This window comes from Schistocerca gregaria, unplaced genomic scaffold (assembly GCF_023897955.1).
Source record: "Schistocerca gregaria isolate iqSchGreg1 unplaced genomic scaffold, iqSchGreg1.2 ptg000405l, whole genome shotgun sequence".
Classification (NCBI taxonomy): Eukaryota; Metazoa; Arthropoda; class Insecta; order Orthoptera; family Acrididae; genus Schistocerca; species Schistocerca gregaria.
Window position 1 is genome coordinate 6001780 of NW_026061842.1, and position 72089 is coordinate 6073868.

The window sequence follows — 72089 nt, forward strand, 5'->3', positions numbered from 1 at the left end:
GTTTTTACTACATATGAACACTTTTCACATTCTCCCGTGCAACGCGGCTGCTAGTCCTTCTTTCATGCAAAATCTTAAGGTCCTGGGTCATGTCCAAGCCACCAAAGCCGGCTAAAAAGTGAATAATCGACAACTAAAACTTGAATTGTACTACTTCTTACTGGCTATTGCTTCAACATTGAAGCTTCTTCTGTGTTCTACTATGGTGCTTTTAGTGTCTACCCATACCGCAGCATGCGTCATAGCTTTGCAGACGATAAATGTAATCGTCTCAGAGAGAAAAGCGGCCAATGTGACGATCTGGCTTTAAGTCGAATCGATAACAAATGACGAAAACGGATGGATTTCTCAGGTTTTTACTACATATGAACACTTTTCACATTCTCCCATGCAAATCGGCTGCTAGTAATCCTTTCATGCAAAATCTTATGGTCCTAGGTCATGTCATAGCCACCAAAGCCGGCTAAAAAGTGAATAATCGACAACTAAAACTTGAATTGTACTACTTCTTACTGGCTATTACATCAACTTACAACCTTCATCTGTGTTCTACTATGGTGCTTTTAGTGCCTCCGCATACCGCAGCACGCGACATAGCTTTGCAGACGATAAATGTAACCGTTTCAGAGAGAAGAGCGGCCAATGTGACGATCTGGCTCTAAGTCGATTCAATAACAAATGACGAAAGCGGACGGATTTCTCAGGTTTTTACTACATATGAACACTTTTCACATTCTCGCGTGCAACGCAGCTGTTAGTCCTCCTTTCATGCAAAATCTTAAGGTTCCATCTCATGTCAAACCACCAAAGCCGAATAAAAAGTGAATAATCGACAACTAAAACTTGAATTGTACTACATCTTACTGGCTATTACTTCAAATTAGAAGCTTCTTCTGTGTTCTACTATGGTGCTTTTAGTGTTTCGGCATAACGCAGCACGCGACATTGCTTTGCAGACGATAAATGTAACCGTTTTATAGAGAAGAACGGCCAATGTGACGATCTGGCTTTAAGTCGATTCGATAACAAAAGACGAAAACGGACGGATTTCTCAGGTTGTTACTCCATGTGAACACTTTTCACATTCTCCCGTGCAACGCGGCTGCAGGTACTCGTGTCATGCAAAATCTTAAGGTCCTAGGTCATGTCCAAGCCACCAAAGCCGGCAATAAAGTGAATAATCGACAACTATAACTTGAATTGTACTACTTCTTACTTTCTGTTTCTTCAACTTAGAAACTTCTTCTGTGTTCTACTATGGTGCTTTTAGTGTCTCCGCATACCGCAGCACGCGACATAACTTTGCAGACGATAAATGTAACCGTTTCAGAGAGAGGAGCGGCCAATGTGACGATCTGGCTTTAAGTCGATTCGATAACAAATGACGAAAGCGGACGGATTTCTCAGGTTTTGACTACATATGAACACTTTTCACATTCTCGCGTGCAACGCAGCTGCTAGTCCTCCTTTCATGCAAAATCTTAAGGTTCCATCTCATGTCAAAGCCACCAAAGCCGGCTAAAAAGTGAATAATCGACAACTAAAACTTGAATTGTACTACTTCTTACTGGCTATTACTTCAAATTAGAAGCTTCTTCTGTGTTCTACTATGGTGCTTTTAGTGTTTCGGCATACCGCAGCACGCGACATAGCTTTGCAGACGATAAATGTAACCGTTTCAGAGAGAAGAGCAGCCAATTTGACGATCTGGCTTTAAGTCGATTCGATAACAAATGACGAAAGCGGACGGATTTCTCAGGATTTTACTACATATGAACACTTTTCACATTCTCGCGTGCAACGCGGCTGCTAGTCCTCCTTTCATGCAAAATCTTAAGGTTCCATCTCATGTCAAAGCCACCAAAGCCGGCTAAAAAGTGAATAATCGACAACTAAAACTTGAATTGTACTACATCTTACTGGCTATTACTTTAACTTAGAAGCTTCTTCTGTGTTCTACTATGGTGCTTTTAGTGTCTCCGCAAACCGCAGCACGCGACATAGCTTTGCAGACGATAAATGTAACCGTCTCAGAGAGAAAAGTGGCCAATGTGACGATCTGGCTTTAAGTCGATTCGATAACAAATGACGAAAACGGACGGATTTCTCAGGTTTTTACTACATATGAACACTTTTGACATTCTCCCATGCAACGCGATTGCTAGTCCTCCTTTCATGCAAAATCTTATGGTCCTAGGTCAAGTCCAAGCCACCAAAGCCGGCTAAAAAGTGAATAATCGACAACTAAAACTTGAATTGTAATACTTCCTACTGGCTATTACTTCAACATAGAAGCTTCTTCTGTGTTCTACTATGGTGCTTTTAGTGTTTCCGCATACCGCAGCACGCGACATAGCTTTGCAGACGATAAATTCAACCATCTCAGAGAGAAAAGCGGCCAATGTGACGATCTGGCTTTAACTCGATTCGATAACAAATGACGAAAACGGACAGAATTCTCTGGTTTTTACTACATATGAACACTTTTCACATTCTCCCGTGCAACGCGGCTGCTAGTCCTTCTTTCATGCAAAATCTTAAGGTCCTGGGTTATGTCCAAGCCACCAAAGCCGGCTAAAAAGTGAATAATCGACAACTAAAACTTGAATTGTACTACTTCTTACTGGCTATTGCTTCAACATTGAAGCTTCTTCTGTGTTCTACTATGGTGCTTTTAGTGTCTACCCATACCGCAGCATGCGTCATAGCTTTGCAGACGATAAATGTAATCGTCTCAGAGAGAAAAGCGGCCAATGTGACGATCTGGCTTTAAGTCGAATCGATAACAAATGACGATAACGGATGGATTTCTCAGGTTTTAACTACATATGAACACTTTTCACATTCTCCCATGCAACGCGGCTGCTAGTAATCCTTTCATGCAAAATCTTATGGTCCTAGGTCATGTCATAGCCACCAAAGCCGGCTAAAAAGTGAATAATCGACAACTAAAACTTGAATTGTACTACTTCTTACTGGCTATTACATCAACTTACAACCTTCATCTGTGTTCTACTATGGTGCTTTTAGTGTCTCCGCATACCGCAGCACGCGACATAGCTTTGCAGACGATAAATGTAACCGTTTCAGAGAGAAGAGCGGCCAATGTGACGATCTGGCTCTAAGTCGATTCGATAACAAATGACGAAAGCGGACGGATTTTTCAGGTTTTTACTACATATGAACACTTTTCACATTCTCGCGTGCAACGCAGCTGCTAGTCCTCCTTTCATGCAAAATCTTAAGGTTCCATCTCATGTCAAAGCCACGAAAGCCGAATAAAAAGTGAATAATCGACAACTAAAACTTGAATTGTACTACATCTTACTGGCTATTACTTCAAATTAGAAGCTTCTTCTGTGTTCTACTATGGTGCTTTTAGTGTTTCGGCATAACGCAGCACGCGACATAGCTTTGCAGACGATAAATGTAACCGTTTTATAGAGAAGAACGGCCAATGTGACTATCTGGCTTTAAGTCGATTCGATAACAGAAGACGAAAACGGACGGATTTCTCAGGTTGTTACTACATATGAACACTTTTCACATTCTCCCGTGCAACGCGGCTGTAGGTCCTCCTTAAATGCAAAATCTTAAGGTCCTAGGTCATGTCCAAGCCACCAAAGCCGGCAATAAAGTGAATAATCGACAACTAAAACTTGAATTGTACTACTTCTTACTTTCTGTTTCTTCAACTTAGAAGCTTCTTCTGTGTACTACTATGGTGCTTTTAGTGTCTCCGCATGCCGCAGCACGCGACATAGCTTTGCAGACGATAAATGTAACCGTTTCAGAGAGAAGAGCGGCCAATGTGACGATCTGGCTTTAAGTCGATTCGATATCAAATGACGAAAGCGAACGAATTTCTCAGGTTTTTAATACATATGAACACTTTTCACATTCTCCCGTACAACGCGGCTGCTAGTCCTCCTTTCATGCAAAATCTTAAGGTTCCATCTCATGTCAAAGCCACCAAAGCCGGCTAAAAAGTCAATAATCGACAACTAAAACTTGAATTGTACTACTTCTTACTGGCTATTACTTCAACTTAGAAGCTTCTTCTGTGTTCTACTATGGTGCTTTTAGTGTTTCCGCATACCGCAGCACGCGACATAGCCTTGCAGACGATAAATGTACCCGTCTCAGAGAGAAAAGCGGCCAATGTGACGATCTGGCTTTAAGTCGATTCGATAACAAATGACGAAAACGGACGGATTTCTCAGGTTTTTACTACATATGAACACTTTTCACATTCTCCCATGCAACGCGGCTGCTAGTCCTTCTTTCATGCAAAATCTTAAGGTCCTAGGTCATGTCCAAGCCACCAAAGACGGCTAAAAAGTGAATAATCGATATCTAAAACTTGAATTGTACTACTTCTTACATGCTATTACTTCTACTTAGAAGCTTCTTCTGTGTTCAACTATGGTGCTTTTAGTGTCTCCGCAAGCCGCAGCACGCGACATATCTTTGCAGACGATAAATGTAACCGTCTCAGAGAGAGAAGTGGCCAATGTGACGATCTGGCTTTAAGTCGATTCGATAACAAATGACGAAAACGGACGGATTTGTCAGGTTTTTACTACATATGAACACTTTTCACATTCTCCCATGCATCGCGGCTGCTAGTCCTCCTTTAATGCAAAATCTTATGGGCCTATGTCATGTCATAGCCACCAAAGCCGGCTAAAAAGAGAATAATCGACAACTAAAACCTGAATTGTAGTACTTCTTACTGGCTATTACTTCAACTTAGTAGCTTCTTCTGTGTTCTACTATGTTGCTTTTAGTGTTTCGGCATACCGCAGCACGCGACATAGCTTTGCAGACGATAAATGTAACCGTTTCAGAGAGAAGAACGGCGAATGTGACGATCTGGCTTTAAGTCGATTCGATAACAAATGACGAAAACGGACGGATTCCTCAGGTTTTTACTACATATGAACACTTTTCACATTCTCCCGTGCAACGCGGCTGCTAGTCCTCTTTTCATGCAACATCTTAAGTTCCTAGCTCATGTCCAATGCACCAAAGAAGCGTAAAAAGTAAATAATCGATAACTAAAACTTGAATTGTACTACTTCTTACTGGCTATTACATCAACTTACAACCATAATCTGTGTTCTACTATGGTGCTTTTAGTGTCTGCATACCGCAGCACGCGACATAGCTTTGCATACGATCAATGTAATCGTTTCAGACAGAACTGCGGCCAATGTGACGATCTGGCTTTAAGTCGATTTGATAACAAATGACGAAAACGGACGGATTTCTCAGGTTTGTACTACATATGAGCACGTTTCACATTCTCCCGTGCAACGCGGCTGCTAGTCTTCCTTTCATTCAAAATCTTAAGGTCCTAGGTCATATCCAAGAAACCAAAGCCGGCTAAAAAGTAAATAATCGATAATTAAAACTTGAATTGTACTACTTCTTACTGGCTATTACTTCAACTTAGAAGCTTCTTCTGTGTTCTACTATGGTGCTTTTAGTGTCTCCGCATACCGCAGCACGCGACATAGCTTTGCAGACGATAAATGTAACCGTTTCAGAGAGTAGAGCGGCTAATGTGACGATCTGGCTTTAAGTCGGTTCGATAACAAATGACGAAAACGGACGGATTTCTCAGGTTTTTACTACATATGAACACTTTTCACATTCTCCCGTGCAACGCAGCTGCTAGTCCTCCTTTCGTGCAGGATATTGACGTCCTAGCTCATGTCCAAGACACCAAAGAAGGGTAAAAAGTCAATAATCGATACCAAAACTTGAATTGTACTACTTCTTAGTGGCTATTACATCAACTTAGAAGCTTCTTCAGTGTTGTACTATGGTGCTTTTAGTGTTTTCGCATATCGCAGCACGCGACATAGCTTTGCAGACGATAAGAGTAACCGTTTCATAGAGAAGAGCGACCAATGTGACTATCTGGCTTTAGATCGATTCGATAACAAATGACGAAAACGGACGGATTTCTCAGGTTTTTACTACATATGAACACTTTCCACATTCTCCCGTGCAACGCGGCTGCGAGTCCTTTTTTCATTAGTGTCTCCGCATACCGCAGCACGCGACATAGCTTTGCAGATGATAAATGTAACCGTCTCAGAGAGAAAAGCGGCCAATGTGACGATCTGGCTTTAAGTCGATTCGATAACAAATGACGAAAACGGACGGATTTGTCAGGTTTTTACTACATATGAACACTTTTCACATTCTCCCGTGCAACGCGACTGCTAGTCCTCCTTTCATGCAACATCTTAAGTTCCTAGCTCATGTCCAAGGCACCAAAGAAGCGTAAAAAGTAAATAATCGATACCTAAAACTTGAATTGTACTACTTCTTACTGGCTATTACATCAACTTACAACCTTCATCTGTGTTCTACTATGGTGGTTTTAGTGTCTGCATACCGCAGCACGCGACATAGCTTTGCATACGATAAATGTAATCGTTTCAGAGAGAAGAGCGGCCAATGTGACGATCTGGCTTTAAGTCGATTCGATAACAAATGACGAAAACGGACGGATTTTTCAGGTTTTTACTGCATATGAACACTTTTCACATTCTCCCGTGCAACGCGGCTGCTAGTCTTCCTTTCATTCAAAATCTTAAGGTCCTAGGTCATATCCAAGAAACCAAAGCCGGCTAAAAAGTAAATAATCGATAATTAAAACTTGAATTGTACTACTTCTTACTGGCTATTACTTCAACTTAGAAGCTTCTTCTGTGTTCTACTATGGTGCTTTTAGTGTCTCCGCATACCGCAGCACGCGACATAGCTTTGCAAACGATAAATGTAACCGTTTCAGAGAGAAGAGCGGCTAATGTGACGATCTGGCTTTAAGTCGGATCGATAACAAATGACGAAAACGGACAGATTTCTCAGGTTTTTACTACATATGAACACTTTTCACATTCTCCCGTGCAACGCGGCTGCTAGACCTCCTTTCGTGCAGGATATTGACGTCTAGCTCATGTCCAAGACACCAAAGAAGGGTAAAAAGTCAATAATCTATACCAAAACTTGAATTGTACTAATTCTTAGTGGCTATTACATCAACTTAGAAGCTTCTTCAGTGTTGTACTATGGTGCTTTTAGTGTTTTCGCATATCGCAGCACGCGACATAGCTTTGCATACATTAAATGTAATCGTTTCAGAGAGAAGAGCGGCCAATGTGACGATCTGGCTTTAAGTCGATTCGATAACAAATGACGAAAACGGACGGATTTTTCAGGTTTTTACTGCATATGAACACTTTTCACATTCTCCCGTGCAACGCGGCTGCTAGTCCTCCTTTCATGCAAAATCTTAAGGTACTAGGTCATGTCCAAGCCACCAAAGCCGGCTAAAACGTGAATAATTGACAACTAAAACTTGAATTGTACTACTTCTTACTGGCTATTACTTCAACTTAGAAGCTTCTTCTGTGTTCTACTACGGTGGTTTTAGTGTCTCCGCACACCGCAGCATGCGACTTAGCTTTGTAGAAGATAAATATAACCGTTTCAGAGAGAAGAGCGGCCAATGTGGCTTTAAGTCGATTCGATAACAAATGACCAAAGCGGACGTATTTCGCAGGGTTTTACTACATATGAACAATTTTCACATTCCCGCGTGCAACGCGGCTGCTAGTCCTCCTTTCACGCAAAATCTTACGGTTCCATCTCATGTCAAAGCCACCAAAGCCGGCTAAAAAGTGAATAATCGACAACTAAAACTTGAATTGTACTACTTCTTACTGGTTATTACTTCAAATTAGAAGCTTCTTCTGTGTTCTACTATGGTGCTTTTAGTGTTTCGGCATACCGCAGCACGCGACATAGCTTTGCAGACGATAAATGTAACCGTTTCAGAGAGAAGAACGGCCAATGTGACGATCTGGCTTTAAGTCGATTCTATAACAAATGACGAAAACGGACGGATTTCTCAGGTTTTTACTACATATGAACACTTTTCACATTCTCCCGTGCCACGCGGCTGCTAGTCTTCTTTCATTCAAAATCTTAAGGTCCTAGGTCATATCCAAGCTACCAAAGCCGGCTAAAAAGTGAATAATCGATAATTAAAACTTGAATTGTACCACTTCTTACTGGCTATTACTTCAACTTAGAAGCTTCTTCTGTGTTCTACTATGGTGCTTTTAGTGTCTCCGCATACCGCAGCACGCTACATAGCTTTGCAGACGATAAATGTAACCGTTTCAGAGAGAAGAACGGCCAATGTGACGATCTGGCTTTAAGTCGATTCGATAACAAATGACGAAAACGGACGGATTTCTCAGGTTTTTACTGCATATGAACACTTTTCACATTCTCCCGTGCAACGCGATTGCTAGTCCTCCTTTCATGCAAAATCTTAAGGTCCTAGGTCATGTCCAAGCCACCAAAGCCGGCTAAAAAGTGAATAATCGACAACTAAAACTTAAATTGTACTACTTCTTACCGGCCATCACTTCAACATAGAAGCTTCTTCTGTGTTCTACTACGGTGCTTTGAGTGTCTCCGCATACCGCAGCACGCGACATAGCTTTGCAGACGATAAATGTAACCGTTTCAGAGAGAAGAGCGGCCAATGTGACGATCTGGCTTTAAGACGATTCAATAACAAATGACGAAAACGGACGGATTTCTCAGGTTTTTACTACATATGAACACTTTTCACATTCTCCCGTGCAACGCGGCTGCGAGTCCTTTTTTCATTAGTGTCTCCGCATACCGCAGCACGCGACATAGCTTTGCAGATGATAAATGTAACCGTCTCAGAGAGAAAAGCGGCCAATGTGACGATCTGGCTTTAAGTCGAATCGATAACAAATGACGAAAACGGACGGATTTGTCAGGTTTTTACTACATATGAACACTTTTAACACTCTCCCATGCAACGCGGCTGCTAGTCCTCCTTTCATGCAAAATCATATGGTCCTAGGTCATGTCATAGCCACCAAAGCTGGCTAAAAAGTGAATAATCGACAACTAAAACTTGAATTGTACTACTTCTTACTGGCTATTACTTCAACTTAGTAGCTTCTTCTGTGTTCTACTATGGTGTTTTTAGTGTTTCGGCGTACCGCAGCACGCGACATAGCTTTGCAGACGATAAATGTAACCGTTTCAGAGAGAAGAACGGCCAATGTGACGATCTGGCTTTAAGTCGATTCGATAACAAACGAGGGAAACGAACGGATTTCTCAGGTTTTTACTACAGATGAACACTTTTCACATTCTCCCGTGCAACGCGGCCGCTAGTCCTCCTTTCATTTAACATCTTAAGTTCCTAGCTCATGTCCAAGGCACCAAAGAAGCGTAAAAAGTAAATAATCGATACCTAAAACTTGAATTGTACTACTTCTTACTGGCTATTACATCAACTTACAACCTTCATCTGTGTTCTACTATGGTGCTTTTAGTGTCTGCATACCGCAGCACGCGACATAGCTTTGCATACGATAAATGTAATCGTTTCAGAGAGAAGAGCGGCCAATGTGACGATCTGGCTTTAAGTCGATTCGATAACAAACGACGAAAATGGACGGATTTTTCAGGTTTTTACTGCATATGAACACTTTTCACATTCTCCCGTGCAACGCGGCTGCTAGTCCTCCTTTCATGCAAAATCTTAAGGTACTAGGTCATGTCCAAGCCACCAAAGCCGGCTAAAACGTGAATAATCGACAACTAAAACTTGAATTGTACTACTTCTTACTGGCTATTACTTCAACTTAGAAGCTTCTTCTGTGTTCTACTATGGTGCTTTTAGTGTCTCCGCATACCGCAGCACGCGACATAGCTTTGCAGACGATAAATGTAACCGTCTCAGAGAGAAAAGCGGCCAAAGTGACGATCTGGCTTTAAGTCGATTCGATAACAAATGACGAAAACGGACGAATTTCTCAGGTTTTTACTACATATGAACACTTTTCACATTATTCCGTGCAACGCGGCTGCAAGTCCTCCTTCCATGCAAAATCTTAAGGTCCTAGGTCATGTCCAAGCCACCAAAGACGGCTAAAAAGTGAATAATCGACAACCTAAACTTGAATTGTACTAGTTCTTACTGGCTATTACTTCAACTTAGAAGCTTCTTCTGTGCTCTACTATGGTGCTTTTAGTGTCTCCGCATACCGCAGCACGCGACATAGCTTTGCAGACGATAAATACAACCGTTTCAGAGAGAAGAGCGGCCAATGTGACGACCTGGCTTTAAGTCGGTTCGATAACAAATGACGAAAACGGACGGATTTCTCAGGTTTGTACTACATATGAACACTTTTCACATTCTCCCGTGCAACGCGGCTGCTAGTCCTCCTTTCATGCAGGATATTAAGGTTCTAGCTCATGTCCAAGGCACCAAAGAAGGGTAAAAAGTCAATAATCGATACCTAAAACTTGAATTGTACTACTTCTTACTGGCTATTACTTCAACTTAGAAGCTTCTTCTGTGTTCTACTATGGTGCTTTTAGTGTCTCCGCATACCGCAGCACACGACATAGCTTTGCAGACGCTAAATGTAACCGTCTCAGAGAGAAAAGCGGCCAATGTGACGATCTGGCTTTACGTCGATTCGATAACAAATGACGAAAACGGACGAATTTCTTAGGTTTTTACTACATATGAACACTTTTCACATTCTCCCGTGCAACGCGGCTGCTAGTCCTCCTTACATGCAAAATCGTAAGGTCCTAGGTCATGTCCAAGCCACCAAAGCCGGCTAAAAAGTAAATAATCGACAACTAAAACTTGAATTGGACTACTTCTTACTGGCTAATACTTCAACTTAGATGCTTCTTCAGTGTTGTACTATGGTGCTTTTAGTGTTTTCGCATATCGCAGCACGCGACATAGTTTTCAGACGATAAGTATAACCGTTTCATAGAGAAGAGCGACCAATGTGACGATCTGGCTTTAAGTCGATTCGATAACAAATGACGAAAACGGACGGAATTCTCAGGTTTTTACTACATATGAACACTTTTCACATTCTCCCGTGCAACGCGGCTGCTAGTCCTCCTTTCGTGCAGGATATTAACGTCCTAGCTCATGTCCAAGACACCAAAGAAGGGTAAAAAGTCAATAATCGATACCAAAACTTGAATTGTACTACTTCTTAGTGGCTATTACATCAACTTAGAAGCTTCTTCAGTGTTGTACTATGGTGCTTTTAGTGTTTTAGCATATCGCAGCACGCGACATAGCTTTGCAGACGATAAGTGTAACCGTTTCATAGAGAAGAGCGACCAATGTGACGATCTGGCTTTAAGTCGATTCGATAACAAATGACGAAAACGGACGGATTTCTCAGGTTTTTACTACATATGAACACTTTTCACATTCTCCCGTGCAACGCGGCTGCGAGTCCTTTTTTCATTAGTGTCTCCGCATACCGAAGCACGCGACATAGCTTTGCAGATGATAAATGTAACCGTCTCAGAGAGAAAAGCGGCCAATGTGACGATCTGGCTTTAAGTCGAATCGTTAACAAATGACGAAAACGGACGGATTTGTCAGGTTTTTACTACATATGAACACTTTTCACACTCTCCCATGAAACGCGGCTGCTAGTCCTCCTTTCATGCAAATTCTTAAGGTCCTAGGTCACGTCCAAGCCACAAAAGCCGGCTATAAAGTGAATAATCTACAACTAAAACTTGAATTGTACTACTTCTTACTGGCTGTTTCTTCAACTTAGAAGCTTCTTCTGTGTTCTACTATGGTGCTTTAAGTGTCTCCGCATACCGCAGCACGCGACATAGCTTTGCAGACGATAGATGCAACCGTTTCAGAGAGAAGAGCGGCCAATGTGGCGATCTGGCTTTAAGTCGATTCGATAACAAATGACGAAAACGGACGGATTCCTCAGGTTTTTACTACATATGAACACTTTTCACATTCTCCCGTGCAACGCGGCTGCTAGTCCTCCTTTCATTTAACATCTTAAGTTCCTAGCTCTTGTCCAAGGCACCAAAGAAGCGTAAAAAGTAAATAATCGATACCTAAAACTTGAATTGTACTACTTCTTACTGGCTATTACATCAACTTACAACCTTCATCTGTGTTCTACTATGGTGCTTTTAGGATCTGCATACCGCAGCACGCGACATAGCTTTGCATACGATAAATGTAATCGTTTCAGAGAGAAGAGCGGCCAATGTGACGATCTGGCTTTAAGTCGATTCGATAACAAATGACGAAAACGGACGAATTTTTCAGGTTTTTACTGCATTAGAACACTTTTCACATTCTCCCGTGCAACGCGGCTGCTAGTCCTCCTTTCATGCAAAATCTTAAGGTCCTAGGTCATGTCCAAGCCACCAAAGACGGCTAAAAAGTGAATAATCGACAACCAAAACTTGAATTGTACTAGTTCTTACTGGCTATTACTTCAACTTAGAAGCTTCTTCTCTGCTCTACTATGGTGCTTTTAGTGTCTCCGCATACCGCAGCACGCGACATAGCTTTGCAGACGACAAATACAACCGTTTCAGAGAGAAGAGCGGCCAATGTGACGACCTGGCTTTAAGTCGGTTCGATAACAAATGACGAAAACGGACGGATTTCTCAGGTTTGTACTACATATGATCACGTTTCACATTCTCCCGTGCAACGCGGCTGCTAGTCCTCCTTTCATGCAGGATATTAAGGACCTAGCTCATGTCCAAGGCACCAAACAAGGGTAAAAAGACAATAATCGATACCTAAAACATGAATTGTTCTACATCTTAGTGGCTATTACATCAACTTAGAAGCTTCTTCTGTGTTCTACTACGGTGATTTTAGTGTCTCCGCAATCCGCAGCACGCGACATAGCTTTGGAAACGATAAATGTAACCGTCTCAGAGAGAAAAGCAGCCAATGTGACGATCTGGCTTTAAGTCGATTCGATAACAAATGACGAAAAGGGACGGCTTTCTCAGGTTTTTACTACATATGAACACTTTTCACATTCTCCCGTGCAACGCGGCTGCTAGTCCTCCTTTCATGCAAAATCTTATGGTCCTAGGTCATGTCCAAGCCACCAAGGCTGGCTAAAAAGTGCATAATCGACAACTAAAACTTGAATTGTACTACTTCTTACTGGCTATTACTTCAACGTGGAAGCTTCTTCTGTGTTCTACTATGGTGCTTTTAGTGTCTCCGCATACCGCAGCACGCGACATAGCTTTGCAGACGATAAATTTAACCGTGTCAGAGGGAAAAGCGGCCAATGTAACGATCTGGGTTTAAGTCGATTCGATAAGAAATGACGAAAACGGACTGATTTCTCAGGTTTTTACTACATATGAACACTTTTCACATACTCCCATGCAACGCGGATGCTAGTCCTCCTTTCATGCAAAATCTTAAGGTCCTAGGTCATGTCCAAGCCACCAAAGCCGGATAAAAAGTGAATAATCGACAACTAAATCTTGAATTGTACTACTTCTTACTGGCTATTACTTCAACTTAGAAGCTTCTTTTGTGTTCTACTATAGTGCTTTTAGTGTCTCCGCGTACCGCAGCACGCGACATAGCTTTGCAGACGATTAATGTAACCGTTTCAGAGAGAAGAGCAGCCAATGTGACGATCTGGCTTTAAGTCGATTCGATAACAAATGATGAAAACGGACGGATTTCTCAGGTGTTTACTGCATATGAACACTTTTCACATTCTCCCGTGCAACGCGGCTGCTAGTCCTCCTTTCATGCAGGATATTAAGGTCCTAGCTCATGTCCAAGACACCAAAGAAAGGTAAAAAGTCAGTAATCGATACCTAAAACTTGAATTGTACTACTTCTTACTGGCTATTACTTCAACTTAGAAGCTTCTTCTGTGTTCTACTATGGTGCCTTTAGTGTCTCCGCATACCGCAGCATACGACATAGCTTTGCAGACGATAAATGTAACCGTTTCATAGAGAAGAGCGACCAATGTGACGATTGGCTTTAAGTCGATTCGATAACAAATGACGAAAACGGACGGATTTCTCAGGTTTTTACAACATATGAACACTTTTCACATTCTCCCGTGCAACGCGGCTGCAAGTCCTCCTTTCATGCAAAATCTTAAGGTCCTAGGTCATTTCCAAGCCACAAAAGCCGGCTATAAAGTGAATAATCTACAACTAAAACTTGAATTGTACTACTTCTTACTGGCTGTTTCTTCAACTTAGAAGCTTCTTCTGTGTTCTACTATGGTGCTTTTAGTGTCTCCGCATACCGCAGCACGCGACATAGCTTTGCAGACGATAAATGTAACCGTTTCAGAGAGAAGAGCGGCCAATGTGACGATTTGGCTTTAAGTCGATTCGATAACAAATGACGAAAACGGACGGATTCCTCAGGTTTTTACTACATATGAACACTTTTCACATTCTCCCGTGCAACGCGGATGCTAGTCCTCCTTTCATGCAAAATCTTAAGGTCCTAGCTCATGTCCAAGGCACCAAAGAAGCGTAAATAGTAAATAATCGATACCTAAAACTTAAATTGTACTACTTCTTACTGGCTATTACATCAACTTACAACCTTCATCTGTGTTCTACTATGGTGCTTTTAGTGTCTGCATACCGCAGCACGCGACATAGCTTTGCATACGATAAATGTAATCGTTTCAGACAGAACTGCGGCCAATGTGACTATCTGGCTTTAAGTCGATTTGATAACAAATGACGAAAACGAACGGATTTCTCAGGTTTGTACTACATATGATCACGTTTCACATTCTCCCGTGCAACGCGGCTGCTAGTCCTCCTTTCATGCAGGATACTAAGGTCCTAGCTCATGTCCAAGGCACCAAACAAGGGTAAAAAGACAATAATCGATACCTAAAACTTGAATTGTTCTACATCTTAGTGGCTATTACATCAACTTAGAAGCTTCTTCTGTGTTCTACTACGGTGATTTTAGTGTCTCCGCATACCGCAGCACGCGACATAGGTTTGCAGACGATAAATGTAACCGTCTCAGAGGTAAAAGCGGCCAATGTGACGATCTGGCTTTAAGACGATTCGATAACAAATGACGAAAACGGACGGATTTCTCAGGTTTTTACTACATATGAACAATTTTCACATTCTCCCGTACAACGCGGCTGCACGTCCTCCTTTCATGCAAAATCTTAAGGTCCTAGGTCATGTCCAAGCCACCAAGCAGGCTAAAAAGTGAATAATCGACAACTAAAACTTGCATTGTACTACTTCTTACTGGCTATTGCTTCAACTTAGAAGCTTCTTCTGTGTTCTACTATGGTGCTTTTAGTGTCTCCGCTTACCGCAGGACGCGACATAGCTTTGCAGACGATAAATGCAACCGTTTCAGAGAGAAGAGCGGCCAATGTGACGATCTGGCTTTAAGTCGATTCGATAACAAATGACGAAAACGGACGGATTTCTCAGGTTTTTACTACATATGAACAATTTTCACATTCTCCCGTGCAACCCGGCTACTAGTCCTCCTTTCATGCAGGATATTAAGGTCCTAGGTCATGTCCAAGGCACCAAAGAAAGGTAAAAAGTCAATAATCGATACCTAATGCTTGAATTGTTCTACTTCTTAGTGGCTATTACATCAACTTAGAAGCTTCTTCTGTGTTCTACTACGGTGCTTTTAGTGTGTCCGCATACCGCAGCACGCGACATAGCTTTGCAGACGATAAATGTAACCGTCTCAGAGAGAAAAGCGGCCAATGTGACGATCTGGCTTCAAGTCGACTCGATAACAAATGACGAAAACGGACGGATTTCTCAGGTTTTTACTACATATGAACAATTTTCACATTCTCCCGTGCAACGCGGCTGCAAGTCCTCCTCTCATGAAAAATCTTAAGGTCCTAGGTCATGTCCAAGCCACCAAAGCCGGCTAAAAAGTGAATAATCGACAACTAAAATTTGAATTTTACTACTTCTAACTGGCTATTACATCAACTTAGAAGCTTCTTCTGTGTTCTATGGTGCTTTTAGTGTCTCCGCATATTGCAGCACGCGACATAGCTTTGCAGACGATAACTGTAACCGTCTCAGAGGTAAAAGCGGCCAATGTGACGATCTGGCTTTAAGTCGATTCGATAACAAATGACGAAAACGGACGGATTTCTCAGGTTTTTACTACATATGAACACTTTTCACATTCTCCCGTACAACGCGGCTGCTAGTCCTCCTTTCATGCAAAATCTTAAGGTCCTAGGTCATGTCCAAGCCACCAAAGCAGGCTAAAAAGTGAATAATCGACAACTAAAACTTGAATTGTACTACTTCTTACTGGCTATTGCTTCAACTTTGAAGCTTCTTCTGTGTTCTACTATTGTGCTTTTAGTGTCTCCGCATAACGCAGCACGCGACATAGCTTTGCAGACGATAAATGTAACCGTCTCAGAGAGAAAAGCGGCCAATGTGACGATTTGGCTTTAAGTCGAATCGATAACAAATGACGAAAACGGACGGATTTCTCAGGTTTTTACTACATATGAACACATTTCACATTCTCCCATGCAACGCGGCTGCTAATCCTCCTTTCATGCAAAATCTTACGGTCCTAGGTCGTGTCATAGCCACCAAAGCCGGTTAAAAAGTGAATAATCGACAACTAAAACTTGAATTGTACTACTTCTTACTGGCTATTACTTCAACTTACAAGCTTCTTCGGTGTTCTACTATGGATCTTTTAGTGTTTCGACATACCGCAGCACGCGACATAGCTTTGCAGACGATAAATGTAACCGTTTCAGAGAGAAGAACGGCCAATGTGACGATCTGGCTTTAAGTCGATTCGATTACAACTTACGGAAACGGACGGATTTTTCAGGTTTTTACTACATATGAACACTTTTCACATTCTCCCGTGCAAAGCGGTTACTAGTCCTTTTTTCATGCAAAATCTTAAGGTCCTAGGTCATGTCCAAGCCACCAAAGCCGGCTAAAAAGTTAATAATCGACAACTAAAACTTGAATTGTGCTACTTCTTACTGGCTATTGCTTCAACTTTGAAGCTTCTTCTGTGTTCTACTATGGTGCTTTTAGTGTCTCCGCATACCGCAGCACGCGACATAGCTTTGCAGACGATAAATGTAACCGTCTCAGAGAGAAAAGCGGCCAATGTGACGATCTGGCTTTAAGTCGATTCGATAACAAAAGACGAAAACGGACGGATTCCTCAGGTTTTTACTACATATGAACACTTTTCACATTCTCCCGTGCAACCCGGCTACTAGTCCTCCTTTCATGCTGGATATTAAGGTCCTAGCTCATGTCCAAGGCACCAAAGAAGGGTAAAAAGTCAATAATCGATACCTAAAGCTTGACTTGTTCTACTTCTTAGTGGCTATTACATCAACTTAGAAGCTTCTTCTGTGTTCTACTACGGTGCTTTTAGTGTCTCCGCATACCGCAGCACGCGACATAGCTTTGCAGACGATAAATGTAACCGTCTCAGAGAGAAGAACGGCCAATGTGACGATCTGGCTTTAAGTCGATTCGACAACAAATGACGAAAACGGACGGATTTCTCTGGTTTTTACTACATATGAACAATTTTCACATTCACCCGTGCAACGCGGCTGCAAGTCCTCCTTTCATGAAAAATCTTAAGGTCCTAGGTCATGTCCAAGCCACCAAAGCCGGCTAAAAAGTGAATAATCGACAACTAAAATTTGAATTTTACTACTTCTAACTGGCTATTACATCAACTTAGAAGCTTCTTCTGTGTTCTATGGTGCTTTTACTGTCTCCGCATATTGCAGCACGCGACATAGCTTTGCAGACGATAAATGTAACCGTCTCAGAGGTAAAAGCGGCCAATGTGACGATCTGGCTTTAAGTCGATTCTATAACAAATGACGAAAACGGACGGATTTCTCAGGTTTTTACTACATATGAACACTTTTCACATTCTCCCGTACAACGCGGCTGCTAGTCCTCCTTTCATGCAAAATCTTAAGGTCCTAGGTCATGTCCAAGCCACCAAAGCAGGCTAAAAAGTGAATATTCGACAACGAAAACTTGAATTGTACTACTTCTTACTGGCTATTACTTCAACTTTGAAGCTTCTTCTGTGTTCTACTATGGTGCTTTTAGTGTCTCCGCATAACGCAGCACGCGACATAGCTTTGCAGACGATAAATGTAACCATCTCAGAGAGAAGAACGGCCAATGTGACGATCTGGCTTTAAGTCGATTCGATAACAACTTACGGAAACGGACGGATTTTTCAGGTTTTTACTACATATGAACACTTTTCACATTCTCCCGTGCAACGCTGTTACTAGTCCTTTTTTCATGCAAAATCGTAAGGTCCTAGGTCATGTCCAAGCCACCAAAGCCGGCTAAAAAGTTAATAATCGACAACTAAAACTTGAATTGTGCTACTTCTTACTGGCTATTGCTTCAACTTTGAAGCTTCTTCTGTGTTCTACTATGGTGCTTTTAGTGTCTCCGCATACCGCAGCACGCGACATAGCTTTGCAGACGATAAATGTAACCGTTTCAGAGAGAAGAGCGGCCAATGTGACGATCTGGCTTTAAGTCGATTCGATAACAAATGATGAAAACGGACGGATTTCTCAGGTGTTTACTGCATATGAACACTTTTCACATTCTCCCGTGCAACGCGGCTGCTAGTCCTCCTTTCATGCAAAATCTTAAGGTACTAGGTCATGTCCAAGCCACCAAAGCCGGCTAAAACGTGAATAATCGACAACTAAAACTTGAATTGTACTACTTCTTACTGGCTATTACTTCAACTTAGAAGCTTCTTCTGTGTTCTCCTACGGTGCGTTTAGTGTCTCCGCATACCGCAGCACACGACATAGCTTTGCAGACGATAAATGTAACCGTTTCAGAGAGAAGAGCGGCCAATGTGACGATCTGGCTTTAAGTCGATTCGATAACAAATGACGAAAACGGACGGATTTCTCAGGTTTTTACTACATATGAACACTTTTCACATTCTCCCGTGCAACGCGGCTGCTAGTCCTCCTTTCATGCAGGATATTAAGGTCCTAGCTCATGTCCAAGGCACCAAACAAGGGTAAAAAGACAATAATCGATACCTAAAACTTGAATTTATCTACATCTTAGTGGCTATTACATCAACTTAGAAGCTTCTTCTGTGTTCTAATACGGTGATTTTAGTGTCTCCGCAATCCGCAGCACGCGACATAGCTTTGCAGACGATAAACGTAACCGTCTCAGAGAGAAAAGCGGCCAATGTGACGATCTGCCTTTCTTCGATTCGATAACAAATGACGAAAACGGACGAATTTCTCAGGTTTTTACTACATATGAACACTTTTCACATTCTCCCGTGCAACGCGGCTGCTAGTCCTCCTTTCATGCGAAATCGTAAGGTCCTAGGTCATGTCCAAGCCACCAAAGCCGGCTAAAAAGTAAATAATCGACAACTAAAACTTGAATTGGACTACTTCTTACTGGCTATTACTTCAACTTAGAAGCTTCTTCAGTGTTGTACTATGGTGCTTTTAGTGTTTTCGCATATCGCAGCACGCGACATAGCTTTGCAGACGATAAGTATAACCGTTTATAGAGAAGAGCGACCAATGTGACGATCTGGCTTTAAGTCGATTCGATAACAAATGACGAAAACGGACGGATTTCTCAGGTTTTTACAACATATGAACACTTTTCACATTCTCCCGTGCAACGCGGCTGCAAGTCCTCCTTTCATGCAAAATCCTAAGGTCCTAGGTCATGTCCAAGCCACAAAAGCCGGCTATAAAGTGAATAACCTACAACTAAAACTTGAATTGTACTACTTCTTACTGGCTGTTTCTTCAACTTAGAAGCTTCTTCTGTGTTCTACTATGGTGCTTTTAGTGTCTCCGCATACCGCAGCACGCGACATAGCTTTGCAGACGATAAATGTAACCGTTTTAGAGAGAAGAGCGGCCAATGTGACGATCTGGCTTTAAGTCGATTCGATAACAAATGACGAAAACGGACGGATTCCTCAGGTTTTTACTACATATGAACACTTTTCACATTCTCCCGTGCAACGCGGATGCTAGTTCTCCTTTCAAGCAACATCTTAAGTTCCTAGCTCATGTCCAAGGCACCAAAGAAGCGTAAAAAGTAAATAATCGATACCTAAAACTTGAATTGTACTACTTCTTACTGGCTATTACATCAACTTACAACCTTCATCTGTGTTCTACTATGGTGCTTTTAGTGTCTCCGCATACCGCAGCACGCGACATAGCTTTGCAGACGATAAATTTAACCGTCTCAGAGGGAAAAGCGGCCAATGTAACGATTTGGCTTTAAGTCGATTCGATAACAAATGACGAAAACGGACTGATTTCTCAGGTTTTTACTACATATGAACACTTTTCACATACTCCCATGTAACGCGGCTGCTAGTCCTCCTTTCATGCAAAATCGTAAGGTCCTAGGTCATGTCCAAGCCACCAAAGCCGGATAAAAAGTGAATAATCGACAACTAAATCTTGAATTGTACTACTTCTTACTGGCTATTACTTCAACTTAGAAGCTTCTTTTGTGTTCTACTATGGTGCCTTTAGTGTCTCCGCATACCGCAGCACGCGACATAGGTTTGCAGACGATAAATGTAAGCGTCTCAGAGAGAAAAGCGGCCAATGTGACGATCTGGCTTTAAGTCGATTTGATAACAAATTACGAAAACGGACTAATTTCTCAGGTTTTTACTACATATGAAAACTTTTCACATTCTCCCGTGCAACGCGGCTGCTAGTCCTCTTTTCATGCAAAATCTTAAGTTCCTAGGTCATGTCCAAGCCACAAAAGCCGGCTAAAAAGTAAATAATCGACAACTAAAACTTGAATTGGACTACTTCCTACTGGCTATTACTTCAACTTAGAAGCTTCATCAGTGTTGTACTATGGTGCTTTTAGTGTTTTCGCCTATCGCAGCACGCGACATAGCTTTGCAGACGATAAGTGTAACCGTTTCAGAGAGAAGAGCGACCAATGTGACGATCTGGCTTTAAGTCGATTCGATAACAAATGACTAAAACAGACGGATTTCTCAGGCTTTTACTACATATGAACACTTTTCACATTCTCCCGTGCAACGCGGCTGCTAGTCCTTTTTTCATTCAAAATCTTAAGGTCCTAGGTCATGTCCAAGCCACCAAAGCCGGCTAAAAAGTTAATAATCGACAACTAAAACTTGAGTTGTACTACTTCTTACTGGCTATTGTTTCAACTTTCAAGCTTCTTCTGTGTTCTACTATTGTGCTTTTAGTGTCTCTGCATACCGCAGCACGCGACATAGCTTTGCAGACGATCAATGTAACCGTCTCAGAGAGAAAAGCGGCCAATGTGACGATCTGGCTTTAAGTCGAATCGATAACAAATGACTAAAACAGACGGATTTCTCAGGCTTTTACTACATATGAACACTTTTCACATTCTCCCGTGCAACGCGGCTGCTAGACCTCCTTTCATGCAAAATCTTATGGTCCTAGGTCATGTCATAGCCACCAAAGCCGGCTAAAAAGTAAATAATCGACAACTAAAACTTGAATTGGACTACTTCTTACTGGCTATTACTTCAACTTAGAAGCTTCTTCTGTGTTCTGCTATGGTGCTTTTAGTGTTTCGGCATACCGCAGCACGCGACATAGCTTTGCAGACGATAAATGTAACCGTTTCAGAGAGAAGAACGGATAATGTGACGATCTGGCTTTAAGTCGATTCGATAACAAAAGACGGAAACGGACGGATTTCTCAGGCTTTTACTACATATGAACACTTTTCACATTCTCCCGTGCAACGCGGCTGCAAGTCCTCCTTTCATGCAAAATCGTAAGGTCCTAGGTCATGTCCAAGCCACCAAAGCCGGCTATAAAGTGAATAATCGACAACTAAAATTTGAATTTTACTACTTCTAACTGGCTATTACATCAACTTAGAAGCTTCTTCTGTGTTCTATGGTGCTTTTAGTGTCTCCGCATATTGCAGCACGCGACATAGCTTTGCAGACGATAAATGTAACCGTCTCAGAGGTAAAAGCGGCCAATGTGACGATCTGGCTTTAAGTCGATTCGATAACAAATGACGAAAACGGACGGATTTCTCAGGTTTTTACTACATATGAACACTTTTCACATTCTCCCGTACAACGCGGCTGCACGTCCTCCTTTCATGCAAAATCTTAAGGTCCTAGGTCATGTCCAAGCCACCAAAGCAGGCTAAAAAGTGAATAATCGACAACTAAAACTTGAATTGTACTACTTCTTACTGGCTATTGCTTCAACTTAGAAGCTTCTTCTGTGTTCTACTATGGTGCTTTTAGTGTCTCCGCTTACCGCAGGACGGGACATAGCTTTGCAGACGATAAATGCAACCGTTTCAGAGAGAAGAGCGGCCAATGTGACGATCTGGCTTTAAGTCGATTCGATAACAAATGACGAAAACGGACGGATTTCTCAGGTTTTTACTACATATGAACAATTTTCACATTCTCCCGTGCAACCCGGCTACTAGTCCTCCTTTCATGCAGGATATTAAGGTCCTAGCTCATGTCCAAGGCACCAACGAAGGGTAAAAAGTCAATAATCGATTCCTAAAGCTTGAATTGTTCTACTTCTTAGTGGCTATTACATCAACTTAGAAGCTTCTTCTGTGTTCTACTACGGTGCTTTTAGTGTCTCCGCATACCGCAGCACGCGGCATAGGTTTGCAGACGATAAATGTAACCGTCTCAGAGAGAAAAGCGGCCAATGTGACGATCTGGCTTCAAGTCGATTCGATAACAAATGACGAAAACGGACGGATTTCTCAGGTTTTTACTACATATGAACAATTTTCACATTCTCCCGTGCAACGCAACTGCAAGTCCTCCCTTCATGAAAAATCTTAAGGTCCTAGGTCATGTCCAAGCCACCAAAGCCGGCTAAAAAGTGAATAATCGACAACTAAAATTTGAATTTTACTACTTCTAACTGGCTATTACATCAACTTAGAAGCTTCTTCTGTGTTCTATGGTGCTTTTACTGTCTCCGCATATTGCAGCACGCGACATAGCTTTGCAGACGATAAATGTAACCGTCTCAGAGATAAAAGCGGCCAATGTGACGATCTGGCTTTAAGTCGATTCGATAACAAATGACGAAAACGGACGGATTTCTCAGGTTTTTACTACATATGAACACTTTTCACATTCTCCCGTACAACGCGGCTGCTAGTCCTCCTTTCATGCAAAATCTTAAGGTCCTAGGTCATGTCCAAGCCACCAAAACAGGCTAAAAAGTGAATAATCGACAACTAAAACTTGAATTGTACTACTTCTTACTGGTTATTGCTTCAACTTTGAAGCTTCTTCTGTGTTCTACTATGGTGCTTTTAGTGTCTCCGCATAACGCAGCACGCGACATAGCTTTGCAGACGATAAATGTAACCGTCTCAGAGAGAAAAGCGGCCAATATGACGATCTGGCTTTAAGTCGAATCGATAACAAATGACGAAAACGGACGGATTTCTCAGGTTTTTACTACATATGAACACATTTCACATTCTCCCATGCAACGCGGCTGCTAATCCTCCTTTCATGCAAAATCTTATGGTCCTAGGTCATGTCATAGCCACCAAAGCCGGATAAAAAGTGAATAATCGACAACTAAAACTTGAATTGTACTACTTCTTACTGGCTATTACTTCAACTTACAAGTTTCTTCGGTGTTCTACTATGGTGCTTTTAGTGTTTCGACATTCCGCAGCACGCGACATAGCTTTGCAGACGATAAATGTAACCGTTTCAGAGAGAAGAACGGCCAATGTGACGATCTGGCTTTAAGTCGATTCGATAACAACTTACGGAAACGGACGGATTTTTCAGGTTTTTACTACATATGAACACTTTTCACATTCTCCCGTGCAACGCGGTTACTAGTCCTTTTTTCGTGCAAAATCTTAAGGTCCTAGGTCATGTCCAAGCCACCAAAGCCGGCTAAAAAGTAAATAATCGACAACTAAAACTTGAATTGGACTACTTCTTACTGGCTATTACTTCAACTTAGAAGCTTCTTCTGTGTTCTGCTATGGTGCTTTTAGTGTTTCGGCATACCGCAGCACGCGACATAGCTTTGCAGACGATAAATGTAACCGTTTCAGAGAGAAGAACGGCCAATGTGACGATCTGGCTTTAAGTCGATTCGATAACAAAAGACGGAAACGGACGGATTTCTCAGGCTTTTACTACATATGAACACTTTTCACATTCTCCCGTGCAACGCGGCTGCAAGTCCTCCTTTCATGCAAAATCGTAAGGTCCTAGGTCATGTCCAAGCCACCAAAGCCGGCTATAAAGTGAATAATCGACAACTAAAATTTGAATTTTACTACTTCTAACTGGCTATTACATCAACTTAGAAGCTTCTTCTGTGTTCTATGGTGCTTTTAGTGTCTCCGCATATTGCAGCACGCGACATAGCTTTGCAGACGATAAATGTAACCGTCTCAGAGGTAAAAGCGGCCAATGTGACGATCTGGCTTTAAGTCGATTCGATAACAAATGACGAAAACGGACGGATTTCTCAGGTTTTTACTACATATGAACACTTTTCACATTCTCCCGTACAACGCGGCTGCACGTCCTCCTTTCATGCAAAATCTTAAGGTCCTAGGTCATGTCCAAGCCACCAAAGCAGGCTAAAAAGTGAATAATCGACAACTAAAACTTGAATTGTACTACTTCTTACTGGCTATTGCTTCAACTTAGAAGCTTCTTCTGTGTTCTACTATGGTGCTTTTAGTGTCTCCGCTTACCGCAGGACGGGACATAGCTTTGCAGACGATAAATGCAACCGTTTCAGAGAGAAGAGCGGCCAATGTGACGATCTGGCTTTAAGTCGATTCGATAACAAATGACGAAAACGGACGGATTTCTCAGGTTTTTACTACATATGAACAATTTTCACATTCTCCCGTGCAACCCGGCTACTAGTCCTCCTTTCATGCAGGATATTAAGGTCCTAGCTCATGTCCAAGGCACCAACGAAGGGTAAAAAGTCAATAATCGATTCCTAAAGCTTGAATTGTTCTACTTCTTAGTGGCTATTACATCAACTTAGAAGCTTCTTCTGTGTTCTACTACGGTGCTTTTAGTGTCTCCGCATACCGCAGCACGCGGCATAGGTTTGCAGACGATAAATGTAACCGTCTCAGAGAGAAAAGCGGCCAATGTGACGATCTGGCTTCAAGTCGATTCGATAACAAATGACGAAAACGGACGGATTTCTCAGGTTTTTACTACATATGAACAATTTTCACATTCTCCCGTGCAACGCAACTGCAAGTCCTCCCTTCATGAAAAATCTTAAGGTCCTAGGTCATGTCCAAGCCACCAAAGCCGGCTAAAAAGTGAATAATCGACAACTAAAATTTGAATTTTACTACTTCTAACTGGCTATTACATCAACTTAGAAGCTTCTTCTGTGTTCTATGGTGCTTTTAGTGTCTCCGCATATTGCAGCACGCGACATAGCTTTGCAGACGATAAATGTAACCGTTTCAGAGAGAAGAACGGCCAATGTGACGATCTGGCTTTAAGTCGATTCGATAACAAAAGACGGAAACGGACGGATTTCTCAGGCTTTTACTACATATGAACACTTTTCACATTCTCCCGTGCAACGCGGCTGCAAGTCCTCCTTTCATGCAAAATCGTAAGGTCCTAGGTCATGTCCAAGCCACCAAAGCCGGCTATAAAGTGAATAATCGACAACTAAAATTTGAATTTTACTACTTCTAACTGGCTATTACATCAACTTAGAAGCTTCTTCTGTGTTCTATGGTGCTTTTAGTGTCTCCGCATATTGCAGCACGCGACATAGCTTTGCAGACGATAAATGTAACCGTCTCAGAGGTAAAAGCGGCCAATGTGACGATCTGGCTTTAAGTCGATTCGATAACAAATGACGAAAACGGACGGATTTCTCAGGTTTTTACTACATATGAACACTTTTCACATTCTCCCGTACAATGCGGCTGCACGTCCTCCTTTCATGCAAAATCTTAAGGTCCTAGGTCATGTCCAAGCCACCAAAGCAGGCTAAAAAGCGAATAATCGACAACTAAAACTTGAATTGTACTACTTCTTACTGGCTATTGCTTCAACTTAGAAGCTTCTTCTGTGTTCTACTATGGTGCTTTTAGTGTCTCCGCTTACCGCAGGACGGGACATAGCTTTGCAGACGATAAATGTAACCGTTTCAGAGAGAAGAACGGCCAATGTGACGATCTGGCTTTAAGTCGATTCGATAACAACTTACGGAAACGGACGGATTTTTCAGGTTTTTACTACATATGAACACTTTTCACATTCTCCCGTGCAACGCGGTTACTAGTCCTTTTTTCGTGCAAAATCTTAAGGTCCTAGGTCATGTCCAAGCCACCAAAGCCGGCTAAAAAGTAAATAATCGACAACTAAAACTTGAATTGGACTACTTCTTACTGGCTATTACTTCAACTTAGAAGCTTCTTCTGTGTTCTGCTGTGGTGCTTTTAGTGTTTCGGCATACCGCAGCACGCGACATAGCTTTGCAGACGATAAATGTAACCGTTTCAGAGAGAAGAACGGCCAATGTGACGATCTGGCTTTAAGTCGATTCGATAACAAAAGACGGAAACGGACGGATTTCTCAGGCTTTTACTACATATGAACACTTTTCACATTCTCCCGTGCAACGCGGCTGCAAGTCCTCCTTTCATGCAAAATCGTAAGGTCCTAGGTCATGTCCAAGCCACCAAAGCCGGCTATAAAGTGAATAATCGACAACTAAAATTTGAATTTTACTACTTCTAACTGGCTATTACATCAACTTAGAAGCTTCTTCTGTGTTCTATGGTGCTTTTAGTGTCTCCGCATATTGCAGCACGCGACATAGCTTTGCAGACGATAAATGTAACCGTCTCAGAGGTAAAAGCGGCCAATGTGACGATCTGGCTTTAAGTCGATTCGATAACAAATGACGAAAACGGACGGATTTCTCAGGTTTTTACTACATATGAACACTTTTCACATTCTCCCGTACAACGCGGCTGCACGTCCTCCTTTCATGCAAAATCTTAAGGTCCTAGGTCATGTCCAAGCCACCAAAGCAGGCTAAAAAGTGAATAATCGACAACTAAAACTTGAATTGTACTACTTCTTACTGGCTATTGCTTCAACTTAGAAGCTTCTTCTGTGTTCTACTATGGTGCTTTTAGTGTCTCCGCTTACCGCAGGACGGGACATAGCTTTGCAGACGATAAATGCAACCGTTTCAGAGAGAAGAGCGGCCAATGTGACGATCTGGCTTTAAGTCGATTCGATAACAAATGACGAAAACGGACGGATTTCTCAGGTTTTTACTACATATGAACAATTTTCACATTCTCCCGTGCAACCCGGCTACTAGTCCTCCTTTCATGCAGGATATTAAGGTCCTAGCTCATGTCCAAGGCACCAACGAAGGGTAAAAAGTCAATAATCGATTCCTAAAGCTTGAATTGTTCTACTTCTTAGTGGCTATTACATCAACTTAGAAGCTTCTTCTGTGTTCTACTACGGTGCTTTTAGTGTCTCCGCATACCGCAGCACGCGGCATAGGTTTGCAGACGATAAATGTAACCGTCTCAGAGAGAAAAGCGGCCAATGTGACGATCTGGCTTCAAGTCGATTCGATAACAAATGACGAAAACGGACGGATTTCTCAGGTTTTTACTACATATGAACAATTTTCACATTCTCCCGTGCAACGCAACTGCAAGTCCTCCCTTCATGAAAAATCTTAAGGTCCTAGGTCATGTCCAAGCCACCAAAGCCGGCTAAAAAGTGAATAATCGACAACTAAAATTTGAATTTTACTACTTCTAACTGGCTATTACATCAACTTAGAAGCTTCTTCTGTGTTCTATGGTGCTTTTAGTGTCTCCGCATATTGCAGCACGCGACATAGCTTTGCAGACGATAAATGTAACCGTCTCAGAGATAAAAGCGGCCAATGTGACGATCTGGCTTTAAGTCGATTCGATAACAAATGACGAAAACGGACGGATTTCTCAGGTTTTTACTACATATGAACACTTTTCACATTCTCCCGTACAACGCGGCTGCTAGTCCTCCTTTCATGCAAAATCTTAAGGTCCTAGGTCATGTCCAAGCCACCAAAACAGGCTAAAAAGTGAATAATCGACAACTAAAACTTGAATTGTACTACTTCTTACTGGTTATTGCTTCAACTTTGAAGCTTCTTCTGTGTTCTACTATGGTGCTTTTAGTGTCTCCGCATAACGCAGCACGCGACATAGCTTTGCAGACGATAAATGTAACCGTCTCAGAGAGAAAAGCGGCCAATATGACGATCTGGCTTTAAGTCGAATCGATAACAAATGACGAAAACGGACGGATTTCTCAGGTTTTTACTACATATGAACACATTTCACATTCTCCCATGCAACGCGGCTGCTAATCCTCCTTTCATGCAAAATCTTATGGTCCTAGGTCATGTCATAGCCACCAAAGCCGGATAAAAAGTGAATAATCGACAACTAAAACTTGAATTGTACTACTTCTTACTGGCTATTACTTCAACTTACAAGTTTCTTCGGTGTTCTACTATGGTGCTTTTAGTGTTTCGACATACCGCAGCACGCGACATAGCTTTGCAGACGATAAATGTAACCGTTTCAGAGAGAAGAACGGCCAATGTGACGATCTGGCTTTAAGTCGATTCGATAACAACTTACGGAAACGGACGGATTTTTCAGGTTTTTACTACATATGAACACTTTTCACATTCTCCCGTGCAACGCGGTTACTAGTCCTTTTTTCGTGCAAAATCTTAAGGTCCTAGGTCATGTCCAAGCCACCAAAGCCGGCTAAAAAGTTAATAATCGACAACTAAAACTTGAATTGTGCTACTTCTTACTGGCTATTGCTTCAACTTAGAAGCTTCTTCTGTGTTCTACTATGGTGCTTTTAGTGTCTCCGCATACCGCAGCACGCGACATAGCTTTGCAGACGATAAATGTAACCGTCTCAGAGAGAAAAGCGGCCAATGTGACGATCTGGCTTTAAGTCGATTCGATAACAAAAGACGAAAACGGACGGATTTCTCAGGTTTTTACTACATATGAACACTTTTCACATTCTCCCGTGCAACCCGGCTACTAGTCCTCCTTTCATGCTGGATATTAAGGTCCTAGCTCATGTCTAAGGCACCAAAGAAGTGTAAAAAGTCAATAATCGATACCTAAAGCTTGACTTGTTTTACTTCTTAGTGGCTATTACATCAACTTAGAAGCTTCTTCTGTGTTCTACTACGGTGCTTTTAGTGTCTCCGCATACCGCAGCACGCGACATAGCTTTGCAGACGATAAATGTAACCGTCTCAGAGAGAAAAGCGGCCAATATGACGATCTGGCTTTAAGTCGATTCGATAACAAATGACGAAAACGGACGGATTTCTCAGGTTTTTACTACATATGAACAATTTTCACATTCTCCCGTGCAACGCGGCTGCAAGTCCTCCTTTCATGAAAAATCTTAAGGTCCTAGGTCATGTCCAAGCCACCAAAGCCGGCTAAAAAGTGAATAATCGACAACTAAAATTTGAATTTTACTACTTCTAACTGGCTATTACATCAACTTAGAAGCTTCTTCTGTGTTCTATGGTGCTTTTAGTGTCTCCGCATACCGCAGCACGCGACATAGCTTTGCAGACGATAAATGTAACCGTCTCAGAGGTAAAAGCGGCCAATGTGACGATCTGGCTTTAAGTCGATTCGATAACAAATGACGAAAATGGACGGATTTCTCAGGTTTTTACTACATATGAACACTTTTCACATTCTCCCGTACAACGCGGCTGCTAGTCCTCCTTTCATGCAAAATCTTTAGGTCCTCGGTCATGTCCAAGCCACCAAAGCAGGCTAAAAAGTGAATAATCGACAACTAAAACTTGAATTGTACTACTTCTTACTGGCTATTGCTTCAACTTAGAAGCTTCTTCTGTGTTCTACTATGGTGCTTTTAGTGTCTCCGCATACCGCAGGACGCGACATAGCTTTGCAGACGATAAATGCAACCGTTTCAGAGAGAAGAGCGGCCAATGTGACGATCTGCCTTTAAGTCGATTCGATAACAAAAGACGAAAACGGACGGATTCCTCAGGTTTTTACTACATATGAACACTTTTTACATTCTCCCGTGCAACCCGGCTACTAGTCCTCCTTTCCTGCCGGATATTAAGGTCCTAGCTCATGTCCAAGGCACCAAAGAAGGGTAAAAAGTCAATAATCGATACCTAAAGCTTGAATTGTTCTACTTCTTAGTGGCTATTACATCAACTTAGAAGCTTCTTCTGTGTTCTACTACGGTGCTTTTAGTGTCTCCGCATACCGCAGCACGCGACATAGCTTTGCAGACGATAAATGTAACCGTCTCAGAGAGAAAAGCGGCCAATGTGACGATCTGGCTTTAAGTCGAATCGATAACAAATGACGAAAACGGACGCATTTCTCAGGCTTTTACTACATATGAACACTTTTCACATTCTCCCATGCAACGCGGCTGCTAGACCTCCTTTCATGCAAAATCTTATGGTCCTAGGTCATGTCATAGCCACCAAAGCCGGCTAAAAAGTGAATAATCGACTACTAAAACTTGAATTGTACTATTTCTTACTGGCTATTACTTCAACTTAGAAGCTTCTTCTGTGTTCTGCTATGGTGCTTTTAGTGGATCCGCATACCGCAGCACGCGACATAGCTTTGCAGACGATAAATGTAACCGTTTCAGAGAGAAGAACGGCCAATGTGACGATCTGGCTTTAAGTCGATTCGATAACAAAAGACGGAAACGGACGGATTTCTCAGGTTTTTACTACATATGAACACTTTTCACATTCTCCCGTGCAACGCGGCTGCAAGTCCTCCTTTCATGCAAAATCTTAAGGTCCTAGGTCATGTCCAAGCCACCAAAGCCGGCTAAAACGTGAATAATCGACAACTAAAACTTGAATTGTACTACTTCTTACTGGCTATTACTTCAACTTAGAAGCTTCTTCTGTGCTCTACTATGGTTCTTTTAGTGTCTCCGCATACCGCAGCACGCGACATAGCTTTGCAGACGATAAATGTAACCGTTTCAGAGAGAAGAGCGGCTAATGTGACGATCAGGCTTTAAGTCGGTTCGATAACAAATGACTAAAACGGACGGAGTTCTCAGGTTTTTACTACATATGAACACTTTTCACATTCTCCCGTGCAACGCGGCTGCTAGTCCTCCTTTCGTGCAGGATATTAACGTCCTAGCTCATGTCCAAGACACCAAAGAAGGGAAAAAGTCAATAATCGATACCAAAACTTGAATTGTACTACTTCTTAGTGGCTATTACATCAACTTAGAAGCTTCATCTGTGTTCTACTATGGTGCTTTTAGTGTTTCCGCATACCGCAGCACGCGACATAGCTTTGCAGACGATAAATGTAACCGTCTCAGAGCGAAGAGCGGCCAATATGGCGATCTGGCTTTAAGTCGATTCGATAACAAATGACGAAAACGGACCGATTTCTCAGGTTTTTACTACATATGAGCACTTTTCACATTCTCCCGTGCAACGCGGCTGCTAATCCTCCTTTCATGCAAAATCTTAAGGTCCTAGGTCATGTCCAAGCCACCAAAGCAGGCTAAAAAGTGAATAATCGACAACTAAAACTTGAATTGTACTACTTCTTACTGGCTATTACTTCAACTTAGAAGCTTCTTCTGTGTTCTGCTACGGTGATTTTAGTGTCTCCGCAATCCGCAGCACGCGACATAGCTTTGCAGACGATAAATGTAACCGTCTCAGAGAGAAATGCCGCCAATGTGACGATCTGGCTTTAAGTCGATTCGATAACAAATGATGAAAAGGGACGGCTTTCTCAGGTTTTTACTACATATGAACACTTTTCACATTCTCCCGTGCAACGCGGCTGCTAGTCCTCCTTTCATGCAAAATCTTATGGTCCTAGGTCATGTCCAAGCCACCAAGGCCGGCTAAAAAGTGCATAATCGACAACTAAAACTTGAATTGTACTACTTCTTACTGGCTATTACTTCAACGTAGAAGCTTCTTCTGTGTTCTACTATGGTGCTTTTAGTGTCTCCGCATACCGCAGCACGCGACATAGCTTTGCAGACGATAAATATAACCGTCTCAGAGGGAAAAGCGGCCAATGTGACGATCTGGCTTTAAGTCGATTCGATAACAAATGACGAAAACGGACTGATTTCTCAGGTTTTTACTACATATGAACACTTTTCATATACTCCCATGCAACGCGGCTGCTAGTCCTCCTTTCATGCAAAATCTTAAGGTCCTAGGTCATGTCCAAGCCACCAAAGCCGGCTAAAAAGTGAATAATCGACAACTAAATCTTGAATTGTACTACTTCGTACTGGCTATTACTTCAACTTAGAAGCTTCTTTTGTGTTCTACTATGGTGCTTTTAGTGTCTCCGCATACCGCAGCACGCGACATAGGTTTGCAGACGATAAATGTAACCGTCTCAGAGAGAAAAGCGGCCAATGTGACGATCTGGCTTTAAGTCGATTTGATAACAAATTACGAAAACGGACTAATTTCTCAGGTTTTTACTACATATGAAAACTTTTTACATTCTCCCGTGCAACGCGGCTGCTAGACCTCCTTTCATGCAAAATCTTATGGTCCTAGGTCATGTCATAGCCACCAAAGCCGGCTAAAAGGTGAATAATCGACAACTAAAACTTGAATTGTACTACTTCTTAATGGCTATTACTTCAACTTAGAAGCTTCTTCTGTGTTCTGCTATGGTGCTTTTAGTGTTTCGGCATACCGCAGCACGCGACATAGCTTTGCAGACGATAAATGTAACCGTTTCAGAGAGAAGAACGGCCAATGTGACGATCTGGCTTTAAGTCGATTCGATAACAAAAGACGGAAACGGACGGATTTTTCAGGTTTTTACTACATATGAACACTTTTCACATTCTCCCGTGCAACGCGGCTGCAAGTCCTCCTTTCATGCAAAATCGTAAGGTCCTAGGTCATGTCCAAGCCACCAAAGCCGGCTATAAAGTGAATAATCGACAACTAAAACTTGAATTGTACTACTTCTTACTGGCTGTTTCTTCAACTTAGAAGCTTCTTCTGTGTTCTACTATGGTGCTTTTAGTGTCTCCGCATACCGCAGGACGCGACATAGCTTTGCAGACGATAAATGCAACCGTTTCAGAGAGAAGAGCGGCCAATGTGACGATCTGGCTTTAAGTCGATTCGATAACAAATGACGAAAACGGACTGATTTCTCAGGTTTTTACTACATATGAACACTTTTCATATACTCCCATGCAACGCGGCTGCTAGTCCTCCTTTCATGCAAAATCTTAAGGTCCTAGGTCATGTCCAAGCCACCAACGCCGGCTAAAAAGTGAATAATCGACAACTAAAATTTGAATTTTATTACTTCTAACTGGCTATTACATCAACTTAGAATCTTCTTCTGTGTTCTATGGTGCTTTTAGTGTCTCCGCATATTGCAGCACGCGACATAGCTTTGCAGACGATAAATGTAACCGTCTCAGAGGTAAAAGCGGCCAATGTGACGATCTGGCTTTAAGTCGATTCGATAACAAATGACGAAAACGGACGGATTTCTCAGGTTTTTACTACATATGAACACTTTTCACATTCTCCCGTACAACGCGGCTGCTAGTCCTCCTTTCATGCAAAATCTTAAGGTCCTAGGTCATGTCCAAGCCACCAAAGCAGGCTAAAAAGTGAATAATCGACAACTAAAACTTGAATTGTACTACTTCTTACTGGCTATTGCTTCAACTTTGAAGCTTCTTCTGTGTTCTACTATGGTGCTTTTAGTGTCTCCGCATAACGCAGCACGCGACATAGCTTTGCAGACGATAAATGTAACCGTCTCAGAGAGAATAGCGGCCAATGTGACGAACTGGCTTTAAGTCGAATCGATAACAAATGACGAAAACGGACGGATTTCTTAGGTTTTTACTACATATGAACACATTTCACATTCTACCATGCAACGTGGCTGCTAATCCTCCTTTCATGCAAAATCTTATGGTCCTAGGTCATGTCATAGCCACCAAAGCCGGTTGAAAAGTGAATAATCGACAACTAAAACTTGAATTGTACTACTTCTTACTGGCTATTACTTCAACTTACAAGCTTCTTCTGTGTTCTACTATGGTGCTTTTAGTGTTTCCGCATACCGCAGCACGCGACATAGCTTTGCAGACGATAAATGTAACCGTTTCAGAGAGAAGAACGGCCAGTGTGACGATCTGGCTTTAAGTCGATTCGATAACAACTTACGGAAACGGACGGATTTTTCAGGTTTTTACTACATATGAACACTTTTCACATACTCTCGTGCAACCTGGCTACTAGTCCTCCTTTCATGCAGGATATTAAGGTCCTAGCTCATGTCCAAGGCACCAAAGAGGGGTAAAAAGTCAATAATCGATACCTAAAGCTTGAATTGTTGTACTTCTTAGTGGCTATTACATCAACTTAGAAGCTTCTTCTGTGTTCTACTACGGTGCTTTTAGTGTCTCCGCATACCGCAGCACGCGACATAGCTTTGCAGACGATAAATGTAACCGTTTCAGAGAGAAGAACGGCCAATGTGACGATCTGGCTTTAAGTCGATTCGATAACAACTTACGGAAACGGACGGATTTTTCAGGTTTTTACTACATATGAACACTTTTCACATTCTCCCGTGCAACGCGGTTACTAGTCCTTTTTTCATGCAAAATCTTAAGGTCCTAGGTCATGTCCAAGCCACCAAAGCCGGCTAAAAAGTTAATAATCGACAACTAAAACTTGAATTGTGCTACTTCTTACTGGCTATTGCTTCAACTTTGAAGCTTCTTCTGTGTTCTACTATGGTGCTTTTAGTGTCTCCGCATACCGCAGCACGCGACATAGCTTTGCAGACGATAAATGTAACCGTCTCAGAGAGAAAAGCGGCCAATGTGACGATCTGGCTTTAAGTCGAATCGATAACAAATGACGAAAACGGACGCATTTCTCAGGCTTTTACTACGTATGAACACTTTTCACATTCTCCCATGCAACGCGGCTGCTAGACCTCCTTTCATGTAAAATCTTATGGTCCTAGGTCATGTCATAGCCACCAAAGCCGGCTAAAAAGTGAATAATCGACTACAAAAATTTGAATTGTACTATTTCTTACTGGCTATTACTTCAACTTAGAAGCTTCTTCTGTGTTCTGCTATGGTGCTTTTAGTGGATCCGCATACCGCAGCACGCGACATAGCTTTGCAGACGATAAATGTAACCGTTTCAGAGAGAAGAACGGCCAATGTGACGATCTGGCTTTAAGTCGATTCGATAACAAAAGACGGAAACGGACGGATTTCTCAGGTTTTTACTACATATGAACACTTTTCACATTCTCCCGTGCAACGCGGCTGCACGTCCTCCTTTCATGCAAAATCTTAAGGTCCTAGGTCATGTCCAAGCCACCAAAGCCGGCTAAAACGTGAATAATCAACAACTAAAACTTGAATTGTACTACTTCCTACTGGCTATTACTTCAACTTAGAAGCTTCTTCTGTGCTCTACTATGGTTCTTTTAGTGTCTCCGCATACCGCAGCACGCGACATAGCTTTGCAGACGATAAATGTAACCGTTTCAGAGAGAAGAGCGGCTAATGTGACGATCAGGCTTTAAGTCGGTTCGATAACAAATGACTAAAACGGACGGAGTTCTCAGGTTTTTACTACATATGAACACTTTTCACATTCTCCCGTGCAACGCGGCTGCTAGTCCTCCTTTCGTGCAGGATATTAACGTCCTAGCTCATGTCCAAGACACCAAAGAAGGGAAAAAGTCAATAATCGATACCAAAACTTGAATTGTACTACTTCTTAGTGGCTATTACATCAACTTAGAAGCTTCATCTGTGTTCTACTATGGTGCTTTTAGTGTTTCCGCATACCGCAGCACGCGACATAGCTTTGCAGACGATAAATGTAACCGTCTCAGAGCGAAGAGCGGCCAATATGGCGATCTGGCTTTAAGTCGATTCGATAACAAATGACGAAAACGGACCGATTTCTCAGGTTTTTACTACATATGAGCACTTTTCACATTCTCCCGTGCAACGCGGCTGCTAATCCTCCTTTCATGCAAAATCTTAAGGTCCTAGGTCATGTCCAAGCCACCAAAGCAGGCTAAAAAGTGAATAATCGACAACTAAAACTTGAATTGTACTACTTCTTACTGGCTATTACTTCAACTTAGAAGCTTCTTCTGTGTTCTGCTACGGTGATTTTAGTGTCTCCGCAATCCGCAGCACGCGACATAGCTTTGCAGACGATAAATGTAACCGTCTCAGAGAGAAATGCAGCCAATGTGACGATCTGGCTTTAAGTCGATTCGATAACAAATGACGAAAAGGGACGGCTTTCTCAGGTTTTTACTACATATGAACACTTTTCACATTCTCCCGTGCAACGCGGCTGCTAGTCCTCCTTTCATGCAAAATCTTATGGTCCTAGGTCATGTCCAAGCCACCAAGGCCGGCTAAAAATTGCATAATCGACAACTAAAACTTGAATTGTACTACTTCTTACTGGCTATTACTTCAACGTAGAAGCTTCTTCTGTGTTCTACTATGGTGCTTTTAGTGTCTCCGCATACCGCAGCACGCGACATAGCTTTGCAGACGATAAATATAACCGTCTCAGAGGGAAAAGCGGCCAATGTGACGATCTGGCTTTAAGTCGATTCGATAACAAATGACGAAAACGGACTGATTTCTCAGGTTTTTACTACATATGAACACTTTTCATATACTCCCATGCAACGCGGCTGCTAGTCCTCCTTTCATGCAAAATCTTAAGGTCCTAGGTCATGTCCAAGCCACCAAAGCCGGCTAAAAAGTGAATAATCGACAACTAAATCTTGAATTGTACTACTTCGTACTGGCTGTTACTTCAACTTAGAAGCTTCTTTTGTGTTCTACTATGGTGCTTTTAGTGTCTCCGCATACCGCAGCACGCGACATAGGTTTGCAGACGATAAATGTAACCGTCTCAGAGAGAAAAGCGGCCAATGTGACGATCTGGCTTTAAGTCGATTTGATAACAGATTACGAAAACGGACTAATTTCTCAGGTTTTTACTACATATGAAAACTTTTTACATTCTCCCGTGCAACGCGGCTGCTAGACCTCCTTTCATGCAAAATCTTATGGTCCTAGGTCATGTCATAGCCACCAAAGCCGGCTAAAAGGTGAATAATCGACAACTAAAACTTGAATTGTACTACTTCTTAATGGCTATTACTTCAACTTAGAAGCTTCTTCTGTGTTCTGCTATGGTGCTTTTAGTGTTTCGGCATACCGCAGCACGCGACATAGCTTTGCAGACGATAAATGTAACCGTCTCAGAGAGAAAAGCGGCCAATGTGACGATCTGGCTTTAAGTCGAATCGATAACAAATGACGAAAACGGACGGATTTCTCAGGTTTTTACTACATATGAACACATTTCACATTCTCCCATGCAACGCGGCTGCTAATCCTCCTTTCATGCAAAATCTTATGGTCCTAGGTCATGTCATAGCCACCAAAGCCGGTTAAAAAGTGAATAATCGACAACTAAAACTTGAATTGTACTACTTCTTACTGGCTATTACTTCAACTTACAAGCTTCTTCTGTGTTCTACTATGGTGCTTTTAGTGTTTCGACATACCGCAGCACGCGACATAGCTTTGCAGACGATAAATGTAACCGTTTCAGAGAGAAGAACGGCCAGTGTGACGATCTGGCTTTAAGTCGATTCGATAACAACTTACGGAAACGGACGGATTTTTCAGGTTTTTACTACATATGAACACTTTTCACATTCTCCCGTGCAACGCGGTTACTAGTCCTTTTTTCATGCAAAATCGTAAGGTCCTAGGTCATGTCCAAGCCACCAAAGCCGGCTAAAAAGTTAATAATCGACAACTAAAACTTGAATTGTGCTACTTCTTACTGGCTATTGCTTCAACTTTGAAGCTTCTTCTGTGTTCTACTATGGTGCTTTTAGTGTCTCCGCATACCGCAGCACGCGACATAGCTTTGCAGACGATAAATGTAACCGTCTCAGAGAGAAAAGCGGCCAATGTGACGATCTGGCTTTAAGTCTATTCGATAACAAATGACGAAAACGGACGGATAACTCAGGTTTTTACTACATATGAACGCTTTTCACATTCTGCCGTGCAACGCGGCTGCTAGTCCTCCTTTCATGCAAAATCTTAAGGTCCTAGGTCATGTCCAAGCCACCAAAGCCGGCTAATAAGTGAATAATCGACAACTAATACTTGAATTGTACTACTTCTTACTAGCTATTGTTTCAAATTAGAAGCTTCTTCTGTGTTCTACTATGGTGCTTTTAGTGTCTCCGCATACCGCAGCACGCGACATAGCTTTGCAGACGATAAATGTAACCGTCTCAGAGAGAAATGCGGCCAATGTGACGATCTGGCTTTAAGTCGATTCGATAACGAATGACGAAAACGGACGGATTTCTCAGGTTTTTACTACATATGATCCCTTTTCACATTCTCCCGTGCAACGCGGCAGCTAGTCCTCCTTTCATGCAAAATCTTAAGGTTCCACCTCATGTCCAGGGCACCAAAGCCGGCTAAAAATCAATAATCGATAACCAAAACTTGGATTGTACTGCTTCTGACTGGCTATTGCTTCAACTTAAAAGCTACTTCTGTGTTCTACTATGGTGCTTTTAGTGTCTCCGCATACCGCAGCACGCGACATAGCTTTGCAGACGATAAATGTAACCGTCTCAGAGAGAAATGCGGCCAATGTGACGATCTGGCTTTAAGTCGATTCGATAACGAATGACGAAAACGGACGGATTTCTCAGGTTTTTACTACATATGAACCCTTTTCACATTCTCCCGTGCAACGCGGCAGCTAGTCCTCCTTTCATGCAAAATCTTAAGGTTCCACCTCATGTCCAGGGCACCAAAGCCGGCTAAAAATCAATAATCGATAACCAAAACTTGGATTGTACTGCTTCTGACTGGCTATTGCTTCAACTTAGAAGCTACTTCTGTGTTCTACTATGGTGCTTTTAGTGTCTCCGCATACCGCAGCACGCGACATAGCTTTGCAGACGATAAATGTAACCGTTTCAGACAGAAGAGCGGCCAACGTGACATTCTGGCTTTAAGTCGATTCGATAACAAATGACGAAAACGGACGGATTTCTCAGGTTTTTACTATATATGAACACTTTTCACATTCTCCCGTGCAACGCGGCTGCTAGTCCTCCTTTCATGCATAATCTTAAGTTCCTAGGTCATGTCCAAGCCACCAAAGCCGGCTAAAAAGTGAATAATCGACAACTAAAACTTGAATTGTACTACTTCTTACTGGCTATTGCTTCAACTTAGAAGCTTCTTCTGTGTTCTACTATGGTGCTTTTAGTGTCTCCGCATACCGCAGCACGCGACATAGCTTTGCAGACGTTAAATGTAACCGTCTCAGAGAGAAAAGCGGCCAATGTGACGATCTGGCTTTAAGTCGATTCGATAACAAATGACGAAAACGGACGGATTTCTCAGGTTTTTACTACATATGAACACTTTTCACATTCTCCCGTGCAACGCGGCTGCAAGTCCTCCTCTCATGCAAAATTTTAAGGTCCTAGGTCACGTCCAAGCCACCAAAGCAGGCTAAAAAGTGAATAATCGACAACTAAAACTTGAATTGTACTACTTCTTACTGGCTATTGCTTCAACTTTGAAGCTTCTTCTGTGTTCTACTATGGTGCTTTTAGTGTCTCCGCATACCGCTGCACGCGACATAGCTTTGCAGACGATAAATGTAACCGATTCAGTGAGAAGAGCGGCCAATGTGACGATCTGGCTTTAAGTCGATTCGATAACAAATGAGTATAACGGACGGATTTCTCAGGTTTTTACTACATATGAATCCTTTTCACATTCTCCCGTGCAACGCGGCTGCTAGTCCTCCTTTCATGCAAAATCTTAAGGTTCCACCTCATGTCCAGTGCACAATAGCCGGCTAAAAATCAATTATCGATAACCAAAACTTGAATTGTACTGCTTCTTACTGGCTATTGCTTCAACTTAGAAGCTTCTTCTGTGTTCTATTATGGTGCTTTTAGTGTCTCCGCATACCGCAGCACGCGACATAGCTTTGCAGACGATAAATGTAACGGTCACAGAGAAAAAAGCGGCCATGTGTCGATATGGCCTTAAGTCGATTCGATAACAAATGACGAAAACGGACGTATTTCTCAGGTTTTTACTACATATGAACCCTTTTCACATTCTCCCGTGCAACGCGGCTGCTAGTCCTCCTTTCATGCAAAATCTTAATGTACTAGGTCATGTCCAAGCCAATAAAGCCGGCTAAATAGTGAATAATCGACAACTAAAACTTGAATTGTACTACTTCTTACTGGCTATTGCTTCAACTTAGGAGCTTCTTCTGTGTTCTACTATGGTGCTTTTAGTGTCTCCGCATACCGCAGCACGTGACATATGTTGGCAGACGATAAATGTAACTGCTTCAGAAAGAAAAGCGGCCAATGTGGCGATCTGGCTTTAAGTCGATTCGATAACAAATGACGAAAACGGACGGATTTCTCAGGTTTTTACTACATATGAACACTTTTCACATTCTCCCGTGCTACGCGGCTGCAAGTCCTCGTTTCATGCAAAATCTTAAGGTCCTAGGTTATGTCTAAGCCACCAAAGCCGACTGAAAAGTGAATAATCGACAACTAAAACTTGAATTGTACTACTTCTTACTGGCTACTACTTCAACTTAGAAGCTTTTCCTGTGTTCTCCTATGCTGCTTTTAGTGTCTCCGCATACCGCAGCACGCGACATAGCTTTGCAGACGATAAGTGTAACCGTTTCAGACAGAAGAGCGGCCAACGTGACATTCTGGCTTTAAGTCGATTCGATAACAAATGACGAAAACGGACGGATTTCTCAGGTTTTTACTATATATGAACACTTTTCACATTCTCCCGTGCAACGCGGCTGCTAGTCCTCCTTTCATGCATAATCTTAAGTTCCTAGGTCATGTCCAAGCCACCAAAGCCGGCTAAAAAGTGAATAATCGACAACTAAAACTTGAATTGTACTACTTCTTACTGGCTATTGCTTCAACTTAGAAGCTTCTTCTGTGTTCTACTATGGTGCTTTTAGTGTCTCCGCATACCGCAGCACGCGACATAGCTTTGCAGACGTTAAATGTAACCGTCTCAGAGAGAAAAGCGGCCAATGTGACGATCTGGCTTTAAGTCGATTCGATAACAAATGACGAAAACGGACGGATTTCTCAGGTTTTTACTACATATGAACACTTTTCACATTCTCCCGTGCAACGCGGCTGCAACTCCTCCTCTCATGCAAAATTTTAAGGTCCTAGGTCACGTCCAAGCCACCAAAGCAGGCTAAAAAGTGAATAATCGACAACTAAAACTTGAATTGTACTACTTCTTACTGGCTATTGCTTCAACTTTGAAGCTTCTTCTGTGTTCTACTATGGTGCTTTTAGTGTCTCCGCATAACGCAGCACGCGACATAGCTTTGCAGACGATAAATGTAACCGTCTCAGAGAGAAAAGCGGCCAATGTGACGATCTGGCTTTAAGTCGAATCGATAACAAATGACGAAAACGGACGGATTTCTCAGGTTTTTACTACATATGAACACATTTCACATTCTCCCATGCAACGCGGCTGCTAATCCTCCTTTAATGCAAAATCTTATGGTCCTAGGTCATGTCATAGCCACCAAAGCCGGTTAAAAAGTGAATAATCGACAACTAAAACTTGAATTGTACTACTTCTTACTGGCTATTACTTCAACTTACAAGCTTCTCCTGTGTTCTACTATGGTGCTTTTAGTGTTTCGACATACCGCAGCACGCGACATAGCTTTGCAGACGATAAATGTAACCGTTTCAGAGAGAAGAACGGCCAGTGTGACGATCTGGCTTTAAGTCGATTCGATAACAACTTACGGAAACGGACGGATTTTTCAGGTTTTTACTACATATGAACACTTTTCACATTCTCCCGTGCAACGCGGTTACTAGTCCTTTTTTCATGCAAAATCGTAAGGTCCTAGGTCATGTCCAAGCCACCAAAGCCGGCTAAAAAGTTAATAATCGACAACTAAAACTTGAATTGTGCTACTTCTTACTAGCTATTGTTTCAAATTAGAAGCTTCTTCTGTGGTCTACTATGGTGCTTTTAGTGTCTCCGCATACCGCAGCACGCGACATAGCTTTGCAGACGATAAATGTAACCGTCTCAGACAGAAATGCGGCCAATGTGACGATCTGGCTTTAAGTCGATTCGATAGCGAATGACGAAAACGGACGGATTTCTCAGGTTCTTACTACATATGAACCCTTTTCACATTCTCCCGTGCAACGCGGCAGCTAGTCCTCCTTTCATGCAAAATCTTAAGGTTCCACCTCATGTCCAGGGCACCAAAGCCGGCTAAAAATCAATAATCGATAACCAAAACTTGGATTGTACTGCTTCTGACGGGCTATTGCTTCAACTTAGAAGCTACTTCTGTGTTCTACTATGGTGCTTTTAGTGTCTCCGCATACCGCAGCACGCGACATAGCTTTGCAGACGATAAATGTAACCGTCTCAGAGAGAAATGCGGCCAATGTGACGATCTGGCTTTAAGTCGATTCGATAACGAATGACGAAAACGGACGGATTTCTCAGGTTTTTACTACATATGAACGCTTTTCACATTCTCCCGTGCAACGCGGCAGCTAGTCCTCCATTCATGCAAAATCTTAAGGTTCCACCTCATGTCCAGGGCACCAAAGCCGGCTAAAAATCAATAATCGATAACCAAAACTTGATTTGTACTGCTTCTTACTGGCTCTTGCTTCAACTTAGAAGCTACTTCTGTGTTCTACTATGGTGCTTTTAGTGTCTCCACATACCGCAGCACGCGACATAGCTTTGCAGACGATAAATGTAACCGTCTCAGAGAGAAAAGCGGCCATGTGACGATCTGGCTTTAAGTCGATTCGATAATAAATGACGAAAACGGACGGATTTCTCAGGTTTTTACTACATATGAACACTTTTACATTCTCCCGTGCAACGCGGCTGCTAGTCCTCCTTACATGCAAACTCTTAAGGTCCTAGATCATGTCAAAGCAACCAAAGCCGGCTCAAAAGTGAATAATTCACAACTAAAACTTGAATTGTACTATTTCCTACTGGCTATTACTTCAACTTAGAAGCTTCTTCTGTGTTCTACTATAGTGCTTTTGGTGTCTCCGCATACCGCAGCACGCGACATAGCTTTGCAGACGATAAATGTAACCGATTCAGTGAGAAGAGCGGCCAATGTGACGATCTGGCTTTAAGTCGATTCGATAACAAATGAGGATAACGGACGGATTTCTCAGGTTTTTACTACATATGAATCCTTTTCACATTCTCCCGTGCAACGCGGCTGCTAGTCCTCCTTTCATGCAAAATCTTAAGGTTCCACCTCATGTCCAGTGCACAATAGCCGGCTAAAAATCAATTATCGATAACCAAAACTTGAATTGTACTGCTACTTACTGGCTATTGCTTCAACTTAGAAGCTTCTTCTGTGTTCTATTATGGTGCTTTTAGTGTCTCCGCATACCGCAGCACGCGACATAGCTTTGCAGACGATAAATGTAACGGTTACAGAGAGAAAAGCGGCCATGTGTCGATATGGCCTTAAGTCGATTCGATAACAAATGACGAAAACGGACGTATTTCTCAGGTTTTTACTACATATGAACCCTTTTCACATTCTCCCGTGCAACGCGGCTGCAAGTCCTCGTTTCACGCAAAATCTTAATGTACTAGGTCATGTCCAAGCTAATAAAGCCGGCTAAAAAGTGAATAATCGACAACTAAAACTTGAATTGTACTACTTCTTACTGGCTACTACTTCAACTTAGAAGCTTTTCCTGTGTTCTCCTATGCTGCTTTTAGTGTCACCGCATACCGCAGCACGCGACATAGCTTTGCAGTCGATAAATGTAACCGTTTCAGACAGAAGAGCGGCCAACGTGACATTCTGGCTTTAAGTCGATTCGATAACAAATGACGAAAACGGACGGATTTCTCAGGTTTTTACTATATATGAACACTTTTCACATTCTCCCGTGCAACGCGGCTGCTAGTCCTCCTTTCATGCATAATCTTAAGTTCCTAGGTCATGTCCAAGCCACCAAAGCCGGCTAAAAAGTGAATAATCGACAACTAAAACTTGAATTGTACTACTTCTTACTGGCTATTGCTTCAACTTAGAAGCTTCTTCTGTGTTCTACTATGGTGCTTTTAGTGTCTCCGCATACCGCAGCACGCGACATAGCTTTGCAGACGTTAAATGTAACCGTCTCAGAGAGAAAAGCGGCCAATGTGACGATCTGGCTTTAAGTCGATTCGATAACAAATGACGAAAACGGACGGATTTCTCAGGTTTTTACTACATATGAACACTTTTCACATTCTCCCGTGCAACGCGGCTGCAAGTCCTCGTCTCATGCAAAATTTTAAGGTCCTAGGTCACGTCCAAGCCACCAAAGCAGGCTAAAACGTGAATAATCGATACCTAAAACTTGAATTGTTCTACTTCTTACTGGCTATTGCTTCAACTTAGAAGCTTCTTCTGTGTTCTACTACGGTGCTTTTAGTGTCTCCGCATACCGCAGCACGCGAAATAGCTTTGCAGACGATAAATGTAACCGTCTCAGAGAGAAAAGCGGCCAATGTGACGATCTTTCTTTAAGTCGATTCGATAACAAATGACGAAAACGGACGGATTTCTCAGATTTTTACTACATAAGAACACATTTCACATTCTCCCGTGCAACGCGGCTGCTAGTCCTCCTTTCATGCAAAATCTTAAGGTCCTAGGTCACGTCCAAGCCACCAAAGCAGGCTAAAACGTGAATAATCGATACCTAAAACTTGAATTGTTCTACTTTTTACTGGCTATTGCTTCAACTTAGAAGCTTCTTCTGTGTTCTACTACGGTGCTTTTAGTGTCTCCGCATACCGCAGCACGCGAAATAGCTTTGCAGACGATAAATGTAACCGTCTCAGAGAGAAAAGCGGCCAATGTGACGATCTTTCTTTAAGTCGATTCGATAACAAATGACGAAAACGGACGGATTTCTCAGATTTTTACTACATAAGAACACATTTCACATTCTCCCGTGCAACGCGGCTGCTAGTCCTCCTTTCATGCAAAATCTTAAGGTTCCACCTCATGTCCAAGCCCACAAAGCCGGCTAAAAAGTGAATAATCGACAACTAAAACTTGAATTTTACTACTTATTACTGACTATTGCTTCAACTTAGAAGCTTCTTCTGTGTTCTACTATGGTGCTTTTAGTGTCTCCGCATACCGCAGCACGCGACATAGCTTTGCAGACGATAAATGTAACCGTTTCAGACAGAAGAGCGGCCAATGTGACGACCTGGCTTTAAGTCGATTCGATAACAAATGACGAAAACGGACGGATTTCTCAGGTTTTTACTACATATGAACACATTTCACATTCTCCCGTGCAACGCGGCTGCTAGTCCTCCTTTCATTCAAAATCTTAAGTTCCTAGGTCATGTCCAAGCCACCAAAGCCGGCTAAAAAGTGAATAATCGACAACTAAAACTTGAATTGTACTACTTCTTACTGGCTATTGCTTCAACTTAGAAGCATCTTCTGTGTTCTACTATGGTGCTTTTAGTGTCTCCGCATACCGCAGCACGCGACATAGCTTTGCAGACGATAAATGTAACCGTCTCAGAGAGAAAAGCGGCCAATGTGACGATCTGGCTTTAAGTCGATTCGATAACAAATGAGGAAAACGGACGGATTTCTCAGGTTTTTACTACATATGAACACTTTTCACATTCTCCCGTGCAACGCGGCTGCAAGTCCTCCTTTCATGCAAAATCTGAAGGTCCTAGGTCATGTCCAAGCCACCAAAGCCGGCTAAAAAGTGAATAATCGACAACTAAGACTTGAATTGTACTACTTCTTACTGGATATTGCTTCAACTTAGAAGCTTCTTCTGTGTACTACTATGGTGCTTTTAGTGTCTCCGCATACCGCAGCACGCGACATAGCTTTTCAGACGATAAATGTAACCGTTTCAGAGAGAAAATCCTCCAATGTGACGATCTGGCTCTAAGTCGACATGATAACAAATGAAGAAAACAGACGGAATTCTCAGGTTTTTACTTCATATGAACACTTTTCACATTCTCCCGTGCAACGCGGCTGCTAGTCCTCCTTTCATGCAAAATCTGAAGGTCCTAGGTCATGTCCAAGCCACCAAAGCCGGCTAAAAAGTGAATAATCGACAACTAAGACTTGAATTGTACTACTTCTTACTGGATATTGCTTCAACTTAGAAGCTTCTTCTGTGTACTACTATGGTGCTTTTAGTGTCTCCGCATACCGCAGCACGCGACATAGCTTTTCAGACGATAAATGTAACCGTTTCAGAGAGAAAATCCTCCAATGTGACGATCTGGCTCTAAGTCGACATGATAACAAATGAAGAAAACAGACGGAATTCTCAGGTTTTTACTTCATATGAACACTTTTCACATTCTCCCGTGCAACGCGGCTGCTAGTCCTCCTTTCATGCAAAATCTTAAGGTCCTAGGTCATGTCCAAGCCACCAAAGCCAGCTAAAAAGTGAATAATCGACAACTAAAACTTGAATTGTACTACTTCTTACTGGCTTTGCTTCATCTTAGAAGCTTCTTCTGTGTTCTACTATGGTGCTTTTAGTGTCTCCGCATACCGCAGTACACGACATAGCTTTGCAGACGATAAATGTAACCGTCTCAGAGAGAAAAGCGACCAATGTGACGATTTCGCTTTAAGTCGATTCGATAACAAATGAAGAAAACGGACGGATTTCTCAGGATTTTACTACATATGAAAACTTTTCACATTCTCCCGTGCAACGCGGCTGCTAGTCCTCTTTTCATGCAAAATCTTAAGGTCCTAGGTCATGTCCAAGCCACCAAAGCAGGCTAAAAAGTGAATAATCGACAACTAAAACTTGAATTGTACTACTTCTTACTGACTATTGCTTCAACTTAGAAGCTTCTTCTGTGTTCTACTATGGTGCTTTTAGTGTCTCCGCATACCGCAGCACGCGACATAGCTTTGCAGACGATAAATGTAACCGACTCAGTGAGAAGAGCGGCCAATGTGACGATCTGGCTTTAAGTCGATTGGATAACAAATGAGGAAAACGGACGGATTTCTCAGGTTTTTACTACATATGAATCCTTTTCACATTCTCCCGTGCAACGCGGCTGCTAGTCCTCCTTTCATGCAAAATCTTAAGGTCCTAGGTCATGTCCAAGCCACCAAAGCAGGCTAAAAAGTGAATAATCGACAACTAAAACTTGAATTGTACTACTTCTTACTGGCTATTGCTTCAACTTAGAAGCATCTTCTGTGTTCTACTATGGTGCATTTAGTGTCTCCGCATACCGCAGCACGCGACATAGCTTTGCAGACGATAAATGTAACCGTCTCAGAGAGAAAAGCGGCCAATGTGACGATCTGGCTTTAAGTCGATTCAATAACAAATGAGGAAAACGGACGGATTTCTCAGGTTTTTACTACATATGAACACTTTTCACATTCTCCCGTGCAACGCGGCTGCTAGTCCTCCTTTCATGCAAAATCTTAAGGTCCTAGGTCATGTCCAAGCCACCAAAGCCAGCTAAAAAGTGAATAATCGACAACTAAAACTTGAATTGTACTACTTCTTACTGGCTTTGCTTCAACTTAGAAGCTTTTCCTGTGTTCTACTATGGTGCTTTTAGTGTCTCCGCATACCGCAGCACGCGACATAGCTTTGCAGACGATAAATGTAACCGATTCAGTGAGAAGAGCGGCCAATGTGACGATCTGGCTTTAAGTCGATTGGATAACAAATGAGGAAAACGGACGGATTTCTCAGGTTTTTACTACATATGAATCCTTTTCACATTCTCCCGTGCAACGCGGCTGCTAGTCCTCCTTTCATGCAAAATCTTAAGGTTCCATCTCATGTCCAGTGCACCATAGCCGGCTAAAAATCAATAATCGATAACCAAAAGTTGAATTGTACTGCTTCTTACTGGCTATTGCTTCAACTTAAAAGCTTCTTCTGTGTTCTACTATGGTGCTTTTAGTGTCTCCGCATACCGCTGCACGCGACATAGCTTTGCAGACGATAAATGTAACCGATTCAGTGAGAAGAGCGGCCAATGTGACGATCCGGCTTTAAGTGGATTCGATAACAAATGAGGAAAACGGACGGATTTCTCAGGTTTTTACTACATATGAACACTTTTAACATTCTCCCGTTTAACGCGGCTGCAATTCCTCCTTTCATGCAAAATCTTAAGGTCCTAGGTCATGTCCAAGCCACCAAAGCCAGCTAAAAAGTGAATAATCGACAACTGAAATTTGATTTGTACTACTTCTTACTGGCTATTACTTCAACTTACAAGCTTCTTCTGTGTTCTACTATGGTGCTATTAGTGTCTCCGCATACCGCAGCGCGCGACATAGTTTTGCAGACGATAAATGTAACCGTTTCAGACAGAAGAGCGGCCAATGTGACGATCTGGCTTTAAGTCGATTCGATAACAAATGAGGAACACGGACGGATTTCTCAGGTTTTTACTACATATGAAAAAATTTCACATTCTCCCGTGCAACGCGGCTGCAACTCCTCCTTTCATGCAAAATCTTAAGGTCCTAGGTCATGTCCAAGCCACCAAAGCCGGCTAAAAAGCGAATAATGGACAACTAAAACTTGAATTGTACTACTTCTTACAGGCTGTTGCTTCAACTTAGAAGCTTCTTCTGTGTTCTACTATGGTTCTTTTAGTGTCTCCGCATACCGCAGCACGCGACATAGCTTTGCAGACGATAAATGTAACCGTCTCAGAGAGAAAAGCGGCCATTATGACGATCTGGCTTTAAGTCGATTCGATAACAAATGACGAACACGGACGGATTTCTCAGGTTTTTACTACATATGAACACTTTTCACATTCTCCCGTGCAACGCGGCTGCTAGTCCTCCATTCATGCAAAATATTTAGGTCCTACGTCATGTCAAAGCAACCAAAGCCGGCTAAAAAGTGAATAATCGACAACTAAAACTTGAATTGTACTACTTCTTACTGGCTATTGCTTCAACTTAAAAGCTTCTTCTGTGTTCTGCTATGGTGCTTTTAGTGTCTCCGCATACCGCTGCACGCGACATAGCTTTGCAGACGATAAATGTAACCGATTCAGTGAGAAGAGCGGCAAATGTGACGATCTGGCTTTAAGTCGATTCGATAACAAATGAGGATAACGGTCGGATTTATCAGGTTTTTACTACATATGAATCCTTTTCACATTCTCCCGTGCAACGCGGCTGCTAGTCCTCCTTTCATGCAAAATCTTAAGGTTCCACCTCATGTCCAGTGCACAATAGCCGGCTAAAAATCAATTATCGATAACCAAAACTTGAATTGCACTGCTTCTTATGGCTATTGCTTCAACTTAGAAGCTTCTTCTGTGTTCTACCATGGTGCTTTTAGTGTCTCCGTATACCGCAGCACGCGACATAGCTTTGCAGACGATAAATGTAACCGTCTCAGAGAAAAAAGCGGCCAGTGTGACGATCTGGCATTAAGTCGATTCGTTATCAAATGACGAAAACGGACGGATTTCTCAGGTTTTTACTACATATGAACACTTTTCACTTTCTACCGTGCACCGCGGCTGCTAGTCCTCCTTTCATTCAAAATATTAAGGTCCTAGGTCATGTCCAAGCCACCAAAGGCGGCTAAAATGTGAATAATCGACAACTAAAACTTGAATTGTACTACATCTTACTGGCTATTGCTTCAACTTAGAAGCTTCTTCTGTGTTCTACTATGGTGCTTCTAGTGTCTCCGCATACCGCAGCACGCGACATAGCTTTGCAGACGATAAATGTAACCAATTCAGAGAGAAGAGCGGCCAAAGTTACGATCTCTCTTTAAGTAGATTCGATAACAAATGACGAAAACGGACGGATTTCTCAGGTTTTTACTACATATGAACACTTTTCACTTTCTACCGTGCACCGCGGCTGCTAGTCCTCCTTTCATTCAAAATATTAAGGTCCTAGGTCATGTCCAAGCCACCAAAGGCGGCTAAAATGTGAATAATCGACAACTAAAACTTGAATTGTACTACATCTTACTGGCTATTGCTTCAACTTAGAAGCTTCTTCTGTGTTCTACTATGGTGCTTCTAGTGTCTCCGCATACCGCAGCACGCGACATAGCTTTGCAGACGATAAATGTAACCAATTCAGAGAGAAGAGCGGCCAAAGTTACGATCTCTCTTTAAGTAGATTCGATAACAAATGACGAAAACGGACGGATTTCTCAGGTTTTTACTACATATGAACCCTTTTCACATTCTCCCGTGCAACGCAGCTGCTAGTCCTAGTTCCATGCAAAATCTTAAGGTTCCACCTCATGTCCAAGGCACCAAAGCCGGCTAAAAATCAATAATCGATAACCAAAACTTGAATTGCACTGCTTCTTATGGCTATTGCTTCAACTTAGAAGCTTCTTCTGTGTTCTACCATGGTGCTTTTTGTGTCTCCGCATACCGCAGCACGCGACATAGCTTTGCAGACGATAAATGTAACCGTCTCAGAGAAAAAAGCGGCCAATGTGACCATCTGGCATTAAGTCGATTCGATATCAAATGACGAAAACGGACGGATTTCTCAGGTTTTTACTACATAGGAACACTTTTCACATTCTACCGTGCAACGCAGCTGCTAGTCCTCCTTTCATGCAAAATCTTAAGGTCCCACCTCGTGTCCAAGGCACCAAAGCCGGCTAAAAATCAATAATCGATAACCAAAACTTGAATTGTACTACTTCTTACTGGTTATTGCTTCAACTTAGAAGCTTCTTCTGTGTTCTACTATGTAGCTTTTAGTGTCTCCGCATACCGCAGCACGCGACATAGCTTTGCAGACGATAAATGTAACCGTCTCAGAGAGAAAAGCGGCCAATGTGACGATCTGGCTTTAAGTCGAATCATTAACAAATGACGAAAACGGACGGATTTCTCAGGTTTTTACTACATATGAACACTTTCCACATTCTCCCGTGCAACGCGGCTGCAAGTCCTCGTTTCATGCAAAATCTTAAGGTCCTAGGTTATGTCTAAGCCACTAAAGCCGGCTGAAAAGTGAGTAATCGACAACTAAAACTTGAATTGTACTACTTCTTACTGGCTACTACTTCAACTTAGAAGCTTTTCCTGTGTTCTCCTATGCTGCTTTTAGTGTCTCCGCATACCGCAGCACGCGACATAGCTTTGCAGACGATAAATGTAACCGACTCAGAGAGAAGAGCGGCCAATGTGACGATCTCTCTTTAAGTAGATTCGATAACAAATGACGAAAACGGACGGATTTCTCAGGTTTTTACTACATATGAACACTTTTCACATTCTACCGTGCAACGCAGCTGCTAGTCCTCCTTTCATGCAAAATCTTAAGGTCCCACCTCGTGTCCAAGGCACCAAAGCCGGCTAAAAATCAATAATCGATAACCAAAACTTGAATTGTACTACTTCTTACTTGTTATTGCTTCAACTAAGAAGCTTCTTCTGTGTTCTACTATGGTGCTTTTAGTGTCTCCGCATACCGCAGCACGCGACATAGCTTTGCAGACGATAAATGTAACCGTCTCAGAGAGAAAAGCGGCCAATGTGACGATCTGGCTTTAAGTCGATTCGATAACAAATGACGAAAACGGACGTATTTCTCAGGTTTTTACTACATATGGACCCTTTTCACATTCTCCCGTGCAACGCGGCTGCTAGTCCTCCTTTCATGCAAAATCTTAAGGTACTAGGTCATGTCCAAGCCAATAAAGCCGGCTAAAAGTGAATAATCGACAACTAAAACTTGAATTGTACAACTTCTTACTGGCTATTGCTTCGACTTAGAAGCTTCTTCTGTGTTCTACTATGGTGCTTTTAGTGTCTCCGCATACCGCAGCACGCGACATAGCTATGCAGACGATAAATGTAACCGTCTCAGAGAGAAAAGCGGCCAATGTGACGATCTGGCTTGAAGTCGATTCGATAACAAATGACGAAAACGGACGGATTTCTCAGGTTTTTACTACATATGAACACTTTTCACATTCTCCCGTGCAACGCGGCTGCAAGTCCTCCTTTCATGCAAAACCTTAAGGTCCTAGGTCATGTCTAAGCTACCAAAGCCGGCTGAAAAGTGAATAATCGACAACTAAAACTTGATTTGTGCTACTTCTTACTGGCTATTACTTGAACTTAGAAGCTTCTTCTGTGTTCTCCTATGGTGCTTTTAGTGTCTCCGCATACCGCAGCACGCGACATAGCTTCGCAGACGATAAATGTAACTGTTTCAGAGAGAAGAGCGGCCAATGTGACGATCTGGCTTTAAGTCGATTCGATAACAAATGACGAAAACGGACGGATTTCTCAGGTTTTTAGTACATATGAACCCTTTTCACATTCTCCCGTGCAACGCGGCTGCTAGTTCTCCTTTCATGCAAAATCTTAAGGTACTAGGTCATGTCAAAGCCAATAAAGCCGGCTAAAAAGTGAATAATCGACAACTAAAATTTCAATTGTACTACTTCTTACTGGCTATTACTTCAACTTAGAAGCTTCTTCTGTGTTCTACTATGGTGCTTTTAGTGTCTCCGCATACCGCAGCACGTGACATAGCTTTGCAGACGATAAATGTAACTGTTTCAGAAAGAAAAGCGGCCAATATGACGATCTGGCTTTAAGTCGATTCGATAACAAATGACGAAAACGGACGGATTTCTCAGGTTTTTAGTACATATGAACACTTTTCACATTCTCCCGTGCAACGCGGCTGCAAGTCCTCCTTTCATGCAAAACCTTAAGGTCCTAGGTCATGTCTAAGCCACCAAAGCCGGCTAAAAAGTGAATAATCGACAACTAAAACTTGAATTGTATTACTTCTTACTGGCTATTACTTCAACTTAGAAGCTTCTTCTGTGTTCTACTATGGTGCTTTTAGTGTCTCCGCATACCGCAGCGCGCGACATAGCTTTGCAGACGATAAAGGTAACCGTCTCAGAGAGAAAAGCGGACAGTGTGACGATCTGGCTTTAAGTCGATTCGATAACAAATGGCAAAAACGGACGGATTTCTCAATTTTTTACTGCATATGAACCCTTTTCACATTCTCCCGTGCAACGCAGCTGCTAGTCCTCCTTTCATGCAAAATCGTAAGGTTCCACCTCATGTCCAAGGCACCAAAGCCGGCTAAAAATCAATAATCGATAACCAAAACTTGAATTGTACTACTTCTTACTGGTCATTGCTTCAACTTAGAAGCTTCTTCTGTGTTCTACTATGGTGCTTTTAGTGTCTCCGCATACCGCAGCACGCGACATTGCTTTGCAGACGATAAATGTAACCGATTCAGAGAGAAGAGTGGCCATTGTGACGAACTGGCTTTAAGTCGATTCTATAACAAATGACGATAACGGACGGATTTCTCAGTTTTTGAGTACATATGAACACTTTTCACATTCTCCCGTGCAACGCGGCTGCTAGTCCTCCTTTCATGCAAAATCTTAATGTCCTAGGTCATGTCCAAGCCACCAAAGACGGCTAAAATGTGAACAATCCACAACTAAATCTTGAATTGTACTACTTCTTACTGGCTATTGCTTCAACTTAGAAGCTTCTTCTGTGTTCTACTATGGTGCTTTTAGTGTCTCCGCATACCGCAGCACTCGACATAGCTTTGCAGACGATAAACGTAACCGATTCAGAGAGAAGAGCGGCCAATGTGACGATCTGGCTTTAAGTAGATTCGATAACAAATGACGAAAACGGACGGATTTCTCAGGTTTTTACTACATATGAACCCTTTTCATATCCTCCCGTGCAACGCAGCTGCTAGTCCTCCTTTCATGCAAAATCGTAAGGTTCCACCTCATGTCCAATGCACCAAAGCCGGCTAAAAATCAATAATCGATAACCAAAACTTGAATTGTACTACATCTTATGGCTATTGCTACAACTTAGAAGCTTCTTCTGTGTTCTACTATGGTGCTTTTAGTGTCTCCACATACCGCAGCACGCGACATAGCTTTGCAGACGATAAATGTAACCGTCTCAGAGAGAAAAGTGGCCAAAGTGGCGATCTGGCTTTAAGTCGATTCGATAACAAATGACGAAAACGGACGGATTTCTCAGGTTTTTACTGCATATGAACATTTTTCACATTCTCCCGTGCAACGCGGCTGCTATTCCTGCTTTCATGCAAAATCTTAAGGTACTAGGTCATGTCCAAGCCAATAAAGCCGGCTAAAAAGTGAATAATCGACAACTAAAACTTGAATTGTACTACTTCTTACTGGCTATTGCTTCAACTTAGGAGCTTCTTCTGTGTTCTACTATGGTGCTTTTATTGTCTCCGCATACCGCAGCACGTGACATAGCTTTGCAGACGATAAATGTAACTGTTTCAAAAAGAAAACCGGCCGATGTCACGATCTGGCTTTAAGTCGATTCGATAACAAATGACGAAAACGGACGTATTTCTCAGGTTTTTACTACATATGAACCCTTTTCAAATTCTCCCGTGCAACGCCCCTGCTAGTCCTCCTTTCATGCAAAATCTTAAGGTACTAGGTCATGTCCAAGCCAATAAAGCCGGCTAAGAAGTGAATAATCGACAACTAAATCTTTAATTGTACTGCTTCCTACTGGCTATTGCTTCAACTTAGAAGCTTCTTCTGTTTTCTACTATGGTGCTTTTAGTGTCTCCGCATACCTCAGCACGCGACATAGCTTTGCAGACGATAAACGTAACCGTTTCAGACAGAACTGCGGCCAATGTGACGATCTGGCTTTAAGTAGATTCGATAACAAATGACGAAAACGGACGTATTTCTCAGGTTTTTACTACATATGAACACTTCTCACATTCTCCCGTGCAACGCGGCTGCTAGTCCTCCTTTCATGCAAAATCTTAAGGTACTAGGTCATGTCCAACCCAATAAAGCCGGCTAAAAGTGAATAATCGACAACTGAAACTTGAATTGTACTACTTCTTACTGGCTATTGCTTCAACTTAGAAGCTGCTTCTGTGTTCTACTATGGTGCTTTTAGTGTCTCCGCATACCGCAGCACGTGACATAGCTTTGCAGACGATAAATGTAACTGTTTCAGAAAGAAAAGCGGCCAATATGACGATCTGGCTTTAAGTCGATTCGATAACAAATGACGAAAACGGACGGATTTCTCAGGTTTTTAGTACATATGAACACTTTTTACATTCTCCCGTGCAACGCGGCTGCAAGTCCTCCTTTCATGCAAAACCTTAAGGTCCTAGGTCATGTCTAAGCCACCAAAGCCGGCTAAAAAGTGAATAATCGACAACTAAAACTTGAATTGTATTAGTTCTTACTGGCTATTACTTCAACTTAGAAGCTTCTTCTGTGTTCTACTATGGTGCTTTTAGTGTCTCCGCATACCGCAGCGCGCGACATAGCTTTGCAGACGATAAAGGTAACCGTCTCAGAGAGAAAAGCGGACAGTGTGACGATCTGGCTTTAAGTCGATTCGATAACAAATGGCAAAAACGGACGGATTTCTCAATTTTTTACTACATATGAACCCTTTTCACATTCTCCCGTGCAACGCAGCTGCTAGTCCTCCTTTCATGCAAAATCGTAAGGTTCCACCTCATGTCCAAGGCACCAAAGCCGGCTAAAAATCAATAATCGATAACCAAAACTTGAATTGTACTACTTCTTACTGGCCATTGCTTCAACTTAGAAGCTTCTTCTGTGTTCTACTATGGTGCTTTTAGTGTCTCCGCATACCGCAGCACGCGACATAGCTTTGCAGACGATAAATGTAACCGTCTCAGAGACAAAAGCGGCCAATGTGACGATCTGGCTTTAAGTCGATTCGATAACAAATTACGAAAACGGACGGATTTCTTAGGTTTTTACTACACATGAACACTTTCCTCATTCTCCCGTGCACGGCGGCTGCTAGTCCTCCTTTCATTAAAAATATTAAGGTCCTAGGTCATGTCCAAGCCACCAAAGCCGGCTAAAATGTGAATAATCGACAACTAAAACTAGAATTGTACTACATCTTACTGGCCATTGCTTCAACTTAGAAGCTTCTTCTGTGTTCTGCTATGGTGCTTTTAGTGTCTCCGCATGCCGCAGCACGCGACATTGCTTTGCAGACGATAAATGTAACCGATTCAGAGAGAAGAGTGGCCATTGTGACGAACTGGCTTTAAGTCGATTCTATAACAAATGACGATAACGGACGGATTTCTCAGTTTTTGAGTACTTATGAACACTTTTCACATTCTCCCGTGCAACGCGGCTGCTAGTCCTCCTTTCATGCAAAATCTTAAGGTCCTAGGTCATGTCCAAGCCACCAAAGACGGCTAAAATGTGAACAATCCACAACTAAATCTTGAATTGTACTACCTCTTACTGGCTATTACTTCAACTTAGAAGCTTCTTCTGTGTTCTACTATGGTGCTTTTAGTGTCTCCGCATACCGCAGCACTCGACATAGCTTTGCAGACGATAAACGTAACCGATTCAGAGAGAAGAGCGGCCAATGTGACGATCTGGCTTTAAGTAGATTCGATAACAAATGACGAAAACGGACGGATTTCTCAGGTTTTTACTACATATGAACCCTTTTCATATCCTCCCGTGCAACGCAGCTGCTAGTCCTCCTTTCATGCAAAATCGTAAGGTTCCACCTCATGTCCAATGCACCAAAGCCGGCTAAAAATCAATAATCGATAACCAAAACTTGAATTGTACTACATCTTATGGCTATTGCTACAACTTAGAAGCTTCTTCTGTGTTCTACTATGGTGCTTTTAGTGTCTCCACATACCGCAGCACGCGACATAGCTTTGCAGACGATAAATGTAACCGTCTCAGAGAGAAAAGTGGCCAAAGTGGCGATCTGGCTTTAAGTCGATTCGATAACAAATGACGAAAACGGACGGATTTCTCAGGTTTTTACTGCATATGAACATTTTTCACATTCTCCCGTGCAACGCGGCTGCTATTCCTGCTTTCATGCAAAATCTTAAGGTACTAGGTCATGTCCAAGCCAATAAAGCCGGCTAAAAAGTGAATAATCGACAACTAAAACTTGAATTGTACTACTTCTTACTGGCTATTGCTTCAACTTAGGAGCTTCTTCTGTGTTCTACTATGGTGCTTTTATTGTCTCCGCATACCGCAGCACGTGACATAGCTTTGCAGACGATAAATGTAACTGTTTCAAAAAGAAAACCGGCCGATGTCACGATCTGGCTTTAAGTCGATTCGATAACAAATGACGAAAACGGACGTATTTCTCAGGTTTTTACTACATATGAACCCTTTTCAAATTCTCCCGTGCAACGCCCCTGCTAGTCCTCCTTTCATGCAAAATCTTAAGGTACTAGGTCATGTCCAAGCCAATAAAGCCGGCTAAGAAGTGAATAATCGACAACTAAATCTTTAATTGTACTGCTTCCTACTGGCTATTGCTTCAACTTAGAAGCTTCTTCTGTTTTCTACTATGGTGCTTTTAGTGTCTCCGCATACCTCAGCACGCGACATAGCTTTGCAGACGATAAACGTAACCGTTTCAGACAGAACTGCGGCCAATGTGACGATCTGGCTTTAAGTAGATTCGATAACAAATGACGAAAACGGACGTATTTCTCAGGTTTTTACTACATATGAACACTTCTCACATTCTCCCGTGCAACGCGGCTGCTAGTCCTCCTTTCATGCAAAATCTTAAGGTACTAGGTCATGTCCAACCCAATAAAGCCGGCTAAAAGTGAATAATCGACAACTGAAACTTGAATTGTACTACTTCTTACTGGCTATTGCTTCAACTTAGAAGCTGCTTCTGTGTTCTACTATGGTGCTTTTAGTGTCTCCGCATACCGCAGCACGTGACATAGCTTTGCAGACGATAAATGTAACTGTTTCAGAAAGAAAAGCGGCCAATATGACGATCTGGCTTTAAGTCGATTCGATAACAAATGACGAAAACGGACGGATTTCTCAGGTTTTTAGTACATATGAACACTTTTTACATTCTCCCGTGCAACGCGGCTGCAAGTCCTCCTTTCATGCAAAACCTTAAGGTCCTAGGTCATGTCTAAGCCACCAAAGCCGGCTAAAAAGTGAATAATCGACAACTAAAACTTGAATTGTATTAGTTCTTACTGGCTATTACTTCAACTTAGAAGCTTCTTCTGTGTTCTACTATGGTGCTTTTAGTGTCTCCGCATACCGCAGCGCGCGACATAGCTTTGCAGACGATAAAGGTAACCGTCTCAGAGAGAAAAGCGGACAGTGTGACGATCTGGCTTTAAGTCGATTCGATAACAAATGGCAAAAACGGACGGATTTCTCAATTTTTTACTACATATGAACCCTTTTCACATTCTCCCGTGCAACGCAGCTGCTAGTCCTCCTTTCATGCAAAATCGTAAGGTTCCACCTCATGTCCAAGGCACCAAAGCCGGCTAAAAATCAATAATCGATAACCAAAACTTGAATTGTACTACTTCTTACTGGCCATTGCTTCAACTTAGAAGCTTCTTCTGTGTTCTACTATGGTGCTTTTAGTGTCTCCGCATACCGCAGCACGCGACATAGCTTTGCAGACGATAAATGTAACCGTCTCAGAGACAAAAGCGGCCAATGTGACGATCTGGCTTTAAGTCGATTCGATAACAAATTACGAAAACGGACGGATTTCTTAGGTTTTTACTACACATGAACACTTTCCTCATTCTCCCGTGCACGGCGGCTGCTAGTCCTCCTTTCATTAAAAATATTAAGGTCCTAGGTCATGTCCAAGCCACCAAAGCCGGCTAAAATGTGAATAATCGACAACTAAAACTAGAATTGTACTACATCTTACTGGCCATTGCTTCAACTTAGAAGCTTCTTCTGTGTTCTGCTATGGTGCTTTTAGTGTCTCCGCATGCCGCAGCACGCGACATTGCTTTGCAGACGATAAATGTAACCGATTCAGAGAGAAGAGTGGCCATTGTGACGAACTGGCTTTAAGTCGATTCTATAACAAATGACGATAACGGACGGATTTCTCAGTTTTTGAGTACTTATGAACACTTTTCACATTCTCCCGTGCAACGCGGCTGCTAGTCCTCCTTTCATGCAAAATCTTAAGGTCCTAGGTCATGTCCAAGCCACCAAAGACGGCTAAAATGTGAACAATCCACAACTAAATCTTGAATTGTACTACCTCTTACTGGCTATTACTTCAACTTAGAAGCTTCTTCTGTGTTCTACTATGGTGCTTTTAGTGTCTCCGCATACCGCAGCACTCGACATAGCTTTGCAGACGATAAACGTAACCGATTCAGAGAGAAGAGCGGCCAATGTGACGATCTGGCTTTAAGTAGATTCGATAACAAATGACGAAAACGGACGGATTTCTCAGGTTTTTACTACATATGAACCCTTTTCATATCCTCCCGTGCAACGCAGCTGCTAGTCCTCCTTTCATGCAAAATCGTAAGGTTCCACCTCATGTCCAATGCACCAAAGCCGGCTAAAAATCAATAATCGATAACCAAAACTTGAATTGTACTACATCTTATGGCTATTGCTACAACTTAGAAGCTTCTTCTGTGTTCTACTATGGTGCTTTTAGTGTCTCCACATACCGCAGCACGCGACATAGCTTTGCAGACGATAAATGTAACCGTCTCAGAGAGAAAAGTGGCCAAAGTGGCGATCTGGCTTTAAGTCGATTCGATAACAAATGACGAAAACGGACGGATTTCTCAGGTTTTTACTGCATATGAACATTTTTCACATTCTCCCGTGCAACGCGGCTGCTATTCCTGCTTTCATGCAAAATCTTAAGGTACTAGGTCATGTCCAAGCCAATAAAGCCGGCTAAAAAGTGAATAATCGACAACTAAAACTTGAATTGTACTACTTCTTACTGGCTATTGCTTCAACTTAGGAGCTTCTTCTGTGTTCTACTATGGTGCTTTTATTGTCTCCGCATACCGCAGCACGTGACATAGCTTTGCAGACGATAAATGTAACTGTTTCAAAAAGAAAACCGGCCGATGTCACGATCTGGCTTTAAGTCGATTCGATAACAAATGACGAAAACGGACGTATTTCTCAGGTTTTTACTACATATGAACCCTTTTCAAATTCTCCCGTGCAACGCCCCTGCTAGTCCTCCTTTCATGCAAAATCTTAAGGTACTAGGTCATGTCCAAGCCAATAAAGCCGGCTAAGAAGTGAATAATCGACAACTAAATCTTTAATTGTACTGCTTCCTACTGGCTATTGCTTCAACTTAGAAGCTTCTTCTGTTTTCTACTATGGTGCTTTTAGTGTCTCCGCATACCTCAGCACGCGACATAGCTTTGCAGACGATAAACGTAACCGTTTCAGACAGAACTGCGGCCAATGTGACGATCTGGCTTTAAGTAGATTCGATAACAAATGACGAAAACGGACGTATTTCTCAGGTTTTTACTACATATGAACACTTCTCACATTCTCCCGTGCAACGCGGCTGCTAGTCCTCCTTTCATGCAAAATCTTAAGGTACTAGGTCATGTCCAACCCAATAAAGCCGGCTAAAAGTGAATAATCGACAACTGAAACTTGAATTGTACTACTTCTTACTGGCTATTGCTTCAACTTAGAAGCTGCTTCTGTGTTCTACTATGGTGCTTTTAGTGTCTCCGCATACCGCAGCACGTGACATAGCTTTGCAGACGATAAATGTAACTGTTTCAGAAAGAAAAGCGGCCAATATGACGATCTGGCTTTAAGTCGATTCGATAACAAATGACGAAAACGGACGGATTTCTCAGGTTTTTAGTACATATGAACACTTTTTACATTCTCCCGTGCAACGCGGCTGCAAGTCCTCCTTTCATGCAAAACCTTAAGGTCCTAGGTCATGTCTAAGCCACCAAAGCCGGCTAAAAAGTGAATAATCGACAACTAAAACTTGAATTGTATTAGTTCTTACTGGCTATTACTTCAACTTAGAAGCTTCTTCTGTGTTCTACTATGGTGCTTTTAGTGTCTCCGCATACCGCAGCGCGCGACATAGCTTTGCAGACGATAAAGGTAACCGTCTCAGAGAGAAAAGCGGACAGTGTGACGATCTGGCTTTAAGTCGATTCGATAACAAATGGCAAAAACGGACGGATTTCTCAATTTTTTACTACATATGAACCCTTTTCACATTCTCCCGTGCAACGCAGCTGCTAGTCCTCCTTTCATGCAAAATCGTAAGGTTCCACCTCATGTCCAAGGCACCAAAGCCGGCTAAAAATCAATAATCGATAACCAAAACTTGAATTGTACTACTTCTTACTGGCCATTGCTTCAACTTAGAAGCTTCTTCTGTGTTCTACTATGGTGCTTTTAGTGTCTCCGCATACCGCAGCACGCGACATAGCTTTGCAGACGATAAATGTAACCGTCTCAGAGACAAAAGCGGCCAATGTGACGATCTGGCTTTAAGTCGATTCGATAACAAATTACGAAAACGGACGGATTTCTTAGGTTTTTACTACACATGAACACTTTCCTCATTCTCCCGTGCACGGCGGCTGCTAGTCCTCCTTTCATTAAAAATATTAAGGTCCTAGGTCATGTCCAAGCCACCAAAGCCGGCTAAAATGTGAATAATCGACAACTAAAACTAGAATTGTACTACATCTTACTGGCCATTGCTTCAACTTAGAAGCTTCTTCTGTGTTCTGCTATGGTGCTTTTAGTGTCTCCGCATGCCGCAGCACGCGACATTGCTTTGCAGACGATAAATGTAACCGATTCAGAGAGAAGAGTGGCCATTGTGACGAACTGGCTTTAAGTCGATTCTATAACAAATGACGATAACGGACGGATTTCTCAGTTTTTGAGTACTTATGAACACTTTTCACATTCTCCCGTGCAACGCGGCTGCTAGTCCTCCTTTCATGCAAAATCTTAAGGTCCTAGGTCATGTCCAAGCCACCAAAGACGGCTAAAATGTGAACAATCCACAACTAAATCTTGAATTGTACTACCTCTTACTGGCTATTACTTCAACTTAGAAGCTTCTTCTGTGTTCTACTATGGTGCTTTTAGTGTCTCCGCATACCGCAGCACTCGACATAGCTTTGCAGACGATAAACGTAACCGATTCAGAGAGAAGAGCGGCCAATGTGACGATCTGGCTTTAAGTAGATTCGATAACAAATGACGAAAACGGACGGATTTCTCAGGTTTTTACTACATATGAACCCTTTTCATATCCTCCCGTGCAACGCAGCTGCTAGTCCTCCTTTCATGCAAATTCTTAAGGTTCCACCTCATGTCCAATGCACCAAAGCCGGCTAAAAATCAATAATCGATAACCAAACTTGAATTGTACTGCTTCTTATGGCTATTGCTTCAACTTAGAAGCTTCTTCTGTGTTCTACTATGGTGCTTTGAGTGTCTCCGCATACCGCAGCACGCGACATAGCTTTGCAGACGATAAATGTAACCGTCTCAGAAAGAAAAGCGGCCAATGTGACGATCTGGCTTTAAGTCGATTCGATAACAAATGACGAAAACGGGCGGATTTCTCAGGTTTTTGCTACATATGAACACGTTTCACATTCTCCCGTGCAACGCGGCTGCTAGTCCTCCTTTCATGCAAAATCTTAATGTAGTAGGTCATGTCCAAGCCAATAAAGCCGGCTAAAAAGTGAATAATCGACAACTAAAACTTGAATTGTACTACTTCTTACTGGCTATTGCTTCAACTTAGAAGCTTCTTCTGTGTTCTACTATGGTGCTTTTAGTGTCTCCGCATACCGCAGCACGTGACATTGCTTTGTAGACGATAAATGTAACTGTTTCAGAAAGAAAAACGGCCAATGTGACGGTCTGGCTGTAAGTCGATTCGATAACAAATGACGAAAACGGACATTTTCTCAGGTTTTTACTACATGTGAACACTTTTCACATTCTACCGTGCAACGCAGCTGCTAGTCCTCCTTTCATGCAAAATCTTAAGGTCCCACCTCATGTCCAAGGTACCAAAGCCGGCTAAAAATCAATAATCGATAACCAAAACTTGAATTGTACTACATCTTATGGCAATTGCTACAACTTAGAAGCTTCTTCTGTGTTCTACTATGGTGCTTTTAGTGTCTCCACATACCGCAGCACGCGACATAGCTTTGCAGACGATAAATGTAACCGTCTCAGAGAGAAAAGCGGCCAAAGTGGCGATCTGGCTTTAAGTCGATTCGATAACAAATGACGAAAACGGACGGATTTCTCAGGTTTTTACTGCATATGAACATTTTTCACATTCTCCCGTGCAACGCGGCTGCTATTCCTCCTTTCATGCAAAATCTTAAGGTACTAGGTCATGTCCAAGCCAATAAAGCCGGCTAAAAAGTGAATAATCGACAACTAAAACTTGAATTGTACTACTTCTTACTGGCTATTGCTTCAACTTAGGAGCTTCTTCAGTGTTCTACTATGGTGCTTTTATTGTCTCCGCATACCGCAGCACGTGACATAGCTTTGCAGACGATAAATGTAACTGTTTCAAAAAGAAAAACGGCCGATGTCACGATCTGGCTTTAAGTCGATTCGATAACAAATGACGAAAACGGACGTATTTCTCAGGTTTTTACTACATATGAACACTTTTCACATTCTCCCGTGCAACGCGGCTGCAAGTCCTCCTTTCATGCAAAATCTTAAGGTACTAGGTCATGTCCAAGCCAATAAAGCCGGCTAAGAAGTGAATAATCGACAACTAAATCTTTAATTATACTGCTTCCTACTGGCTATTGCTTCAACTTAGAAGCTTCTTCTGTTTTCTACTATGGTGCTTTTAGTGTCTCCGCATACCTCAGCACGCGACATAGCTTTGCAGACGATAAATGTAACCGTTTCAGACAGAACTGCGGCCAATGTGACGATCTGGCTTTAAGTAGATTCGATAACAAATGACGAAAACGGACGGATTTCTCAGGTTTTTACTACATATGAACACTTTTCACTTTCTCCCGTGCAACGCAGCTGCTAGTCCTCAATTCATGCAAAATCTTAAGGTTCCACCTCATGTCCAAGGCACCAGAGCCGGCTAAAAATCAATAATCGATAACCAAAACTTGAATTGTACTACTTCTTACTGGCTATTGCTTCAACTTAGAAGCTTCTTCTGTGTTCTACTATGGTGCTTTTAGTGTCTCCGCATACCGCAGCACGTGACATAGCTTTTCAGACGATAAATGTAACTGTTTCAGAAAGAAAAGCGGCCAATGTGATGATCTGGCTTTAAGTCGATTCGATAACAAATGACGAAAACGGACGGATTTCTCAGGTTTTTACTACATATGAACACTTTTCACATTCTCCCGTGCAACGCGGCTGCTAGTCCTCCTTTCATGAAAATCTTAAGGTACTAAGTCATGTCCAAGCCAATAAAGCCGGCTAAAAAGTGAATAATCGACAATTAAAACTTGAATTGTACTACTTCTTACTGGTTATTGCTTCAACTTAGAAGCTTCTTCTGTGTTCTACTATGGTGCTTTTAGTGTCTCCGCATAACGCAGCACGTGACATAGCTTTGCAGACGATAAATGTAACCGTTTCAGGGAGAAAAGCGGCCAATGTGACGGTCTGGCTTTAAGTCGATTCGATAACAAATGACGGAAACGGACGGATTTCTCAGGTTTTTACTACATATGAACACTTTTCACATTCTCCCGTGCAACGCGGCTGCTAGTCCTCCTTTCATGCAAAATCTTAAGGTACTAGGTCATGTCCAAGCCAATAAAGCCGGCTAAAAAGTGAATAATCGACAACTAAATCTTTAATTGTACTGCTTCCTACTGGCTATTGCTTCAACTTAGAAGCTTCTTCTGTTTTCTACTATGGTGCTTTTAGTGTCTCCGCATACCTCAGCACGCGACATAGCTTTGCGACGATAAATGTAACCGTTTCAGACAGAACTGCGGCCAATGTGACGATCTGGCTTTAAGTCGATTTGATAACAAATGACGAAAACGGACGGATTTCTCAGGTTTTTACTACATATGAACATTTTTCACATTCTCCCGTGCAACGAGGCGGCTAGTCCTCCTTTCATGCAAAATCTTAAGGTCCTAGGTCATGTCCAAGCCACCAAAGCCGGCCAAAAGGGAATAATCGATAACTAAAACTTGATTTGTACTAATTCTTACTGGCTATTACTTCAATTTAGAAGCTTCTTCTTTGTTCTACTATGGTGCTTTTAGTGTCTCCGCGTACCGCAGCACGCGACATAGCTCTGCAGACGATAAATGTAACCGTCTCAGAGAAAAAAGCGGCCAATGTGACGATCTGGCTTTAAGTCGATTCGATAACAAATGACGAAAACGGACGGATTTCTCAGGTTTTTACTACATATGAACACCTTTCACATTCTCCCCAGCAATGCGGCTGCTAGACCTCCTTTCATGCAAAATCTTAGGGTCCTAGGTCATGTCCAAGATACCAAAGCCGTCCAAAAGGGGATAATCGATAACTAAAACTCGAATTGTACTACTTCTTACTGGCTATTACTTCAACTTAGAAGCTTCTTCTGTGTTCTACTATGGTGCTTTTAGTGTCTCCGCATACCGCAGCACGCGACATAGCTTTGCAGACGATAAATGTAACCGTCTCAGAGAAAACAGCGGCCAATGTGACGATCTGGCTTTATGTCGATTCGATAACAAATGACGAAAACGGACGGATTTCTCAGGTTTTTACTACATATGAACACTTTTCACATTCTCCCATGCAACGCGGCTGCTAGTCCTCCTTTCATGCAAAATCTTAAGGTCCTAGGTCATGTCCAAGCCATCAAAGCCGGTTAAAAGTGAATAATCGACAACTAAAACTTCGATTGTACTACTTCTTACAGGCAATTACTTCAACATAGAAGCTTCCTCTGTGTTCTACTATGGTGCTTTTAGTGTTTCCGCATACCGCAGCACGCGACATAGCTTTCTAGACGATAAATGTAACTGTTTCAGAGAGAAGAGCGGCCAATGTGACGATCTGGCTTTAAGTCGATTCGATAACAAATGACGAAAACGGACGTATTTCTCAGGTTTTTACTACACATGAACCCTTTTCACATTCTCCCGTGCAACGCGGCTGCAAGTCCTCCTTTCATGCAAAATCTTAAGGTACTAGGTCATGTCCAAGCCATCAAAGCCGGCTAAAAAGTGAATAATCGACACTAAAACTTGAATTGTACTACTTCTTACTGGCTATTGCTTCAACTTAGAAGCATCTTCTGTGTTCTACTATGGTGCTTTTAGTGTCTCCGCATACCGCAGCACGCGACATAGCTTTGCAGACGATAAATGTAACCGTCTCAGAGAGAAAAGCGGCCAATGTGACGATCTGGCTTTAAGTCGATTCGATAACAAATTACGAAAACGGACGGATTTCTCAGGTTTTTACTACATATGAACATTTTTCACATTCTCCCGTGCAACGCGGCTGCTATTCCTCCTTTCATGCAAAATCTTAAGGTACTAGGTCATGTCCAAGCCACCAAAGCCGGCCAAAAGGGAATAATCGATAACTAAAACTTGATTTGTACTAATTCTTACTGGCTATTACTTCAATTTAGAAGCTTCTTCTTTGTTCTACTATGGTGCTTTTAGTGTCTCCGCGTACCGCAGCACGCGACATAGCTTTGCAGACGATAAATGTAACCGTCTCAGAGAAAAAAGCGGCCAATGTGACGATCTGGCTTTAAGTCGATTCGATAACAAATGACGAAAACGGACGGATTTCTCAGGTTTTTACTACATATGAACACTTTTCACATTCTCCCGTGCAACGCGGCTGCTAGTCCTCCTTTCATGAAAATCTTAAGGTACTAAGTCATGTCCAAGCCAATAAAGCCAGCTAAAAAGTGAATAATCGACAACTAAAACTTGAATTGTACTACTTCTTAATGGTTATTGCTTCAACTTAGAAGCCTCTTCTGTGTTCTACTATGGTGCTTTTAGTGTCTCCGCATAACGCAGCACGTGACATAGCTTTGCAGACGATAAATGTAACCGTTTCAGGGAGAAAAGCGGCCAATGTGACGGTCTGGCTTTAAGTCGATTCGATAACAAATGACGGAAACGGACGGATTTCTCAGGTTTTTACTACATATGAACACTTTTCACATTCTCCCGTGCAACGCGGCTGCTAGTCCTCCATTCATGCAAAATCTTAAGGTACTAGGTCATGTCCAAGCCAATAAAGCCGGCTAAAAAGTGAATAATCGACAACTAAATCTTTAATTGTACTGCTTCCTACTGGCTATTGCTCCAACTTAGAAGCTTCTTCTGTTTTCTACTATGGTGCTTTTAGTGTCTCCGCATACCTCAGCACGCGACATAGCTTTGCAGACGATAAATGTAACCGTTTCAGACAGAACTGCGGCCAATGTGACGATCTGGCTTTAAGTCGATTTGATAACAAATGACGAAAACGGACGGATTTCTCAGGTTTTTACTACATATGAACATTTTTCACATTCTCCCGTGCAACGCTGCGGCTAGTCCTCCTTTCATGCAAAATCTTAAGGTCCTAGGTCATGTCCAAGCCACCAAAGCCGGCCAAAAGGGAATAATCGATAACTAAAACTTGATTTGTACTAATTCTTACTGGCTATTACTTCAATTTAGAAGCTTCTTCTTTGTTCTACTATGGTGCTTTTAGTGTCTCCGCGTACCGCAGCGGGCGACATAGCTTTGCAGACGATAAATGTAACCGTCTCAGAGAAAAAAGCGGCCAATGTGACGATCTGGCTTTAAGTCGATTCGATAACAAATGACGAAAACGGACGGATTTCTCAGGTTTTTACTACATATGAACACTTTTCACATTCTCCAGTGCAACGCGGCTGCTAGTCCTCCTATAATGCAAAATCTTAAGGTGCTAGGTCATGTCCAAGCAACCAAAGCCGGCTAAAAAGTGAATAATCGACAACCAAAACTTCAATTGTACTACTCCTTACTGGCTATTGCTTCAACTTAGAAGCTTCTTCTGTGTTCTACTATGGTGCTTTTAGTGTCTCCGCATAACGCAGCACGTGACATAGCTTTGCAGACGATAAATGTAACCGTTTCAGGGAGAAAAGCGGCCAATGTGACGGTCTGGCTTTAAGTCGATTCGATAACAAATGACGGAAACGGACGGATTTCTCAGGTTTTTACTACATATGAACACTTTTCACATTCTCCCGTGCAACGCGGCTGCTAGTCCTCCTTTCATGCAAAATCTTAAGGTACTAGGTCATGTCCAAGCCAATAAAGCCGGCTAAGAAGTGAATAATCGACAACTAAATCTTTAATTGTACTGCTTCCTACTGGCTATTGCTTCAACTTAGAAGCTTCTTCTGTTTTCTACTATGGTGCTTTTAGTGTCTCCGCATACCTCAGCACGCGACATAGCTTTGCGACGATAAATGTAACCGTTTCAGACAGAACTGCGGCCAATGTGACGATCTGGCTTTAAGTCGATTTGATAACAAATGACGAAAACGGACGGATTTCTCAGGTTTTTACTACATATGAACATTTTTCACATTCTCCCGTGCAACGCGGCGGCTAGTCCTCCTTTCATGCAAAATCTTAAGGTCCTAGGTCATGTCCAAGCCACCAAAGCCGGCCAAAAGGGAATAATCGATAACTAAAACTTGATTTGTACTAATTCTTACTGGCTATTACTTCAATTTAGAAGCTTCTTCTTTGTTCTACTATGGTGCTTTTAGTGTCTCCGCGTACCGCAGCACGCGACATAGCTTTGCAGACGATAAATGTAACCGTCTCAGAGAAAAAAGCGGCCAATGTGAAGATCTGGCTTTCAGTCGATTCGATAACAAATGACGAAAACGGACGGATTTCTCAGGTTTTTACTACATATGAACACCTTTCACATTCTCCCATGCAATGCGGCTGCTAGACCTCCTTTCATGCATAATCTTAGGGTCCTAGGTCATGTCCAAGATACCAAAGCCGTCCAAAAGGGGATAATCGATAACTAAAACTTGAATTGTACTACTTCTTACTGGCTATTACTTCAACTTAGAAGCTTCTTCTGTGTTCTACTATGGTGCTTTTAGTGTCTCCGCATACCGCAGCACGCGACATAGCTTTGCAGACGATAAATGTAACCGTCTCAGAGAAAACAGCGGCCAATGTGACGATCTGGCTTTATGTCGATTCGATAACAAATGACGAAAACGGACGGATTTCTCAGGTTTTTACTACATATGAACACTTTTCACATTCTCCCATGCAACGCGGCTGCTAGTCCTCCTTTCATGCAAAATCTTAAGGTCCTAGGTCATGTCCAAGCCATCAAAGCCGGTTAAAAGTGAATAATCGACAACTAAAACTTCGATTGTACTACTTCTTACAGGCAATTACTTCAACATAGAAGCTTCCTCTGTGTTCTACTATGGTGCTTTTAGTGTTTCCGCATACCGCAGCACGCGACATAGCTTTCTAGACGATAAATGTAACTGTTTCAGAGAGAAGAGCGGCCAATGTGACGATCTGGCTTTAAGTCGATTCGATAACAAATGACGAAAACGGACGTATTTCTCAGGTTTTTACTACACATGAACCCTTTTCACATTCTCCCGTGCAACGCGGCTGCAAGTCCTCCTTTCATGCAAAATCTTAAGGTACTAGGTCATGTCCAAGCCATCAAAGCCGGCTAAAAAGTGAATAATCGACACTAAAACTTGAATTGTACTACTTCTTACTGGCTATTGCTTCAACTTAGAAGCATCTTCTGTGTTCTACTATGGTGCTTTTAGTGTCTCCGCATACCGCAGCACGCGACATAGCTTTGCAGACGATAAATGTAACCGTCTCAGAGAGAAAAGCGGCCAATGTGACGATCTGGCTTTAAGTCGATTCGATAACAAATTACGAAAACGGACGGATTTCTCAGGTTTTTACTACATATGAACATTTTTCACATTCGCCCGTGCAACGCGGCTGCTATTCCTCCTTTCATGCAAAATCTTAACGTACTAGGTCATGTCCAAGCCAATAAAGCCGGCTAAAAAGTGAATAATCGACAACTAAAACTTGAATTGTACTACTTCTTACTGGCTATTGCTTCAACTTAGGAGCTTCTTCTGTGTTCTACTATGGTGCTTTTATTGTCTCCGCATACCGCAGCACGTGACATAGCTTTGCAGACGATAAATGTAACTGTTTCAGAAAGAAAAACGGCCGATGTCACGATCTGGCTTTAAGTCGATTCGATAACAAATGACGAAAATGGACGTATTTCTCAGGTTTTTACTACATATGAACCCTTTTCACATTCTACCGTGCAACGCAGCTGCTAGTCCTCCTTTCATGCAAAATCTTAAGGTCCCACCTCATGTCCAAGGTACCAAAGCCGGCTAAAAATCAATAATCGATAACCAAAACTTGAATTGTACTACATCTTATGGCTATTGCTACAGCTTAGAAGCTTCTTCTGTGTTCTACTATGGTGCTTTTAGTGTCTCCACATACCGCAGCACGCGACATAGCTTTGCAGACGATAAATGTAACCGTCTCAGAGAGAAAAGCGGCCAAAGTGGCGATCTGGCTTTAAGTCGATTCGATAACAAATGACGAAAACGGACGGATTTCTCAGGTTTTTACTGCATATGAACATTTTTCACATTCTCCCATGCAACGCGGCTGCTAGTCCTCCTTTCATGCAAAATCTTAAGGTCCTAGGTCATGTCCAAGCCATCAAAGCCGGTTAAAAGTGAATAATCGACAACTAAAACTTCGATTGTACTACTTCTTACAGGCAATTACTTCAACATAGAAGCTTCCTCTGTGTTCTACTATGGTGCTTTTAGTGTTTCCGCATACCGCAGCACGCGACATAGCTTTCTAGACGATAAATGTAACTGTTTCAGAGAGAAGAGCGGCCAATGTGACGATCTGGCTTTAAGTCGATTCGATAACAAATGACGAAAACGGACGTATTTCTCAGGTTTTTACTACACATGAACCCTTTTCACATTCTCCCGTGCAACGCGGCTGCAAGTCCTCCTTTCATGCAAAATCTTAAGGTACTAGGTCATGTCCAAGCCATCAAAGCCGGCTAAAAAGTGAATAATCGACACTAAAACTTGAATTGTACTACTTCTTACAGGCTATTGCTTCAACTTAGAAGCATCTTCTGTGTTCTACTATGGTGCTTTTAGTGTCTCCGCATACCGCAGCACGCGACATAGCTTTGCAGACGATAAATGTAACCGTCTCAGAGAGAAAAGCGGCCAATGTGACGATCTGGCTTTAAGTCGATTCGATAACAAATGACGAAAATGGACGTATTTCTCAGGTTTTTACTACATATGAACCCTTTTCACATTCTCCCGTGCAACGCCCCTGCTAGTCCTCCTTTCATGCAAAATCTTAAGGTACTAGGTCATGTCCAAGCCAATAAAGCCGGCTAAGAAGTGAATAATCGACAACTAAATCTTTAATTGTACTGCTTCCTACTGGTTATTGCTTCAACTTAGAAGCTTCTTCTGTTTGCTACTATGGTGCTTTTAGTGTCTCCGCATACCTCAGCATGCGACATAGCTTTGCAGACGATAAATGTAACCGTTTCAGACAGAACTGCGGCCAATGTGACGATCTGGCTTTAAGTCGATTCGATAACAAATGACGAAAACGGACGGATTTCTCAGGTTTTTACTACATATGAACACTTTTCACATTCTCCAGTGCAACGCGGCTGCTAGTCCTCCTATAATGCAAAATCTTAAGGTGCTAGGTCATGTCCAAGCAACCAAAGCCGGCTAAAAAGTGAATAATCGACAACCAAAA